Here is a 72,089-nt window from a genome sequence, read left to right on the forward strand (position 1 = left end):
TGTGCAAAGATGGAAATATCTACACTGCTATCTGTGTAAACCTGGAAATATCTACACCGCTATCTGTATAAACATGGAAATATCTACACAGCTATCTTTATAAACATGGAAAAATCCACACCGACATCTCTATAAAAATGGAAATATCTGCGTGGAAATCTGTATAAATATGGAAATATCTACACTGCTATCTCTATAAACATGGAAATATCTACACCGCTATCGGTATCAACATGGAAATATCTGCACCGCTATCTCTATAAACATGGAAATATCTACACCGCCATCTGTATAAACATGGAAATATCTACACAGTCATCTGTATAAACATAGTAATATCCACACCACCGTCTCTTTAAACATGGAAATATCTACTCTGCCATCTGTATATACATGGAAATATCTACACCGCCATCTGTAGAAACCTGGAAAAATCTATACCACCATCTCTATAAACATGGAAATACCTACACTGCTATCTCTGTAAACATGGAAATATCAACACTGCAATCTCTATAAACATGGAAATATCTATACCGCCATATCTATCAACAAGAAAATATCTATAACGCCATCTGCATAAACATGGAAATATCTACACCGCCATCTTTAGAAACCTGGAATTATCTACACCGCTATCTTTATAAACATTGAAACAACTACACTGCCATCTCTGTAAAGGTGGAAATATCTACACCGCGAGCTGCATAAACATGGAAATATCCACACCGCTCTCTGTCTAAAGATGGAAATATCTATACCACTCTCTCTATAAACATGCAAATACCTACACCGACATCTCTATACAAATGGAAATATCTACACCGCTATCTCTATAAACATGGAAATATCTACAACGCTATGGGTGTAAACATGGAAATATCTACATAGCTATCTGTGTAACCATGGAAATATCTACACCACTATCTGCGTAAAGATGGAAATATCTACAACGCAATCTGGGAAAGATGGAAATATCTACACGGCTATCTGTGCAAACATGGAAATATCTACACCGCTATCTGTATATACATGGAAATATCTATACCGCTATCCGGATAAACATGGAAATATCTACACCGCCATCTGTAGAAACCTGGAAAAATATACACCGCTATCTGTATAAATATGGAAATATATACACTGCCATCTGTGGAAAATAGTAATACCTACACCACAGTGTGCATAAACATGGAAATATCTACACCGCTACCTGTATAAACATGGAAATATCTACACGGCTATCTGTATAAACATGGGAATATCTACACCACGATCTGTATAAACAAAGAAATATCTCCACCGCTACCTTTATAAACATAGAAATATTTACACCGCTATCTGTATAAACATGGAAATATCTACACCGCGATCTGTATAAAAAAGGAAATAACTCCACCGCTATCTCTATAAACATGGAAATATCTACAGCGTTGTCTCTATATACATGGAAATATCTATGTCGCTATCTCTATAAACATGGAAATAACTACACCCCCATGTGAAGGAACATGAAAATATCTACACCGCTATCTCTATAAACATGGAAATATCTACAACGCCATCTCTATAAACATGGAAGCATCTACACTGCTATCCATATAAACAGGGAAATATCTACACCTCTATGTGTATATATATGGAAATATCTACAATGTAATCTGTATAAACATGGAAATACCTACACCGCTATCTCTATAAATGTGGAAATATCTACAGCACTATGTCTATAAACATATAAATATCTACACCGCTATCTCTATAAACATGGAAATATCTACACCACTATGTGTATAAACATGGAAATAACTACACCGCTCTCTCTATAAAGATGGAAATCTCTACAAAGCTATCTCAATAAACATGGGAATATGTACATCGCTATCTATATAAAACTGGAAATATCTAAAGCGCCATCTGCATAAACATGAAAATATCTACACCTCTACCTGAATACACCTGGAAATATCTACACTGCTATCTGCATAAACATTTAAATATCCACACCGCCATCTGTATAAACATGGAAATATCTACACTGCCATCTCTATAAACATTGAAATATCTACACAGCCATCTGTAAAAACACGGAAATATCTCAACCGCTATCTCTATAAACATGGAAATATCTACAACGCTATCTGTATAAACATGGAAATATCTACACCGCTATCTGTGTATACATGGAAATATCTACTCCAAAATCTCTATAAACATGGAAATATCTACACCGCTCTCTCTGTAAACATGGAAATATCTACACCATTATATGTACAAACATGGAAATATCTACAATGCTATCTGTATAAACATGGAAATATCTAAACCGCTGTCTGTATAAACAAGTAAGTATCTACACCGCTATCTCTATAAACATGGAAATATCTACAGCGCTATCTCTATAAACATGGAAACATCTACAGCGCTGTCTGTATATACATGGAAATACCTACATCGCTATCTGTAAATACATTGAAATATCTACACCGCTATCCGTAGAAACATGGAAATATCTACAACGCTATCTGCTTAAACATGGAAATATCAACAACACTATCTGCATAAACATGGAAATATCTACACCGCTATCTGTTTAAACAAGTAAGTATCTACACCGCTATCTCTATAAACATGGAAATAACTACAGCGCTATCTCTATAAACATGGAAATATCTACACCTCTATCTTTATACACATGGAAATATCTGCATTGCTATCTGTAAAACCTTGAAATATCTACACCGCTATCTCTATAAACATGGAAATGTCTACACTGCTATGTGACTAAACCTGGAAATATCTACAACACTATCTCTACAAACATGGAAAGACCCTACACCGCTATCTATATAAACATGGAAATAACTAAAACCCTATATATATAAACATGGAAATATCTACACTGCTATCTCTATAAACATGGAAATATCGACACGGCTATGAGTATAAACATGGGAATATCTACACCGCTATCTTCATAAACATGGAAATATCTATACCGCTATCTCTATAGACATGGAAATATGTACAACCCTTTCTGTGTAAACAAGGAAATATCTACACTGCTATCTGTGAAAGAGGGAAATATCTACACAGGTATTTCTGTGAGCATGGAAATGTCTACACTGCTATCTGTACAAACATAGAAGTATCCACACAACTATTTGTATAAACATGGAAGTATCCACACCACTATCTGTATAAACATGGAAATATCTACACCACTATCTCTGTAAACATGGAAATATATACAACGCTGTCTCTGTAAAGATGGAAATATCAACACCGATATCTGTATAAAGATGGAAACCTCTACACCTCTATCTCTATGAACATGGAAATATCTACATCGCTATCTCTATAAACATGGAAATATCTACACCGCCATCTCTATAAACATGGAAATATCTTCAGTGCTATCTGTGTAAATAGGGAAATATCTACACTTCTATGTGTATAAACGTTGAAATATCTACACTGCAATCTGTATAAACATGGAAATATCTACACCGCTATCTCTATTAACATGGAAATATCTACACCGCTATCTGTATGAACAAGGAAGAATCTACACCGCTATGAATATAAACATGGAAACATCTACAGCGCTAACTCTGTAAACATGGAAATATCTACACCGCTATCTGAATAAACAAGGAAATATCTATACCGCTATCTCTATAAACATGGAAATATCTACACCATTATGTGTATAAACATGGAAATATCTACACCGCTATCTCTATAAACATGTAAATCTCTACACAGCTATCTCTATGAACATGGGAATATCTACACCGCTATCTATATAAAACTGGAAATATCTAAACCGCCATCTGCATAAACATGAAAATATGTACACCTCTACCTGTATAAACATGGATATATCTACACCGCTATTTGCATAAACATGGAAATATCTACCATGACATCTGTATAAACATGGAAATATCTACACCGCTATCTCTATTAACATGGAAATATCTACACCGCTATCTGTACGAACAAGGAAGAATCTTCACCGCTATATCTATAAACATGGAAATATCTACACCGCTATCTCTGTAAACATGGAAATATCTACACCACCATGTGTAGGAACATGTAAATATCTACAATGCTATTTCTATAAACATGGAAATATCTACACCACTGTTTGTATAAACATGGTAATATCTACAACGCTCTCTGTATAAACATGGAAATATGTACACCGCCATGTCTATAAAGAAGGAAATAACTACACAGCTATCCGTATAAACATGGGAATAGCTACACCACAATCTCTATAAACATGGAAATATCTACACCGCTATCTGTATAAACATGGAAATATGTAAAACGCTATCTGTATAAACATGGAAATATCTGTGCCACTATCTGTATAAACATGGAAATATCTACTTCGCTATCTGTATCAACATGGAAATATCTACACTGCCATCTGCATAAACATAGAAATACCTACACAGCCATCTCTATAAACATGGAAATATCTACACCGCTATCTGAATAAACATAGAAATATCTACATCGTTATCTATGTAAACATGGAAATATCTGGAACGCTATCTCTATAAACATGGAAATATCTCCACCACTATCTCTATAAACATGGAAATATCTACACCACTATCTTTATCAACATGGAAATATCTACACCACTATCTGTATAAACATGGAAATATCTACACTGCCATCTGTATAAACATGGAACAGCCACACCGCTATCTGTATAAACATGGAAATATCTACACCGTCATCTAAATAAACATGGAAATATCTACACTGCTATCTATATAAATATGAAAATATCTGCACTTCTATCTGCATAAACTTTTAAATATCTACACCGATATCTATATAAACATGGAAATATCTCCACCGCTATCTCTATCAACATGGAAATATCTACACTGCTATCTGTTTAAACATGGAAATTTCCACATCGCCATCAGTATAAACATGCAAATACCTACACCGCTATCTGTATAAACATGGAAATATCTACCCCGCTCTCTGTATAAACATGGAAATATGCACACCGCTATCTGTATAAACTTGGAAATATCTACACCGATATCTGTATAAACATGGAAATATCTACACCGAAATCTGTATAAACGTCGAAATACCTACACCGCTACCTGTATAAACATGAAAATATCTACCCCGCTATCTATATAAACATGGAAATATCAACACCGCTATCAGTATAAACATGGAAATATCTCTATTGCTATCCGTATAAACATGGAAATATCTCCACCGCTGTCTGTACAAACATAGAAACATCTACACCGCTATCTGTATAAACATGGAAATATCTACACCGCTATCTGTATAAACATGCAAACATACAAAACGCTATATGTTTAAACATTGAAATGTCTACACCACGAACTATATAAACATGGAAATATCTACACCGCTATCTGTATAAACATGGAAATATATACACCGCTATCTGCATAAACATGGAAATGTCTACACCGCTATCTGTATAAACATGGAAATAGCCACTCCGCTATCTGTATAAACATGGAAATAGCTACACCGTCATCTGTAAAAACGTGGAAATATCTACAAAATCATCTATATAAACATGGAAATATCTACACCTCCATCTCTATAAACATGGAAATATCTACACTGCCATCTGTATACAAATGAAATATCTACACCACTATTTGTATAAACATGAAAATATCTACACCGTTACCTCTATAAAGATACAACTATCTACACCGCTGTGTGTATTAACATGGAAATATCTACACCACTATCTATATAAACATGGAAATATCTACGCTGCTGTCTCTATAAACATGGAAATATCTACACCGCTATCTGCATAAACATGGAATATCTACACTGCTGTCTCTAAAAACATGGAAATATCTACACCACTATCTCTATAAACATGCAAATATCTACACCGCTATCTCCATAAACTTGGAAATAGCTACACGGCTATCTCTATAAAGGTGGAAGTATCTACACCGCTGTCTCTATAAACATGGAAATATCTACACCGCTATCTCTATAAACGTGGAAATATCTACAACGGTGTCTCTGTAAACATGGAAATATCTACACCGCTATCTCTATAAACTTTGAAATATCTACAGCGCTATCTCTGTAAACGTGGAAATATCTACACCGCTATCAGTATAAAAGTGGAAATGTCTACACCGCTATCTGTATAAACATGCAAATATCTACATCGCTATCTGTATAAACGTGGAATTATCTACACCGCTCTCTGTATGAACTTGGAAATATCTACACTGCAGTCTCTATAAACATGGAAATATCTGCACCGCTATCTGAATAAACATGGAAATACCTATACCGCTGTCTCTATAAACATGGAAATATCTACACCGCTATCTGTGTAAACATGGACATATCTACACAGCTTTCTCTGTAAAGTTGGAAATATCGACAACGCTATCTATATTAACATGGAAATATCTACACCGCTATCTGTTTAGACTTGGAAATATCTACATTGCTATGTCTACAAACCTGGAAATATCTAAAGCGCTATCTGTATAAACGTGGAAATATCTGCACCGCTATCTGTATAAACGTGTAAACATCAACACGGCTATCTGTATAAACATCTAAATATTTACACCGCTATCTCTATAAACATGGACATAACTACACCGCTATCTCAATAAACATGGAAATATCAACACCGCTATCTATGTAAAGATGGAAATAACTACAACGCTGTCTGTATAAACATGGAAATATCTACACTCCTGTCTCTATAAACATGGAAATAGCTACACAGCTATCTGTGTAAACATGGAAATATCTACACCGCTATCTGTGTAAAGATGGAATTACCAACACCGCTATCTGTATAAACATGGAAAAATCTACAACGCTATCTGTATAAACATGGAATTATCAACACCACCATATGTATAATCGTGGAAATATCCACACCGCTCTCTGTATAAACATGGACGTATCTACACCGCTATCTGTATGAAGATGGAAATATCTGCACCGCAATCTGTGCAAAGATGGAAATCTCTACATCGCTATCTCTATAAACATGGAAGTATCTGCATTGCTATCTGTATAAACAGGAAAATATCTACACCACTATCTCTATAAACATAGAAATGTCTACACCACCGTATGTATAAACGTGAAATATCTAGACAGTCATCTGTATAAACATGGAAATATCTACCACACCATCTCTATAAACATGGAAATATCTACACTGCTCTCTTTATAAACATGGAAATATCTACACCGCTATCTGTATGAACATGGAAATATCTACAACTCTATCTGTGTAAACATGGAAATATCTACACAGCTATCTGTGTAAACATGGACATATGTAAAACACTATCTGTGTAAAGATGGAAATATCTACACCGCAATCTGGGCAACTATGGGAATATTTACACCGCTATCTCCATAAACATGGAAATATCTACACCGCTATCTGTATAAACATGGAAATATCTACAGCGCTATCCGTATAAACATGGAAATATCTACACCACGATGTGTATGAACATGGAAATATCTACACCACTATCTGTATAAACATGGAAATATCTACACCGCTGTCTGTATAAACATGGAAATATCTACACCGCTATCTGTATAAATATGGAAATAGCCACACCGCTATCTGTATAAACATGGAAATAGCTACACCGCTATCTGTATAAAGATGGAAATATCTACAAAGATATCTGTGTAAACATGGAAGTATCTACAGAGCTATCTGTGTAAACATGGAAATATCTACACCGCTATCTGTATAAACATGGAAATATCTATACTGCTATCTGTATAAACATGGAAATATCTGCACCGCCATCTCAATAAACTTGGGAATATCTACACCGCCATCTCTATAAACATAGAAATATCTACACCGCTGTCTGTATAAAGATGGAAATACCTACACCGCTATCTCTTTAAACATGGAAATATCTACACTGCTATCTGTATAAACATGGAAATATCTACACCGCTATCTCTATAAACATGGAAATATCTACACCGTCATCTGTATAAACGTGGAAATATCTACACATTCATCTGCATAAACATCGAACAATCTACACCTATATCTCCATAAACATAGAAATAGCTACACTACCATCTGTATACACATGGAAATATCTACACAACCATCTGTATTAACATGGAAATATCTCCACCGCTATCTGTATAAACATGGAAATATCTCAACCGCTATATGTATAAACATGGAAATATCTACACCGCTATCTGTATATACATGGAAATATCTACACGGCTATCTGTATAAACATGGAAGTATCTACACCGCTATCTGTATAAATATGGAAATAGCCACACCGCTATCTGTATAAACATGGAAATAGCTACACCGTCATCTGTGAAAACATGGAAATATCTACACCGTCATCTGTATAAACATGGAAATATCTACACCTCCATCTGTATAAACATTTAAATATCTACACTGCCATCTGTATACACATGGAAATATCTACACCGCTATCTGTATAAACATGGAAATATCTACATCGCTATCTGTATATACATGGAAATTTCTCCTCCGTTATATGTATGAACATGGAAATATCTACACCGCTATTTGTATAAACATGGAAATATGTTCTCCGCTATCTCTATAAACATGGAAATGTCTACACCGCTATCTCTATAAACATGGAAATACCTACACTGCTATCTCTATAAACATGGAAATATCTACACCACGATCTGTATAAACATTGAAATATCTACACCGCTGTCTGTATAAATATCTGAATATCTACCCCGCTATCTCTATAAACATGGAAATATCTACACTGCTATCTCTATAACCATGGAAATATCTACTCCGGTATCTGTATAAACATGGAAATATCTACACCGCTATCTGTATAAACATGGAAATATCTACACTGCTATCTGTATAAACATGGAAATATTTACACCACTATCTCTATAAACATGGACATATCTACACCGCTATCTCAATAAAGATGGAAATATCAACACCGCTATCTCTGTAAACATGGAAATATCTACACCGCTGTCTGTATAAACGTGAAAATATCCACACCGCTATCTCTATAAAGATAGAAATATCTACACCGCTGTCTGTATAAACATGGAAATATCTACACCGCTATATGTATAAACCTGGAAATATCTACACTGCTGTCCCTATAAACATGGAAATATCTACACTGCTATCTGTGTAAACATGGAAATATCTACACCGCTATCTGTGTAAAAATGGAAATACCAACAACGCAATCTGTATAAACATGGAAATATCTACAACGCTGTCTGTATAAACATGGAATTATCAACACCGCCATATGTATAATCATGGAAATATCCACACCGCCATCTCTATAAACATAGAAATATGTACACAGTCATCTGTATAAACATGAAAATATCTACATCTCCATCAGTATAAACATGGAAATATCTAACCTGCCATCTGTATACACATGGAAATATCTACACAGCCATCAGCATAAACATGGAAATATCTTCACCGCTATCTCTGTAAACGTGGAAATATCTAAATAGCTATCTGTATAAACCTGGAAATATCTACACTGCTCTTTGTATAAACATGGAAATATCTACACGTCAATCTGTATAAACTTGGAAACATCTACACCGTTATCTGTATAAACATGAAAATATCTACACCACCATCTGTATAAACATGGAAATATCTCCACTGCTATCTGCTTAAACATGGAAATCTCTCCACCGCTATCTGTATAAATATGGAAATATCTTCACAACTATCTGTATAAGCATGGAAATATATACTCTGCTATCTGTATAAGCACGGAAATATCTACACAGCTATCTGTATAAACATGGAAATATCTACATCGCTATCTGTATAAACATGGAAATATCTCCACCGCTATCTGTATGAACATGGAAATATCTACACCGCTATCTGTATAAACATGGAAATATCTAAACCGCTATCTGTATAAATATGGAAATATCTACACCGCTATCTGTGTAAAGATGGAAATACCTACACCGCAATCAGTGCAAAGATGGAAATATCTACACTGCTATCTGTGTAAACATGGAAATATCTACACCACTATCGGTATAAACATGGAAATATCTACACCGATACCTGTATAAACATGCAAATATTTACACCGCTATCTCTATTAAGGTTGAAATATCTACACCGCTATGTGTATAAACGTGGAAATCTCTACACCGCTATCTGTATAAACGTGGAAATATCTACACCGCTATCTCTATAAACGTGGAAATATCTACACCGCTATGTGTATAAACGTGGAAATATATACACCACTTTGTGCATAAACGTGAAAATATCTACACCGCTATCTCTGTAAATGTGTAAACATTTAAACCACTATCTGTATAAACATGGAAATATTTACACCGCTATCTCTATAAACATGGAAATATTTACAACGCTATTTGTATAAACATGGAAATATCTACACCGCTATCTCTATAAACATGGAAATATCTACAACGCTATCTGTGTAAACATGGAAATATCTACACAGCTATCTGTGTAAACATGGAAATACCTTCACAGCTCTCTGTGTAAAGATGCAAATATCTACAATGCTATCTCTATAAACATGGAAATATCTACACCGCTATCTGTATAAACGTGGAAATATCTACATCGCTATCTGTATAAACAGGGAAATATCTACACCGCCATCTCTATAAACATGGAAATTCCTACACCGCCATTTGAAGAAACATGGATATATCTTCACCGCTATCTGTATAAATACGGAAACATCTACACTGCTATCTCTATAAACATGGATATATCTACACCGCTATCTGTATAAACATGGAAATATCTACACCGCTATCTCTATAAACATGGAAATATCTACACCACCGTCTGTATAAACATGGAAATATCTACACAGTCATCTCTATAAACATGGAAATATCTACAACACCATCTCTGTAAATATGGAAATATCTACACAGCCATCTATATTCACCTGCAAATATTTACACAGCCATCTGTATAAACATGGAAACATCTACAACGCTATCTCTATACACAAGGAAATACCTACACCTCTATCTCTATAAACATGGAAATATCTACACGGCCATCTCTATAAACATGGAAGTATCTACACCACCATCTCTATAAACATGAAAGTATCTACAGCGCCATCTCCATTAACATGGAACTATCTACACCACCGTCTGTGTAAACATGGAAATATCTACACCGCTATCTGTATAAACATGGAAATAGCAAAACCACTCTTTGTATAAACAAGGAAATATCTACGTGGCTATCTCTATAAACATGGAAATATCTACAACGCAAACAGTATAAACATGGAAATAGTCACACCGCTATTTGTATAAACATGGAAATATCTACACAGCCATCTGTATAAACATGGAAATATCTCCACCGCGATCTGTATAAACATGGAAATATCTTCACCGCTCTCTATATAAACATGGAAAATTCTACACCTCTATGTGTATAAACATGGAAATATCTACACCGCTATCTGTATCAATATGGAAATATCTACACCGCTATCTCTATAAAAGTGGAAATGTCTACACCGCTATCTGTATAAACATGGAAATATCTACACTGCAATCTCTATAAACATGGAAATAGCAACACCGCTATCTGTATACACATGGAAATATCTACAACACCATCTGAATAAACATGGAAATATCTACACCGCTATCTGTTTAAATGTGGAAATATCTACACCGCTATCTGTATAAACATGGAAATATCTACAGCGCTATATGTATAAACATGGAAATTTCTACACTGCTATCTCTATAAACATGGAAATATCCGCACCGATATCTGCACAAACTTGGAAATAACATTACCGCCATCTGTATAAACATGGAAATATCTACACCGCTATCTGTATAAACATGAAAATACCAACACCACTATCTGTATAAACATCGAAATATCTACACCGCTATCTGTATAACCATGGACATATCTACACCACTATCTCTATAAACATGGAAATACATACACCGCCATCTCTATAAACTTGGAATTTCCTACACTGCTATCTCTATAAACATAGAAATACCTACTACGCCATCTTCATAAACATGGAAATAACTACACGGCCATCTGCATAAAGATGGAATTATCTACACCTCCATCCGTATAAACATGGAAATATCTACACCGCGATCTGATTAAACATGGAAATATCTATACCGCCATCTGAATAAACATGAAAATATCTACACTGCTATCTGTTTAAATACGGAAATATATACACCTCTCTCTATAAACATGGAAATATCTACACCGCTATCTGTGTAAACATGGAATTATCTGCACGGCTATCTCAATAAACACAGAAATAACTACACCGCCATCTCTATAAACATGGAAATATCTACACCGCCATCAGCATTTACATGGAAATATCTACACCGCCATCGGTATAAACATGCAAATATCTACACCTCCATCTGTATAAACATAGATATATCTGCACTGCCATCTTTAGAAAGATGGAAATGTCTACACCGCGATCTGTGCAAACATGGATATATCTGCACCGCTACTTGTATAAACATGGAAATATCTACACTGGTATCTGTATAAACATAGAAACACCTACAACACGATCTGTTTAAAAATGGAAATATCTGCAGCGCTATCTTTATAACCATGGAAATATCTACGCCGCTATCTGTGTAAACATGCAAATATCTACACCGCGATCTGTAAAATATGGAAATGTCTACACTGCTATCTCTGTAAACATGGAAATGTCTACACCGCTATCTGTATAAACATGGAAATATCTACACCGCCATATGTAAAAACATGGAAATATCTACACCGCCATCTGAATAAACATGGAAATATCTACACCGCTAACATTATAAACATGGAAATATCTACACCGCTATCTCCATAAACATGGAAATATCTGCACCAATATCTGTATAAACATGGAAATATCTAAACCCCTATCTGTATAAACATGGAAACATCTACACAGCTATCTCTATAAACATGGAAATATCTACAGCGCTATCTGTATAAACATGGAAACAGCTACAAAGCTATCTGTGTAAACATGGAAATATCTACACCGCTATCTGTGTAAAGATGGAAATATATACACAGCAATCTGTGCAAAAATGGAAATATCTACACCGCTATCTATATAATCGTGGAAATATCTGTACCGTTATCTCTGTAAACAAGGAAATATCTACACCGCTATCTGTATAAACATGGAAATATCTACAATGCTATCTGTATAAATATGGAAATATCTACAACTCTATCTCTATAAACATGGAAATGTTACCACTGCTATCTGTATAATCATAGAAATATCTACATGGCTATCTGTATAAACATGGAAATACCTACACCGCCATCTGTAAAAACATGGAAATATCTACACAGCCATCTCTATAAAATGGAAATATCAACATCGCTATCTGTATAAACATGGAAATATCTACACCGCTATCTATAAACATGGAAATATCTACACCACTATCTGTATAAACTTGGAAATATCTACACCGCCATCTCTATAAACATGGAAATATATCCACCGCTATCTGTATAAACTTGGAAATATCTCCACCGCTATCTGTATAAACAGGGAAATATCTACATCGCTATCTGCATAAACATGGAAATATCTACACTGCCATCAGTAAAAACATGGAAATAGACACACCGCTATCTGTATAAACATTTAAATATCTACATCACCATCTGAATAAACACGGAAATATCTACACGGCTAGCTGTATAAATATGGATATATCTACACCGCTATCAATAAACATGGAAATATCTACACCGCTGTCTCTATAAACATGGAAATATCTACACAGCTATCTCTATATACATGGAAATATGTACACCGCCATCTGTATAAACATGGAAATATGTACACCACCATCTGTATAAACATGGAAATAACTACACAGCTATCTGTATAAACATGGAAATATCTTCACCGCTATCTGTATAAACATGGAAATATCTACACCGCTATTTGTATAAATATGTAAATATCTACACCGCAATCTCTATAAACATGGAAATGTCTACACTGCTTTCTGTATAAACATGGAAATATCTACATGGTTATCTCTATAAACATGGAAATATCGACACCGCCATCTGTATAAACATGGAAATACCTACAGAGTCATCAGTATAAACATGGAAATATCTACACCACTATCTGTATAAACATGGAAATATCTACACTGCCATCTGTATAAATTTGGAAATATCTACACCGCCACCTGTATAAACATGGAAATATACACAAAACCGTCTGTATAAACGTGGAAATAACTACACCGCTATCTGTATAAACATGGAAATATCTACAGCGCTGTCTGTATAAACATGGAAATATCTACACCGCTATCTGTATAAATATGGAAATATCTACGCCGCTATCTCTATAAACATGGAAATATCTACACCGCTATCTGTATAAGCATGGAAATATCTACATGGCTATCTCTGTAATCATGGAAATATCTACACCGCCATCTGAATAAACATGGAAATACCTACAGAGTTATCTGTATATACATGGAAATATCTACACCACTGTCTATATAAACATGGAAATATCTACACCACTATCACTATAAACATGGAAATGCCTACACCGCTATCTGTATATGCATGGAAATACCAACACCACTATCTGTATAAACGTGGAAATATCTACACCGTTATCTGTATAAACATGGAAATATCTACATGGGTATCTCTATAAACATGGAAATATCTACACTGCCATCTGTATAAACATGGAAATACTACCCACTCATCTGTATAAACATGGAAATATCTACACCGCCATCTGTATAAACATGGAAATATCTACACTGCCATCTGTATAAACAGGGAAATATCTACGCAGCCATTTGTATAAACATGGAAATATCTACACAGCCATCTCTATAAACATGGAAATATCTACACCGTTATCTGTATAAACATGGAAATATCTACACCGCTATCTATAAACATGGAAATATCTACACCGCTATCTGTATAAACATGGAAATATCTACAACGCCATCTGTTAAAACATGGAAATATCTACACAGTCATCTGTATAAACATGGAAGCATACACAAGCCCATGTGTATAAACATGGAAATATCTACTTTGTAATCTGTACACACATCGAAATATCTACACAGACAACTGTATAAACATGGAAATATCTACACAGCCATCTCTATAAACATGGAAATATCTACATCGCTATCTGTATAAACATGGAAATATCTTCACCGCCATCTGTTAAAACATGGAAATATCTACACAGTCATCTGTATAAACATGGAAGCATACACAAGTCCATGTGTATAAACATGGAAATATCTACTCTGTAATCTGTACACACATAGAAACATCTACACAGACAACTGTATAAACATGGAAATATCTACACCGCTATCTCTATAAACATGGAAATATCTACCCCGCTATCTGTATAAACATGGAAATATTTCCACCGCTATCTGTATACCCATGCAAATTTCTACAACGCTATCTGTGTAAACATGGAAATATCTACACCGCTATCTGTGTAAACATGGAAATATCTACCCCGCTATCTGTGTAAAGATGGAAATATCCACACCGCAATCTGTGCAAAGATGGAAATATCTACACTGCTATCTGTGTAAAGTTGGAAATATCTACAATGCCATCTGTGCAAAGATGGAAATATCTACACCGCTATCTGTGTTAACATTCTAATATCTACACCGGTATCTGTATAAACATGGAAATATCTGCACCGCTATCTGAATAAACGTAGAAATATCCACACCGCCATCTGTATAAACATGGAAATATCTACACCGCTATCTCTTTAAACGTGGAAATAACTACACCGCAATCTGTATAAACATGGAAATATATACACCGCTATCTGTATAAACATAGAAATATCTACACCACTGTCTGTATAAACATGGAAATATCTACACCGGTATCTTGATAAACATGCAAATATCTACATCTCGATCTGTATAAACATGGAAATATCTACTCCGCTATCTGTATAAACACGGAAATATCTATACCGCTATCTGTATTATCTTGGAAATATCTACACCCCTATCTGTATAAATATGGAAATACCTACACCGCTATATCTATAAACATGGAAATGTCTTCACCACTATCTGTATAAACATGGAAATATCTACAAGGCTATCCCTATAAACATGGAAATATCTACAACGCAATCTGTATCAACATGGAATTATCTACACAGTCATATGTTCAAACATGGAAATATCTTTACCAATATCTGAATAAACATGGAAATATCTACACTGCCATCTGTATAAACATGGAAACATCTTCAGAGCCATCTTTATAAACCTGGAAATATCTACATTGCTATCTGTATAAACATGGAAATAGCCACACTGCTATCTGTATAAACTTGGAAATATCTACACTGCCATCTGTAAAAATATGAAAATATCTACAGAGTCATCTGTATAAACATGGAAATATCTACACCTCCATCTGTATAAACATGGAAATATCTACACTGTCATCTGTATACAGATGGAAATATCTACATAGCCATCTGTATAAACTTGGAAATATCAACACCGCTATCTCCGTAAACATGGATATACCTACACCGCAATCTGAATAAACTTGGAATTATCTACACCGCTATCTCTATAAACATGGAAATATCTACACCTCCATCTGTATAAATATGGAAACATCTACACATTCATCTGTATAAACATGGAAATATCTACACCACTATGTCTATAAACATGGAAATATCTACACTGCCATCTGTATAAACTTGGAAATATCTACACAGCCATCTCTATAAACATGGAAATATCTACACTGATATCTGTATAAACATGGAAATATCTAGGCCACCATCTGTAAAAACATGGAAATATCTACACAGTCATGTGTATAAACATGGAAATATCTACACTGCCATCTGTATACACACGGAAATATGTACACAGCCATCTGTATAAACATGGAAATATCTACACCGCTATGTGTATAAACATGGAAATATCTGCACCGCTATCTGTATAAACTTGGAAATATCTACACCGCCGCCTGTATAAACATGGAAATATGTACATCGCTGTCTGTATAAACATGGAAATATGTCCATCACAATTTGTATAAACATGGAAATATCTACACCGCTATGTTGATAAACATGGAAATATCTACACCGCTATCTGTATAAACATGGAAATATCTGCAACACTGTCTTTGAAAACATGGAAATATCTACACAGCTATCTCTGTAAAGGTGGAAATATGTACATCGCTATCTGTGTAAAGATGGATATACCTACACCGCAATCTGTGCAAATATGGAAATATCTACACCGCTATCTCTACAAACATGGAAACAGCCACACCGCTATCTGTATAAACATGGAAATATCTACACCGCCAACTGTAAAAACATGGAAATATCTACACCGCTATCTCCATAATCATGGGAATATCTACACAGCAATCTGTATAAACACGGAAATATCTACACTGCTATCTGTATAAACATGGAAATATCTACACCACTATCAGTATAAACTTGGAAATATCTACAACGCCTTCTGTATAAACATGGAAATATCCCCACCGCTATCTGAATAAACACGGAAATATCTCCACTGCTCTCTCTATAAACATGGAAATATATACACCGCTATCTGTATAAACATGGAAATATCTGCTCCGCTATCTTTATAAACATGGAGATATCTACACCCCTATCTCCATAAACATTGAAATATCTACACTGCCATCTGTCTAAACATGTAAATATCTACACAGTCATGTGTATATACATGCAAATATCTACATCACCATCTCTATAAACATGGAAATATCTAAACTGACATCTGTATACACATGGAAATATCTACAGAGCCATCAGTATAAACATGGAAACTTCTGCACCACAGTCTCTATACACATGGAAATATCTACACGGCTATCTGTATAAACATGGAAATATCTACATCGCTATCTCCATAAACATGTGATTATATAGACCACCATCTCTATAAGCATGAAAATATCTACACCACCATCTCCATAAACATGGAACTATCTACACTGCCATCTGTGTAAACATGGAAATATCTACACCGCTATCTGTGAAAACATGGAAATATGTACACCACTATCTGTATAAACATGGAAATATCTACAGGGCCATCTGTATAAACATGGAAATATCTACACAGCCATCTGTATAAACGTGGAAATATCCACACAGCCATCTCTATAAACATGGAAATATCTACACTGCTATCTCTATAAACATGGAAATAGCCAAACCACTATCTGTATAAACATGGAAATATCATCACCGACATCTGTAAAAACTTGGAAATATCTACACAGTCATCTGTATAAACATGGAAATATCTACATCTCCATCTGTATAAACATGGAAATATCTACACTGCCATCTATACAAACATCGAAATATCTACACAGTCAACTGTATAAACATGGAAATACCTACACCTCCATCTGTATAAACATGGAAATATCTACAGAGCCGTCTGTATGAACATGGAAATATCTGCACTGCTATCTGTATAAACTTGGAAATACTTACACCGCCATCTGTATAAACATGGAAATATCTACACCGCTATCTCTATAAACATGGAAACAGCTACACCGCAATCTGTATCAATATGGAAAATCTACACCGCTATCTGTATAAACATGGAAATATCTACACCACTATCTGTATACACCTGGCAATATCTACACCGCTATCTGTAGAAACATGGAAATATCTCCACCACTATCTGTATAAACATGGAAATATCCCCAAGGCTATCTGAATAAACATGGAAATATCTACACCGCTATCGGTATAAACATTTAAATATCTATACCGCTATCTGTATAAACATGGAAATATCTACACCGCTATCTGTATAAACATGGAAATATCTACACCGCTATCTGTATAGTCATTGAAAAATCTACACCGCTATCTCTATAAACATGGAAATAACTTCACTGCTATCTGTATAAACATGCAAATATATACAACGCTAACTGTTTAAACATGGAAATATCTACACCGCTATCTGTGTAAACATGGAAATATCTACACAGCTATCTGTGTAAACTTGGAAATATCTAAACCGCTATCTGTGTAAAGATGGAAATACCTACACCGCAATCTGTGCAAAGATGGAAGTATCTACACCTCTATCTGTGTAAAGATGGAAATATCTACACCACAATCTGTCAAAGATTGAAATATCTACACTGCTATCTCTGTAAACATGGTAATATCTACACTGCTATCTGTAAAAACATGGAAATATCTACACAGTCAGATGTATAAACATGGAAATATCTACACCTCCATCTGTATAAACTTGGAAATATCTACACTGCCATATGCATACACATGGAAATATCTACACAGACATCTGTATAAACATGGAAATATCCATACATTCATCGCTTTAAACATGGAAATATCTACACTGCTATCTATATAAACATGGAAACAGCCACTACGCTATCTGTATAAACATGGAATATCTTCACCGCCATCTGTAAAAACATGGAAATATCTACACAATCATCTGTATAAACATGGAAATATCTACACTGCCATCTGTATACACATGGAAATATGTACACAGCCATCTGTATAAACATGGAAATACCTACAACGCTATCTGTATAAACATGGATATATGTGCAACGCTATCTGTATAAACTTGGAAATATCTGCACCGCCGTCTGTATAAACATGGAAATATCTACATTGCTGTCTGTATAAACATGGAAATATCTCCACCGCTATTTGTATAAACATGGAAATATCTACACAGCTATATTGATAAACATGGAAATATCTACACCGCTATCTTTATAAACATGGAAATATCTACAACACTGTCTGTGTAAACACGGAAATATCTACACAGCTATCTCTGTAAAGGTGGAAATATGTACATCGCTATCTGTGTAAAGATGGATATATCTAAACCGCAATCTGTGCAAATATGGAAATATCTACACTGCTATCTCTATAAACATGGAAATAGCCAAACCGCTATCTGTACAAACTTGGAAATATCTACACCGCCATCTGTATAAACATCGTAATATCTACACCGCTCTCTGTAGAAACATGAAAATATCGCCACCGCTATCTGTATAAACAGGGAAATATCTCCACTGCTATCTGTATAAACATGGAAATATCCCCACCCGTATCTGTATAAAGATGGAAATATCTACACCGCTGTCTGTATAAACATGGAAATATCTCCACCGCTGTCTGTGTAAACATGGAAATATCTACACCGCTGTCTGTATAAACATGGAAATATCTTCATCGCTGTCTCTATAAACATGCAAATATCTACATCGCTGTCTGTATAAACATGGAAATATCTACACCGCTATCTTTATAAACATGGAAATATCTACACCGCTATCTGTGTCAACATGGAAATATCTACAACACTGTCTGTGTAAACATGGAAATATCTACACAGCTATCTGTGTAAAGATGGAAATATGTACCCCGCTATCTGTGTAAAGAAGGATATAATTACACCGCATTCTGTGGAAATATGGAAATATCTACACCGCTGTCAGTATAAACATGGAAATATCTGCACCGCTGTCTGTATAAACATGGAAATATCTATACCACGATCTGTATAAACATGGAAATATCTACACCACTATCTCTATGAACATGGAAATATCTACACTGCTATCTGTATAAACATGGAAGTATCTACAACGCTATCTCTAGAAACATGGAAATGTCTACACAGCTGTCTGTATAAACATGGAAATACCTACAGCGCTATCTCTATAAACATGGAAATATCTACACTGCCATTTGTATAAACATGGAAATACCAACACACTCATTTGTAAACATGGAAATATCTACACTGCCGTCTGTATTAACATGGAAATATCTACAGAGCCATCAGTATAAACATGGAAATATCTACACCACTATCTGTATAAACATGGAAATATCTACACTGCCATCTCTATAAACATGGAGTTATCTACACATCCATCTGAATAAACATGAAAATATCTACACAGCCATCTCTATAAACATGGAAAAACCTTCACCGTTATCTGTGTAATCATGGGAATAGTCAGACCGCTATCTGTATAAACATGGAAATATCTACACCGCTATTTGTAAAACTTGGAAATATCTACACCGCCATCTGAATAATCATAGAAATATCTCCACCGCTATCTGTATAAACATTGAAATATGTACACCGCTATCTGTATAAACATTGAAATTGCTACACCGCTATCTGTATAAACATGGATATATCTAGACCACTATCTGTATAAACATGGAAATCTCTACACCCCTATGAGTATAAACATGGAAATATCTACACCGCCATCTGTATAAACATGGAAATATCTACACCGCTATCTGTATAAACATGGAAATATCTACACCGCTCTCTGTATAAACATGGAAATATCTACACCACGATCTGTATATACATGGAAATTCCTACACCGCTATCTGTATAAGTATGGAAATATCTACACCGCTATCTCTATACACATTGAAATGTCTACACCGCTATCTGTATAAACATGGAAATATCTACATGGCTATATTTATAAACATGGAAATATCTACACCGCCATCTGTGTAAACATGGAAATATCTACACTGACATCTGTATAAACATGGAAGTATCTACACAGCCATCTCTATAGGCATGGAAATATCTTCACCGCTATCTGTATAAACATGGGGATAGCCACACCGCTATCTGTATAAACATGGAAATATCTACAATGCCATCCGTAAAAACATGGAAATGTCTACATAGTCATCTGTATAAACAAGGAAATATCTAAACCTCCATCTGTATAAACATGGAAATATCTACACTGCCATCTGTATACACATGGAAATATCTACACAGCCATCTGTATAGACATGGAAATATCTACACAGCTATCTCTATAAACATGGAAATACGTACACCGCAATCTGTATAAACATGGAAATATCTACACCACTTTCTTTATAAAGATGGAAATATTTACACGGGTATCTGCATAAACATGGAAATATCAACAACAATATCTCTATAAACATGGAAATATCTACATGGCTATCTCTATGAACATGGAAATATCTACACAGCTATCATTATAAACATGGAAATATCTCCACCGCTATCTGTATAAACATGGAAATACCTACAACACTCTCTGTGTAAAGATGGAAATATCTACACAGCTATCTGTGTAAAAAAGGAAATATGTACACCGCTATCTGTGTAAAGACGAAAATATCTACACCACAATTTGTGCAAATATGGAAATATCTACACCGCTATCTCTGTAAACATGGAAATATCTACACCGCTATCTGTGTAAATAGAGAAATATCTACACTGCTATCTGTATAAACATGGAAATATCTACACCTCCATCTGTAAAAACATGGAAATATCTACACACTCATCTCTATAAACATGGAAATACCTACACCTCCCTCTGTATAAACATGGAAATATCTACACTGTCATCTGTATACACATGGAAATAGTTACACAGCCATCTGTATAAACGTGGAAATATCTGAACCGCTATCTGTATAAACTTGGAAATATCTCCACTGCTATCTGTATAAACATGAAAATATCTACACGGCTGTCTGTATAAACATGGAAATATCTCCATCGCTGTCTGTATAAACATGGAAATATCTACAGCGCTATCTGTATAAACATGGAAATATCTACACCGCTATCTGTATAAACATGGAAATATCTACAACTCTTTCTGTGTAAACATGGAAATATCTACACAGCTATCTGTGTAAAGTTGGAAATATGTACAACGCTATCTGTGTGAAGTAGGATATATCTACACAGCAGTCTTTGAAAATATGGAAATATCTACACCGCTATCTCAGTAAACATGGAAATATCTACACCACGATCTGTATATACATGGAAATATCTACACCGCTATCTGTGTAAACATGGAAATATCTACAGGGCTATCTCTATAAACATGGAAATACCTACACAGTCATCTATATAAACATGGAAATATCTACACTACTATCTGTATAAACATGGAAATATCTACACTTCCATCTATATAAACATGAAAATATCTACACAGCCATCTGTATAAACATGAAAATAACTACACCGCTATCTGTATAAACTTGGAAATATCTACACAGCTATCTCTATAAACATGGAAATATCTTCACTGCCATCTGTATAAACATGGAAATATCTACCCCGCTATCTCTATAATCGTGGAAATATCTACACTGTCATCTGTATAAACATGGAAGTAGCTACACCTTCATCTGTATAAACATGGAAATATCTACACCACTATCTGTATAAAGAAGGAAATATCTATAGTGCCATCTGTATAAACACGAAATATCTACACAGCCATCTCTGTAAACATGGAAATATCTACACTGCTATCTGTATAAACATGGAAATAGCCCCACCGCTATCTGTATAAGCATGGAAATACCTACACCACCATCTGTAAAAACATGGAAATATCTACACAGTCATCTGTATAAAGATGGAAATATCTACACCTCCATATGTATAAACATGGAAATATCTACAGTGTCATCTCTATACCCATGGAAATATCTACAAAGCCATCTGTAGAAACCTGGAAATATCCACACCGCTATCTCTATAAACATGGAAATACCTCCACCGCAATCTGTATAAACATGGAAATACCATCACCGCTATCTGTATAAACATGGAAATATCTACACCACTATCTGTATAAACCTGTAAATATCTACAACGCCATCTGTGTAAACATGGAAATGTCTCCACTGCTATCAGTATAAACATGAAAATATCTACAAGGCTGTCTGTATATACTTGGAAGTATCGACACCTCTGTCTGTATAAACATGGAAATATCTACACCGCTATGTGTATAAACATGGAAATATCTACACCGCTATCTGTATAAACATGGAAATATCTACAACACTGACTGTGTAAACATGGAAATGTCTACACAGCTATCTGTGTAAAGTTGGAAAAACGTACAACGCTATCTGTGTAAAGATGGATATATCTACACAGCAGTCTTTGCAAATATGGAAATATCTACACCGCTATCTCTGTAAACATGGAAATATCTACACCGCGATCTGCATAAACATGGAAATATCTACACCGCTATCTGTGTAAGCATGGAAATATCTACACCACGATCTGTATATACATGGAAATATCTACACCGCTATCTGTATAAACATGGAAATATCTACAGGGCTATCTCTATAAACATGGAAATGTCTACACCGCCATCTGTATAAACATGGAAATACCAACACAGTCATCTATATAAACATGGAAATATCTACACTACTATCTGTATAAACCTGGAAATATCTACATTTCCATCTGTATAAACCTGAAAATATTTACACAGCCATCTGTATAAACATGGAAACAACTACACCGCTATCTGTATAAACTTGGAAATATCTACCCCGCTATCTCTATAAACGTGGAAATATCTACAATGCCATCTGTATAAACATGGAAGTAGCTACACCATCATCTGTATAAACATGGAAATATCTACACCACTATCTGTATAAAGAAGGAAATATCTATACTGCCATCTGTATAAACACGAAATATCTACACAGCCATCTCTATAAACATGGAAATATCTACACTGCTATCTGTATAAACATGGAAATAGCCCCACCACTATCTGTCTAAACATGGAAATATCTACACCGCTATCTGTATAAACATGGAAATATCTACACAGCTATTTGTTTAAAGATGGAAACTTCTACACCGCTATCTGTATAAACATGGAAATATCGACACCGCTATCTGTAAACATGCAAATATCTACAACGCTATCTGTTTAAACATGGAAACATCTACAGCGCCATCTGTGTAAACATGGAAATATCTGCAGCGCTATCTGTGTAAAGATGGAAATATCTACACCGAAATCTGTGCAAACGTGCAAGTATCTACACCTCTATCTGTGTAAAGTTGGATGTATCCACACCGCAATCTGTGTAAACATGGTAACTTATAAACTGCTTTCTGTATAAACATGGAAATATCTACATCGCCAACTGTGAAAACATGGAAATATCTACACAGTCGTCTGTATAAACATGGAAATATCTACACCTCCATCTGTATAAACATGGAAATATCTACACTGACATCTGCATAAACATGGACATATCTACACAGCCATTTGTATAATCATGGAAATAACTACAACGCTAATTCTATAAACATGGAAGTACCTACACCGCAATCGTTATAAACATGGAAATACCTACACCGCTATCAGTATAAACATAGAAATATCTACACCGCTATCTGTATAAACTTGGAAAAATCTACAAGGCCATCTGTATAAACATGGAAATATCTCCACCGCTATCTGTATAAACATGGAAATATCTGCACCGCTATCTCTTTAAACGTGGAAATATCTACACCGCTATCTGTATAAACATGGAAATATCTACACCGCTATCTGTATCAACATGGAAATAGCTACATCGCTATCTGTATAAACATGGAAATAACTACATAGCTATCAGTATAAGCAAGGAAATATCTCCACCGCTATCTCTATAATCATGGAAATATCTACACCGATATCTTTATAAACATAGAAATATCTACACCGCATTCTGTGTAAACACGGAAATATCTACACAGCTATCTGAGTAAACATGAAAATATGTGCACCGCTATCTGTGTAAAGATGGAAATATCTACACCGTAATCAGTGCAAATATGAATATATCAACACCGCCATCTGTATAAACATGGAAATATCTACACCGCTATCTGTATAAACTTGGAAATATCTACATCACGATCTGCATAAACATGGAAATGTCTACACCGCTATCTGTATAAACACGGAAATAACTACACCGCTATCTGTATAAACATGGAAATATCTACACCGCTAGCTGCATAAATATGGAAATACCTATACTGCTATCTCTATAAACATGGAAATGTCTACACCGCTATCTGTATAAACATGTAAATATCTACATGGCTATCTCTATAAACATGGAAATATCTACACCGCCATCTATATAAACATGGAAATACCTACACGGTCATCTATATAAACATGGAAATATCTACACCATTATCAGTATAAACATGGAAATATCTACACAGCCATCTGTATAAACATGGAAATATCTACACAGCCAACTTTATAAACATTTAAATATTTACACTGCTATCTGTATAAATATGAAATAGCCACTCCGCTATCTGTATAAACTTGGAAATATCTACAACGCCATTTGTAAAAACATGGAAATATCCATACAGTCATCTCTATAAACATGGAAATATCTACACCTCCATCTGTATAAACACGGATATAACTACACTGCCATCTGTATACACATGGAAATATCTACACCACTATCTGTAGAAACATTGAAATATCTACACCGCTATCTGTATAAACTTGGAAATGTCTACACTGCCATCTGTATAAACATGGAAATATCTCCTCCGCTGTCTGTATAAACTTGGAAATATCTACATCGCTATCTGTATAAACATGGAAATATCTCCACCGCTATCTGTATAAACATGGCAGTATCTCCACCGCTATCTCTATAAACATGGAAATATCTACACCGCTATCTTTATAATCATGGAAATATCTACACCGCTATCTCTCTAAACATGGAAATATCTACAAAACAATCTGTGTAAATATGGAAATATCTACACAGCTATCTGTGTAAACATGAAAATATGTACACCGCTATCTGTGTAAAGATGGATATACCTACACCGCCATCTGTAAAAATATGGAAATATCTACACAGCTGTCTCTATAAACATGGAAATGTCTACACCGCTATCTGTATAAACATGGAAATATCTACATGGCTGTCTCTATAAATATAGAAATATCTACACCACCATCTGTATGAACATGGAAACACCTACATGGTCATCTGTATAAACATGGAAATATCTACTCCACCATCTGTATAAACTTGAAAATATCTACACTGCCATGTCTATAAACATGGAAACATATACCCAGCCATCTGTATAAACATGAAAATATCTACACAGCCATCTCTATAAACATAGAAATATCTTCACCGCTATCTGTATAAACATGGAAATAGCCACACCGCTATCTGTATAAACATGGAAATATCTTCACTGCCATCAGTAAAAACATGGAAATATCTACACACTCATCTGTATAAACAGGGAAATATCTGCACTGCCATCTGCATACACATGGAAATACCTACACAGTCATCTGTATAATCCTTGAAATATCTACGCCACTATCTCTAAAAAACATGGAAATATCTACACCGCTATCTGTATAAGTATGGAAATATCTACATCGCTATCTGTATAAACATGGAAATAACTACCCAACTATCTGTATAAACATGGAAATATCTACACCGTTATCACTATAAACATGGAAATACCTAAACCGCAATCTCTATGAACATGGAAATATCTACACCACTATCTCTATAAACACGGAAATATCTACACCGCCGTTCTATAAACTTGGAAATATCTACTCCGCCATCTGCATAAACATGGAAATAACTACACCACCTTGTGTATAAACATGCTAATATCTACACAGTCATCTGTATAAACATGAAAATATCTACACCACCATCTTTATAATCATGGAAATATCTGCACTGCCATCTGTATACACATGGAAATATCTACACAGCCATCTGTATAAACATGGAAATATCTACACCGCTCTCTATAAACATGGAAATATCTACAATGCCATCTGCATACACATGGAAATACCTGCACAGTCATCTGTATAAACATTGAAATATCTATGCCACTATCTCTATAAACATGGAAATACCTACACCGCAATCTGTATAAGTATGTAAATATCTACAGGGCTATCTCTATAAATATGGAAATGTCTAAACTGCTATGTCTATTAACATGGAAATATCTACACCGCTATCTTTATAAACATGAAAATATCTACACCGTCATCTCCAGAAACATGGAACTATCTACACCGCCATCTGTATAAACACAGAAATATCTAAACCACTCTCTGTATAAACATGGAAATATCTACAATGCCATCTGAATAAAGTTGGAAATATCTACACCGTGAGCTGTATAAACATGGAAATATCCACACCGCTATCTGTGTAAACATGGAAATATCAACACCGCTATCTGTATAAACATGGAAATATCTTCATCTCTATCTGTATATACATGGAAATATCTACACCACTATCTCTATAAACATGGAAATTCCTACACCGTCATTTCTTTAAACATGGAAATATCTACACCGCTGTATGTATAAACATGGAAATATCTTCACCGCTATCTGTATAAAGATGGAAATATCTACAAGGCTATCTGTGTAAGCATGGAAATATCTACACAGCTATCTGTGTAAATTAGGAAATATCTACAGAGCTATCTGTGGAAAGATGGAAATATCTGCACCGCAATCTCTGCAAAGATGGAAATATCTACACCGCCATCTCTATAAACATGAAAATATCTACACTGCCATCTTCAGAAACATGTCTGTATCTACACCGCCATGTGTATAAATATGGAAATATCTACACCACTATCTGTATAAACATGGAAAAGTCTTCACTGCCATCTGTATAAAGATGGAAATATCTGCACTGCCAGTTGTATAATCATGCAAATATCTACATGGCTATCTCTATAAACATGGAAGTACCTACAACGCCATCTCTATAAACATGGAAATATCTACACCGCCATCTGTATAAACATGGAAATACTTACAAAGTTATCTGTATAAACATGGAAATATCTACACCGCCATCTGTATAAACATGGAAATATCTACACAGCCATGTGTACATACATGGAAATATCTACACCGCTCTCTATATAAACATGGAAATTACACCGCTATCTGTATATACATGGAAATATCTATACCGCCATCTACATATCCATAGAAATATCTGCCCAGCCATCTGTATAAACATGGAAATATCTACACGGTCATCTGTGTATAGATGGAAATATCAACACCGCCATCTGTACAAACATGGAAATTTCTGCACCGCTATCTGTATAAACATGGAAATATCTACACCGCGGTCTGTATAAACATGGAAATATCTACACCGCTATCTGTATAGACATGGAAATATATACACCACTATCTCTATAAACATGGAAATATTTACACCGATATCTGTATAAACATGGAAATTTCTACACCGTTATCTGTAGAAATATGGAAATATCTACACCACTATCTCTGTAAACATGGAAATATCTCCACCGCTATCTGTATAAACATGAAAATATCTACACCGCTATCTGTATAATCATGGACATATCTACACCGCAATTTGTATAAACATGGAAATATCTATCACGATATGTGTTTAAACATGGAAATATCTACACCGCGGTCTGTATAAACATGTTAAGATCTACACCACTATCTGTATAAACATGTAAATATCTACACCACGATCTGTATAAACATGGAAATACCTGCACCGCTATCTGTATAAACATGGAAATACCTTCACCGCTATCTGTGCAAACATGACAATATCTAAACTGCCATCTCTATAAAGATGGAAATATCTATACCGCGTGCTGTATAAACATGGAAATATCTACAACGCTAGTTGTATAAACATGGAAATACCAACACCGCTATCTGTATAAACATGGAAATACCTACACCGCCATCTGTATAAACATGGAAATATCTACACAACTATCTCTATAAACATGGAAATACCTACACCGCCATCTCTATCCCCATAGAAATATCTACACGGCTATCTCTATAAACACAGAAATATGTACACCGCCATCTCTATAAACATGGAAATATCTACACCGCCATCTGCATGAACATGGAAATATCTACACCGCTATCTGTATAAACATGGAAATATCTACACTGTCATCTGTATAAACCTGGAAATATCTAAACTGCCATCTGTGGAAAGATGGAAATATCTACACCACGATCTGTATAAATATGAAAATATCTACACCGCTATCTGTGTAAAGATGGAAATATCTACACCGCAATCTGTGCAAAGATGAAAATATCTACACCGCTATCTCTGTAAACATGGTAATATCTACACCACTATCTGTATAAACTTGGAAATATCTACATCACTATCTGTATAAACATGGATATATCTACACCGTTATCTGTATAAACATGGAAATATCTACACCGCTATCTGTATAAATATGGAAATATCTGCACCGCCATTTGTGTAAACATACAAATATCTACAGAGTCATCTGTATACACATGGAAATATCTACACAGCCATCTGTATAAACATGGATGTATCTACACAACCATCTGTATAAACAAGGAAATAACTACAGCGCTATCTCTATAAACATGGAAATATCAACACCACAATCTCTACAAACGTGGAAATATCTACACCGCCATCTATATAAACATGAAAATATCTACACCGCCATCTCCATAAACATGGAAATATCTACACCGCCATCTGTATAAACATGGAAATATCTTCACCGCTATCTGTATAAAGATGGAAATATCTACACTGCTATCTCTATAAACATGGAAATATCTACAAAGCCATCTGTATAAACATGGAAATATCTACACTGCTATCTCTATAAACATGGAAATATCTACACCGCTATCTATATAAACATGGAAATATCTACATCGCTATCTGTATAAACAGGGAAATATCTCCACCGCTATCTGTATAAACATGGAAATATCTACAACGCTATCTGTATAAACATGGAAACATCTACACCGCTATCTGTATAAACATGGAAATATCTACAACGCTATCTGTGTAAACATGGAAATATCTACACAGGTATCTGTGTAAAGTTGGAAATATCTACACAGGTATCTGTGTAAAAATGGAAATATCTACACGGCAATCTGTGCAAAGAGGGAAATATCTGCACCGCTATCTCTGAAAACATGGAAATATCTACACCGCTATCTGTATATACATGGAAATATCTACACCGCTATCTGTATAAACAAGGAAATATCTACACCGCCATATGTAGAAACATGGAAATATCTACACCGCCATCTGTATAAACATGGAAATACCTACACCGCTATCTGTAGAAATATGGAAATATCTACACCGCTATCTCTATAAACATGGAAATACCAACACCGCTTTCTCTATAAACATGGAAATATCTACATCGCAATCTCTATAAACATGGAATTATCTACACCGCCATCTCTATAAACATGAAAATATCTACACTGCCATCTTCAGAAACATGTCTGTATCTACACCGCCATGTGTATAAATATGGAAATATCTACACCACTATCTGTATAAACATGGAAAAGTCTTCACTGCCATCTGTATAAAGATGGAAATATCTGCACTGCCAGTTGTATAATCATGGAAATATCTACATGACTATCTCTATAAACATGGAAGTACCTACAACGCCATCTCTATAAACATGGAAATATCTACACCGCCATCTGTATAAACATGGAAATACTTACAAAGTTATCTGTATAAACATGGAAATATCTACACCGCCATCTGTATAAACATGGAAATATCTACACAGCCATGTGTACATACATGGAAATATCTACACTGCTCTCTATATAAACATGGAAATTACACCGCTATCTGTATATACATGGAAATATCTATACCGCCATCTACATATCCATAGAAATATCTGCCCAGCCATCTGTATAAACATGGAAATATCTACACGGTCATCTGTGTATAGATGGAAATATCAACACCGCCATCTGTACAAACATGGAAATTTCTGCACCGCTATCTGTATAAACATGGAAATATCTACACTGCGGTCTGTATAAACATGGAAATATCTACACCGCTATCTGTATAGACATGGAAATATATACACCACTATCTCTATAAACATGGAAATATTTACACCGATATCTGTATAAACATGGAAATTTCTACACCGTTATCTGTATAAATATGGAAATATCTACACCACTATCTCTGTAAACATGGAAATATCTCCACCGCTATCTGTATAAACATGAAAATATCTACACCGCTATCTGTATAATCATGGACATATCTACACCGCAATTTGTATAAACATGGAAATATCTATCACGATATGTGTTTAAACATGGAAATATCTACACCGCGGTCTGTATAAACATGTTAAGATCTACACCACTATCTGTATAAACATGTAAATATCTACACCACGATCTGTATAAACATGGAAATATCTGCACCGCTATCTGTATAAACATGGAAATACCTTCACCGCTATCTGTGCAAACATGACAATATCTAAACTGCCATCTCTATAAAGATGGAAATATCTATACCGCGTGCTGTATAAACATGGAAATATCTACAACGCTAGTTGTATAAACATGGAAATACCAACACCGCTATCTGTATAAACATGGAAATACCTACACCGCCATCTGTATAAACATGGAAATATCTACACAACTATCTCTATAAACATGGAAATACCTACACCGCCATCTCTATCCCCATAGAAATATCTACACGGCTATCTCTATAAACACAGAAATATGTACACCGCCATCTCTATAAACATGGAAATATCTACACCGCCATCTGCATGAACATGGAAATATCTACACCGCTATCTGTATAAACATGGAAATATCTACACTGTCAACTGTATAAACCTGGAAATATCTAAACTGCCATCTGTGGAAAGATGGAAATATCTACACCACGATCTGTATAAATATGAAAATATCTACACCGCTATCTGTGTAAAGATGGAAATATCTACACCGCAATCTGTGCAAAGATGAAAATGTCTACACCGCTATCTCTGTAAACATGGTAATATCTACACCACTATCTGTATAAACTTGGAAATATCTACATCACTATCTGTATGAACATGGATATATCTACACCGTTATCTGTATAAACATGGAAATATCTACACCGCTATCTGTATAAATATGGAAATATCTGCACCGCCATTTGTGTAAACATACAAATATCTACAGAGTCATCTGTATACACATGGAAATATCTACACAGCCATCTGTATAAACATGGATGTATCTACACAACTATCTGTATAAACAAGGAAATAACTACAGCGCTATCTCTATAAACATGGAAATATCAACTCCACAATCTCTACAAACGTGGAAATATCTACACCGCCATCTATATAAACATGAAAATATCTACACCGCCATCTCCATAAACATGGAACTATCTACACCGCCATCTGTATAAACATGGAAATATCTACACCGCTATCTGTATAAAGATGGAAATATCTACACTGCTATCTCTATAAACATGGAAATATCTACACAGCCATCTGTATAAACATGGAAATATCTACACTGCTATCTCTATAAACATGGAAATATCTACACCGCTATCTATATAAACATGGAAATATCTACATCGCTATCTGTATAAACAGGGAAATATCTCCACCGCTATCTGTATAAACATGGAAATATCTACAACGCTATCTGTATAAACATGGAAACATCTACACCGCTATCTGTATAAACATGGAAATATCTACAACGCTATCTGTGTAAACATGGAAATATCTACACAGGTATCTGTGTAAACTTGGAAATATCTACACAGGTATCTGTGTAAAAATGGAAATATCTACACGGCAATCTGTGCAAAGAGGGAAATATCTACACCGCTATCTCTGAAAACATGGAAATATCTACACCGCTATCTGTATATACATGGAAATATCTACACCGCTATCTGTATAAACAAGGAAATATCTACACCGCCATATGTAGAAACATGGAAATATCTACACCGCCATCTGTATAAACATGGAAATACCTACACCGCTATCTGTAGAAATATGGAAATATCTACACTGCTATCTCTATAAACATGGAAATACCAACACCGCTTTCTCTATAAACATGGAAATATCTACATCGCAATCTCTATAAACATGGAATTATCTACACCGCCATCTCTATAAACATGAAAATATCTACACTGCCATCTTCAGAAACATGTCTGTATCTACACCGCCATGTGTATAAATATGGAAATATCTACACCACTATCTGTATAAACATGGAAAAGTCTTCACTGCCATCTGTATAAAGATGGAAATATCTGCACTGCCAGTTGTATAATCATGGAAATATCTACATGGCTATCTCTATAAACATGGAAGTACCTACAACGCCATCTCTATAAACATGGAAATATCTACACTGCCATCTGTATAAACATGGAAATACTTACAAAGTTATCTGTATAAACATGGAAATATCTACACCGCCATCTGTATAAACATGGAAATATCTACACAGCCATGTGTACATACATGGAAATATCTACACCGCTCTCTATATAAACATGGAAATTACACCGCTATCTGTATATACATGGAAATATCTATACCGCCATCTACATATCCATAGAAATATCTGCCCAGCCATCTGTATAAACATGGAAATATCTACACGGTCATCTGTGTATAGATGGAAATATCAACACCGCCATCTGTACAAACATGGAAATTTCTGCACCGCTATCTGTATAAACATGGAAATATCTACACCGCGGTCTGTATAAACATGGAAATATCTACACCGCTATCTGTATAGACATGGAAATATATACACCACTATCTCTATAAACATGGAAATATTTACACCGATATCTGTATAAACATGGAAATTTCTACACCGTTATCTGTATAAATATGGAAATATCTACACCACTATCTCTGTAAACATGGAAATATCTCCACCGCTATCTGTATAAACATGAAAATATCTACACCGCTATCTGTATAATCATGGACATATCTACACCGCAATTTGTATAAACATGGAAATATCTATCACGATATGTGTTTAAACATGGAAATATCTACACCGCGGTCTGTATAAACATGTTAAGATCTACACCACTATCTGTATAAACATGTAAATATCTACACCACGATCTGTATAAACATGGAAATACCTGCACCGCTATCTGTATAAACATGGAAATACCTTCACCGCTATCTGTGCAAACATGACAATATCTAAACTGCCATCTCTATAAAGATGGAAATATCTATACCGCGTGCTGTATAAACATGGAAATATCTACAACGCTAGTTGTATAAACATGGAAATACCAACACCGCTATCTGTATAAACATGGAAATACCTACACCGCCATCTGTATAAACATGGAAATATCTACACAAATATCTCTATAAACATGGAAATACCTACACCGCCATCTCTATCCCCATAGAAATATCTACACGGCTATCTCTATAAACACAGAAATATGTACACCGCCATCTCTATAAACATGGAAATATCTACACCGCCATCTGCATGAACATGGAAATATCTACACCGCTATCTGTATAAACATGGAAATATCTACACTGTCATCTGTATAAACCTGGAAATATCTAAACTGCCATCTGTGGAAAGATGGAAATACCTACACCACGATCTGTATAAATATGAAAATATCTACACCGCTATCTGTGTAAAGATGGAAATATCTACACCGCAATCTGTGCAAAGATGAAAAGGTCTACACCGCTATCTCTGTAAACATGGTAATATCTACACCACTATCTGTATAAACTTGGAAATATCTACATCACTATCTGTATAAACATGGATATATCTACACCGTTATCTGTATAAACATGGAAATATCTACACCGCTATCTGTATAAATATGGAAATATCTGCACCGCCATTTGTGTAAACATACAAATATCTACAGAGTCATCTGTATACACATGGAAATATCTACACAGCCATCTGTATAAACATGGATGTATCTACACAACCATCTGTATAAACAAGGAAATAACTACAGCGCTATCTCTATAAACATGGAAATATCAACTCCACAATCTCTACAAACGTGGAAATATCTACACCGCCATCTATATAAACATGAAAATATCTACACCGCCATCTCCATAAACATGGAACTATCTACACCGCCATCTGTATAAACATGGAAATATCTACACCGCTATCTGTATAAAGATGGAAATATCTACACTGCTATCTCTATAAACATGGAAATATCTACACAGCCATCTGTATAAACATGGAAATATCTACACTGCTATCTCTATAAACATGGAAATATCTACACCGCTATCTATATAAACATGGAAATATCTACATCGCTATCTGTATAAACAGGGAAATATCTCCACCGCTATCTGTATAAACATGGAAATATCTACAACGCTATCTGTATAAACATGGAAACATCTACACCGCTATCTGTATAAACATGGAAATATCTACAACGCTATCTGTGTAAACATGGAAATATCTACACAGGTATCTGTGTAAACTTGGAAATATCTACACAGGTATCTGTGTAAAAATGGAAATATCTACACGGCAATCTGTGCAAAGAGGGAAATATCTACACCGCTATCTCTGAAAACATGGAAATATCTACACCGCTATCTGTATATACATGGAAATATCTACACCGCTATCTGTATAAACAAGGAAATATCTACACCGCCATATGTAGAAACATGGAAATATCTACACCGCCATCTGTATAAACATGGAAATACCTACACCGCTATCTGTAGAAATATGGAAATATCTACACCGCTATCTCTATAAACATGGAAATACCAACACCGCTTTCTCTATAAACATGGAAATATCAACATCGCAATCTCTATAAACATGGAATTATCTACACCGCCATCTCTATAAACATGAAAATATCTACACTGCCATCTTCAGAAACATGTCTGTATCTACACCGCCATGTGTATAAATATGGAAATATCTACACCACTATCTGTATAAACATGGAAAAGTCTTCACTGCCATCTGTATAAAGATGGAAATATCTGCACTGCCAGTTGTATAATAATGGAAATATCTACATGGCTATCTCTATAAACATGGAAGTACCTACAACGCCATCTCTATAAACATGGAAATATCTACACTGCCATCTGTATAAACATGGAAATACTTACAAAGTTATCTGTATAAACATGGAAATATCTACACCGCCATCTGTATAAACATGGAAATATCTACACAGCCATGTGTACATACATGGAAATATCTACACCGCTCTCTATATAAACATGGAAATTACACCGCTATCTGTATATACATGGAAATATCTATACCGCCATCTACATATCCATAGAAATATCTGCCCAGCCATCTGTATAAACATGGAAATATCTACACGGTCATCTGTGTATAGATGGAAATATCAACACCGCCATCTGTACAAACATGGAAATTTCTGCACCGCTATCTGTATAAACATGGAAATATCTACACCGCGGTCTGTATAAACATGGAAATATCTACACCGCTATCTGTATAGACATGGAAATATATACACCACTATCTCTATAAACATGGAAATATTTACACCGATATCTGTATAAACATGGAAATTTCTACACCGTTATCTGTAGAAATATGGAAATATCTACACCACTATCTCTGTAAACATGGAAATATCTCCACCGCTATCTGTATAAACATGAAAATATCTACACCGCTATCTGTATAATCATGGACATATCTACACCGCAATTTGTATAAACATGGAAATATCTATCACGATATGTGTTTAAACATGGAAATATCTACACCGCGGTCTGTATAAACATGTTAAGATCTACACCACTATCTGTATAAACATGTAAATATCTACACCACGATCTGTATAAACATGGAAATACCTGCACCGCTATCTGTATAAACATGGAAATACCTTCACCGCTATCTGTGCAAACATGACAATATCTAAACTGCCATCTCTATAAAGATGGAAATATCTATACCGCGTGCTGTATAAACATGGAAATATCTACAACGCTAGTTGTATAAACATGGAAATACCAACACCGCTATCTGTATAAACATGGAAATACCTACACCGCCATCTGTATAAACATGGAAATATCTACACAACTATCTCTATAAACATGGAAATACCTACACCGCCATCTCTATCCCCATAGAAATATCTACACGGCTATCTCTATAAACACAGAAATATGTACACCGCCATCTCTATAAACATGGAAATATCTACACCGCCATCTGCATGAACATGGAAATATCTACACCGCTATCTGTATAAACATGGAAATATCTACACTGTCATCTGTATAAACCTGGAAATATCTAAACTGCCATCTGTGGAAAGATGGAAATATCTACACCACGATCTGTATAAATATGAAAATATCTACACCGCTATCTGTGTAAAGATGGAAATATCTACACCGCAATCTGTGCAAAGACGAAAATATCTACACCGCTATCTCTGTAAACATGGTAATATCTACACCACTATCTGTATAAACTTGGAAATATCTACATCACTATCTGTATAAACATGGATATATCTACACCGTTATCTGTATAAACATGGAAATATCTACACCGCTATCTGTATAAATATGGAAATATCTGCACCGCCATTTGTGTAAACATACAAATATCTACAGAGTCATCTGTATACACATGGAAATATCTACACAGCCATCTGTATAAACATGGATGTATCTACACAACCATCTGTATAAATAAGGAAATAACTACAGCGCTATCTCTATAAACATGGAAATATCAACACCACAATCTCTACAAACGTGGAAATATCTACACCGCCATCTATATAAACATGAAAATATCTACACCGCCATCTCCATAAACATGGAAATATCTACACCGCCATCTGTATAAACATGGAAATATCTTCACCGCTATCTGTATAAAGATGGAAATATCTACACTGCTATCTCTATAAACATGGAAATATCTACAAAGCCATCTGTATAAACATGGAAATATCTACACTGCTATCTCTATAAACATGGAAATATCTACACCGCTATCTATATAAACATGGAAATATCTACATCGCTATCTGTATAAACAGGGAAATATCTCCACCGCTATCTGTATAAACATGGAAATATCTACAACGCTATCTGTATAAACATGGAAACATCTACACCGCTATCTGTATAAACATGGAAATATCTACAACGCTATCTGTGTAAACATGGAAATATCTACACAGGTATCTGTGTAAAGTTGGAAATATCTACACAGGTATCTGTGTAAAAATGGAAATATCTACACGGCAATCTGTGCAAAGAGGGAAATATCTACACCGCTATCTCTGAAAACATGGAAATATCTACACCGCTATCTGTATATACATGGAAATATCTACACCGCTATCTGTATAAACAAGGAAATATCTACACCGCCATATGTAGAAACATGGAAATATCTACACCGCCATCTGTATAAACATGGAAATACCTACACCGCTATCTGTAGAAATATGGAAATATCTACACCGCTATCTCTATAAACATGGAAATACCAACACCGCTTTCTCTATAAACATGGAAATATCTACATCGCAATCTCTATAAACATGGAATTATCTACACCGCCATCTCTATAAACATGAAAATATCTACACTGCCATCTTCAGAAACATGTCTGTATCTACACCGCCATGTGTATAAATATGGAAATATCTACACCACTATCTGTATAAACATGGAAAAGTCTTCACTGCCATCTGTATAAAGATGGAAATATCTGCACTGCCAGTTGTATAATCATGGAAATATCTACATGGCTATCTCTATAAACATGGAAGTACCTACAACGCCATCTCTATAAACATGGAAATATCTACACCGCCATCTGTATAAACATGGAAATACTTACAAAGTTATCTGTATAAACATGGAAATATCTACACCGCCATCTGTATAAACATGGAAATATCTACACAGCCATGTGTACATACATGGAAATATCTACACCGCTCTCTATATAAACATGGAAATTACACCGCTATCTGTATATACATGGAAATATCTATACCGCCATCTACATATCCATAGAAATATCTGCCCAGCCATCTGTATAAACATGGAAATATCTACACGGTCATCTGTGTATAGATGGAAATATCAACACCGCCATCTGTACAAACATGGAAATTTCTGCACCGCTATCTGTATAAACATGGAAATATCTACACTGCGGTCTGTATAAACATGGAAATATCTACACCGCTATCTGTATAGACATGGAAATATATACACCACTATCTCTATAAACATGGAAATATTTACACCGATATCTGTATAAACATGGAAATTTCTACACCGTTATCTGTATAAATATGGAAATATCTACACCACTATCTCTGTAAACATGGAAATATCTCCACCGCTATCTGTATAAACATGAAAATATCTACACCGCTATCTGTATAATCATGGACATATCTACACCGCAATTTGTATAAACATGGAAATATCTATCACGATATGTGTTTAAACATGGAAATATCTACACCGCGGTCTGTATAAACATGTTAAGATCTACACCACTATCTGTATAAACATGTAAATATCTACACCACGATCTGTATAAACATGGAAATACCTGCACCGCTATCTGTATAAACATGGAAATACCTTCACCGCTATCTGTGCAAACATGACAATATCTAAACTGCCATCTCTATAAAGATGGAAATATCTATACCGCGTGCTGTATAAACATGGAAATATCTACAACGCTAGTTGTATAAACATGGAAATACCAACACCGCTATCTGTATAAACATGGAAATACCTACACCGCCATCTGTATAAACATGGAAATATCTACACAACTATCTCTATAAACATGGAAATACCTACACCGCCATCTCTATCCCCATAGAAATATCTACACGGCTATCTCTATAAACACAGAAATATGTACACCGCCATCTCTATAAACATGGAAATATCTACACCGCCATCTGCATGAACATGGAAATATCTACACCGCTATCTGTATAAACATGGAAATATCTACACTGTCATCTGTATAAACCTGGAAATATCTAAACTGCCATCTGTGGAAAGATGGAAATACCTACACCACGATCTGTATAAATATGAAAATATCTACACCGCTATCTGTGTAAAGATGGAAATATCTACACCGCAATCTGTGCAAAGATGAAAATGTCTACACCGCTATCTCTGTAAACATGGTAATATCTACACCACTATCTGTATAAACTTGGAAATATCTACATCACTATCTGTATAAACATGGATATATCTACACCGTTATCTGTATAAACATGGAAATATCTACACCGCTATCTGTATAAATATGGAAATATCTGCACCGCCATTTGTGTAAACATACAAATATCTACAGAGTCATCTGTATACACATGGAAATATCTACACAGCCATCTGTATAAACATGGATGTATCTACACAACTATCTGTATAAATAAGGAAATAACTACAGCGCTATCTCTATAAACATGGAAATATCAACACCACAATCTCTACAAACGTGGAAATATCTACACCGCCATCTATATAAACATGAAAATATCTACACCGCCATCTCCATAAACATGGAAATATCTACACCGCCATCTGTATAAACATGGAAATATCTTCACCGCTATCTGTATAAAGATGGAAATATCTACACTGCTATCTCTATAAACATGGAAATATCTACAAAGCCATCTGTATAAACATGGAAATATCTACACTGCTATCTCTATAAACATGGAAATATCTACACCGCTATCTATATAAACATGGAAATATCTACATCGCTATCTGTATAAACAGGGAAATATCTCCACCGCTATCTGTATAAACATGGAAATATCTACAACGCTATCTGTATAAACATGGAAACATCTACACCGCTATCTGTATAAACATGGAAATATCTACAACGCTATCTGTGTAAACATGGAAATATCTACACAGGTATCTGTGTAAACTTGGAAATATCTACACAGGTATCTGTGTAAAAATGGAAATATCTACACGGCAATCTGTGCAAAGAGGGAAATATCTACACCGCTATCTCTGAAAACATGGAAATATCTACACCGCTATCTGTATATACATGGAAATATCTACACCGCTATCTGTATAAACAAGGAAATATCTACACCGCCATATGTAGAAACATGGAAATATCTACACCGCCATCTGTATAAACATGGAAATACCTACACCGCTATCTGTAGAAATATGGAAATATCTACACCGCTATCTCTATAAACATGGAAATACCAACACCGCTTTCTCTATAAACATGGAAATATCAACATCGCAATCTCTATAAACATGGAATTATCTACACCGCCATCTCTATAAACATGAAAATATCTACACTGCCATCTTCAGAAACATGTCTGTATCTACACCGCCATGTGTATAAATATGGAAATATCTACACCACTATCTGTATAAACATGGAAAAGTCTTCACTGCCATCTGTATAAAGATGGAAATATCTGCACTGCCAGTTGTATAATAATGGAAATATCTACATGGCTATCTCTATAAACATGGAAGTACCTACAACGCCATCTCTATAAACATGGAAATATCTACACTGCCATCTGTATAAACATGGAAATACTTACAAAGTTATCTGTATAAACATGGAAATATCTACACCGCCATCTGTATAAACATGGAAATATCTACACAGCCATGTGTACATACATGGAAATATCTACACCGCTCTCTATATAAACATGGAAATTACACCGCTATCTGTATATACATGGAAATATCTATACCGCCATCTACATATCCATAGAAATATCTGCCCAGCCATCTGTATAAACATGGAAATATCTACACGGTCATCTGTGTATAGATGGAAATATCAACACCGCCATCTGTACAAACATGGAAATTTCTGCACCGCTATCTGTATAAACATGGAAATATCTACACCGCGGTCTGTATAAACATGGAAATATCTACACCGCTATCTGTATAGACATGGAAATATATACACCACTATCTCTATAAACATGGAAATATTTACACCGATATCTGTATAAACATGGAAATTTCTACACCGTTATCTGTATAAATATGGAAATATCTACACCACTATCTCTGTAAACATGGAAATATCTCCACCGCTATCTGTATAAACATGAAAATATCTACACCGCTATCTGTATAATCATGGACATATCTACACCGCAATTTGTATAAACATGGAAATATCTATCACGATATGTGTTTAAACATGGAAATATCTACACCGCGGTCTGTATAAACATGTTAAGATCTACACCACTATCTGTATAAACATGTAAATATCTACACCACGATCTGTATAAACATGGAAATACCTGCACCGCTATCTGTATAAACATGGAAATACCTTCACCGCTATCTGTGCAAACATGACAATATCTAAACTGCCATCTCTATAAAGATGGAAATATCTATACCGCGTGCTGTATAAACATGGAAATATCTACAACGCTAGTTGTATAAACATGGAAATACCAACACCGCTATCTGTATAAACATGGAAATACCTACACCGCCATCTGTATAAACATGGAAATATCTACACAACTATCTCTATAAACATGGAAATACCTACACCGCCATCTCTATCCCCATAGAAATATCTACACGGCTATCTCTATAAACACAGAAATATGTACACCGCCATCTCTATAAACATGGAAATATCTACACCGCCATCTGCATGAACATGGAAATATCTACACCGCTATCTGTATAAACATGGAAATATCTACACTGTCATCTGTATAAACCTGGAAATATCTAAACTGCCATCTGTGGAAAGATGGAAATATCTACACCACGATCTGTATAAATATGAAAATATCTACACCGCTATCTGTGCAAAGATGAAAATATCTACACCGCTATCTCTGTAAACATGGTAATATCTACACCACTATCTGTATAAACTTGGAAATATCTACATCACTATCTGTATAAACATGGATATATCTACACCGTTATCTGTATAAACATGGAAATATCTACACCGCTATCTGTATAAATATGGAAATATCTGCACCGCCATTTGTGTAAACATACAAATATCTACAGAGTCATCTGTATACACATGGAAATATCTACACAGCCATCTGTATAAACATGGATGTATCTACACAACCATCTGTATAAATAAGGAAATAACTACAGCGCTATCTCTATAAACATGGAAATATCAACACCACAATCTCTACAAACGTGGAAATATCTACACCGCCATCTATATAAACATGAAAATATCTACACCGCCATCTCCATAAACATGGAAATATCTACACCGCCATCTGTATAAACATGGAAATATCTTCACCGCTATCTGTATAAAGATGGAAATATCTACACTGCTATCTCTATAAACATGGAAATATCTACAAAGCCATCTGTATAAACATGGAAATATCTACACTGCTATCTCTATAAACATGGAAATATCTACACCGCTATCTATATAAACATGGAAATATCTACATCGCTATCTGTATAAACAGGGAAATATCTCCACCGCTATCTGTATAAACATGGAAATATCTACAACGCTATCTGTATAAACATGGAAACATCTACACCGCTATCTGTATAAACATGGAAATATCTACAACGCTATCTGTGTAAACATGGAAATATCTACACAGGTATCTGTGTAAAGTTGGAAATATCTACACAGGTATCTGTGTAAAAATGGAAATATCTACACGGCAATCTGTGCAAAGAGGGAAATATCTACACCGCTATCTCTGAAAACATGGAAATATCTACACCGCTATCTGTATATACATGGAAATATCTACACCGCTATCTGTATAAACAAGGAAATATCTACACCGCCATATGTAGAAACATGGAAATATCTACACCGCCATCTGTATGAACATGGAAATACCTACACCGCTATCTGTAGAAATATGGAAATATCTACACCGCTATCTCTATAAACATGGAAATACCAACACCGCTTTCTCTATAAACATGGAAATATCTACATCGCAATCTCTATAAACATGGAATTATCTACACCGCCATCTCTATAAACATGAAAATATCTACACTGCCATCTTCAGAAACATGTCTGTATCTACACCGCCATGTGTATAAATATGGAAATATCTACACCACTATCTGTATAAACATGGAAAAGTCTTCACTGCCATCTGTATAAAGATGGAAATATCTGCACTGCCAGTTGTATAATCATGGAAATATCTACATGGCTATCTCTATAAACATGGAAGTACCTACAACGCCATCTCTATAAACATGGAAATATCTACACCGCCATCTGTATAAACATGGAAATACTTACAAAGTTATCTGTATAAACATGGAAATATCTACACCGCCATCTGTATAAACATGGAAATATCTACACAGCCATGTGTACATACATGGAAATATCTACACCGCTCTCTATATAAACATGGAAATTACACCGCTATCTGTATATACATGGAAATATCTATACCGCCATCTACATATCCATAGAAATATCTGCCCAGCCATCTGTATAAACATGGAAATATCTACACGGTCATCTGTGTATAGATGGAAATATCAACACCGCCATCTGTACAAACATGGAAATTTCTGCACCGCTATCTGTATAAACATGGAAATATCTACACTGCGGTCTGTATAAACATGGAAATATCTACACCGCTATCTGTATAGACATGGAAATATATACACCACTATCTCTATAAACATGGAAATATTTACACCGATATCTGTATAAACATGGAAATTTCTACACCGTTATCTGTATAAATATGGAAATATCTACACCACTATCTCTGTAAACATGGAAATATCTCCACCGCTATCTGTATAAACATGAAAATATCTACACCGCTATCTGTATAATCATGGACATATCTACACCGCAATTTGTATAAACATGGAAATATCTATCACGATATGTGTTTAAACATGGAAATATCTACACCGCGGTCTGTATAAACATGTTAAGATCTACACCACTATCTGTATAAACATGTAAATATCTACACCACGATCTGTATAAACATGGAAATACCTGCACCGCTATCTGTATAAACATGGAAATACCTTCACCGCTATCTGTGCAAACATGACAATATCTAAACTGCCATCTCTATAAAGATGGAAATATCTATACCGCGTGCTGTATAAACATGGAAATATCTACAACGCTAGTTGTATAAACATGGAAATACCAACACCGCTATCTGTATAAACATGGAAATACCTACACCGCCATCTGTATAAACATGGAAATATCTACACAACTATCTCTATAAACATGGAAATACCTACACCGCCATCTCTATCCCCATAGAAATATCTACACGGCTATCTCTATAAACACAGAAATATGTACACCGCCATCTCTATAAACATGGAAATATCTACACCGCCATCTGCATGAACATGGAAATATCTACACCGCTATCTGTATAAACATGGAAATATCTACACTGTCATCTGTATAAACCTGGAAATATCTAAACTGCCATCTGTGGAAAGATGGAAATACCTACACCACGATCTGTATAAATATGAAAATATCTACACCGCTATCTGTGTAAAGATGGAAATATCTACACCGCAATCTGTGCAAAGATGAAAATGTCTACACCGCTATCTCTGTAAACATGGTAATATCTACACCACTATCTGTATAAACTTGGAAATATCTACATCACTATCTGTATAAACATGGATATATCTACACCGTTATCTGTATAAACATGGAAATATCTACACCGCTATCTGTATAAATATGGAAATATCTGCACCGCCATTTGTGTAAACATACAAATATCTACAGAGTCATCTGTATACACATGGAAATATCTACACAGCCATCTGTATAAACATGGATGTATCTACACAACCATCTGTATAAATAAGGAAATAACTACAGCGCTATCTCTATAAACATGGAAATATCAACACCACAATCTCTACAAACGTGGAAATATCTACACCGCCATCTATATAAACATGAAAATATCTACACCGCCATCTCCATAAACATGGAAATATCTACACCGCCATCTGTATAAACATGGAAATATCTTCACCGCTATCTGTATAAAGATGGAAATATCTACACTGCTATCTCTATAAACATGGAAATATCTACAAAGCCATCTGTATAAACATGGAAATATCTACACTGCTATCTCTATAAACATGGAAATATCTACACCGCTATCTATATAAACATGGAAATATCTACATCGCTATCTGTATAAACAGGGAAATATCTCCACCGCTATCTGTATAAACATGGAAATATCTACAACGCTATCTGTATAAACATGGAAACATCTACACCGCTATCTGTATAAACATGGAAATATCTACAACGCTATCTGTGTAAACATGGAAATATCTACACAGGTATCTGTGTAAAGTTGGAAATATCTACACAGGTATCTGTGTAAAAATGGAAATATCTACACGGCAATCTGTGCAAAGAGGGAAATATCTACACCGCTATCTCTGAAAACATGGAAATATCTACACCGCTATCTGTATATACATGGAAATATCTACACCGCTATCTGTATAAACAAGGAAATATCTACACCGCCATATGTAGAAACATGGAAATATCTACACCGCCATCTGTATAAACATGGAAATACCTACACCGCTATCTGTAGAAATATGGAAATATCTACACCGCTATCTCTATAAACATGGAAATACCAACACCGCTTTCTCTATAAACATGGAAATATCTACATCGCAATCTCTATAAACATGGAATTATCTACACCGCCATCTCTATAAACATGAAAATATCTACACTGCCATCTTCAGAAACATGTCTGTATCTACACCGCCATGTGTATAAATATGGAAATATCTACACCACTATCTGTATAAACATGGAAAAGTCTTCACTGCCATCTGTATAAAGATGGAAATATCTGCACTGCCAGTTGTATAATCATGGAAATATCTACATGGCTATCTCTATAAACATGGAAGTACCTACAACGCCATCTCTATAAACATGGAAATATCTACACCGCCATCTGTATAAACATGGAAATACTTACAAAGTTATCTGTATAAACATGGAAATATCTACACCGCCATCTGTATAAACATGGAAATATCTACACAGCCATGTGTACATACATGGAAATATCTACACCGCTCTCTATATAAACATGGAAATTACACCGCTATCTGTATATACATGGAAATATCTATACCGCCATCTACATATCCATAGAAATATCTGCCCAGCCATCTGTATAAACATGGAAATATCTACACGGTCATCTGTGTATAGATGGAAATATCAACACCGCCATCTGTACAAACATGGAAATTTCTGCACCGCTATCTGTATAAACATGGAAATATCTACACTGCGGTCTGTATAAACATGGAAATATCTACACCGCTATCTGTATAGACATGGAAATATATACACCACTATCTCTATAAACATGGAAATATTTACACCGATATCTGTATAAACATGGAAATTTCTACACCGTTATCTGTATAAATATGGAAATATCTACACCACTATCTCTGTAAACATGGAAATATCTCCACCGCTATCTGTATAAACATGAAAATATCTACACCGCTATCTGTATAATCATGGACATATCTACACCGCAATTTGTATAAACATGGAAATATCTATCACGATATGTGTTTAAACATGGAAATATCTACACCGCGGTCTGTATAAACATGTTAAGATCTACACCACTATCTGTATAAACATGTAAATATCTACACCACGATCTGTATAAACATGGAAATACCTGCACCGCTATCTGTATAAACATGGAAATACCTTCACCGCTATCTGTGCAAACATGACAATATCTAAACTGCCATCTCTATAAAGATGGAAATATCTATACCGCGTGCTGTATAAACATGGAAATATCTACAACGCTAGTTGTATAAACATGGAAATACCAACACCGCTATCTGTATAAACATGGAAATACCTACACCGCCATCTGTATAAACATGGAAATATCTACACAACTATCTCTATAAACATGGAAATACCTACACCGCCATCTCTATCCCCATAGAAATATCTACACGGCTATCTCTATAAACACAGAAATATGTACACCGCCATCTCTATAAACATGGAAATATCTACACCGCCATCTGCATGAACATGGAAATATCTACACCGCTATCTGTATAAACATGGAAATATCTACACTGTCATCTGTATAAACCTGGAAATATCTAAACTGCAATCTGTGGAAAGATGGAAATACCTACACCACGATCTGTATAAATATGAAAATATCTACACCGCTATCTGTGTAAAGATGGAAATATCTACACCGCAATCTGTGCAAAGATGAAAATGTCTACACCGCTATCTCTGTAAACATGGTAATATCTACACCACTATCTGTATAAACTTGGAAATATCTACATCACTATCTGTATAAACATGGATATATCTACACCGTTATCTGTATAAACATGGAAATATCTACACCGCTATCTGTATAAATATGGAAATATCTGCACCGCCATTTGTGTAAACATACAAATATCTACAGAGTCATCTGTATACACATGGAAATATCTACACAGCCATCTGTATAAACATGGATGTATCTACACAACTATCTGTATAAATAAGGAAATAACTACAGCGCTATCTCTATAAACATGGAAATATCAACACCACAATCTCTACAAACGTGGAAATATCTACACCGCCATCTATATAAACATGAAAATATCTACACCGCCATCTCCATAAACATGGAAATATCTACACCGCCATCTGTATAAACATGGAAATATCTTCACCGCTATCTGTATAAAGATGGAAATATCTACACTGCTATCTCTATAAACATGGAAATATCTACAAAGCCATCTGTATAAACATGGAAATATCTACACTGCTATCTCTATAAACATGGAAATATCTACACCGCTATCTATATAAACATGGAAATATCTACATCGCTATCTGTATAAACAGGGAAATATCTCCACCGCTATCTGTATAAACATGGAAATATCTACAACGCTATCTGTATAAACATGGAAACATCTACACCGCTATCTGTAGAAACATGGAAATATCTACAACGCTATCTGTGTAAACATGGAAATATCTACACAGCTATCTGTGTAAACTTGGAAATATCTACACAGGTATCTGTGTAAAAATGGAAATATCTACACGGCAATCTGTGCAAAGAGGCAAATATCTACACCGCTATCTCTGAAAACATGGAAATATCTACACCGCTATCTGTATATACATGGAAATATCTACACCGCTATCTGTATAAACAAGGAAATATCTACACCGCCATATGTAGAAACATGGAAATATCTACACCGCCATCTGTATAAACATGGAAATACCTACACCGCTATCTGTAGAAATATGGAAATATCTACACCGCTATCTCTATAAACATGGAAATACCAACACCGCTTTCTCTATAAACATGGAAATATCTACATCGCAATCTCTATAAACATGGAATTATCTACACCGCCATCTCTATAAACATGAAAATATCTACACTGCCATCTTCAGAAACATGTCTGTATCTACACCGCCATGTGTATAAATATGGAAATATCTACACCACTATCTGTATAAACATGGAAAAGTCTTCACTGCCATCTGTAGGAAGATGGAAATATCTGCACTGCCAGTTGTATAATCATGGAAATATCTACATCGCTATCTCTATAAACATGGAAGTACCTACAACGCCATCTCTATAAACATGGAAATATCTACACCGCCATCTGTATAAACATGGAAATACTTACAAGGTTATCTGTATAAACATGGAAATATCTACACCGCCATCTGTATAAACATGGAAATATCTACACAGCCATGTGTACATACATGGAAATATCTACACCGCTCTCTATATAAACATGGAAATTACACCGCTATCTGTATATACATGGAAATATCTATACCGCCATCTACATATCCATAGAAATATCTGCCCAGCCATCTGTATAAACATGGAAATATCTACACGGTCATCTGTGTATAGATGGAAATATCAACACCGCCATCTGTACAAACATGGAAATTTCTGCACCGCTATCTGTATGAACATGGAAATATCTACACCGTGGTCTGTATAAACATGGAAATATCTACACCGCTATCGGTATAAACATGGAAATATATACACCACTATCTCTATAAACATGGAAATATTTACACCGATATCTGTATAAACATGGAAATTTCGACACCGTTATCAGTATAAATATGGAAATATCTACACCGCTGTCTCTGTAAACATGGAAATATCTCCACCGCTATCAGTATAAACATGAAAATATCTACACCGCTATCTGTATAATCATGGACATATCTACACCGCAATCTGTATAAACATGGAAATATCTATTACGCTATGTGTGTAAACATGGAAATATCTACACCGCGGTCTGTATAAACATGTTAATATCTACACCACTATCTGTATAAACATGTAAATATCTACACCACGATCTGTATAAACATGGAAATATCTGCACCGCTATCTGTGTAAACATGGAAATAACTTCACCGCTATCTGCGCAAACATGACAATATCTACACTGCCATCTCTATAAAGATGGAAATATGTACACCGCGTGCTGTATAAACATGGAAATATCTACAACGCTAGTTGTATAAACATGGAAATACCAAGACCGCTATCTGTATAAACATGGAAATACCTACACCGCCATCTGTATAGACATGGAAATATCTACACAACTATCTCTATAAACATGGAAATACCTACACCGCCATCTCTATACCCATAGAAATATCTACACGGCTATCTCTATAAACATAGAAATATCTACACCGCCATCTCTATAAACATGCAAATATCTACACTGCCCTCTGCATGAACATGGAAATATCTACACTGCTATCTGTATAAACATGGAAATATCTACACTGTCATCTGTATAAACATGGAAATATCTAAACTGCCATCTGTGGAAAGATGGAAATATCTACACAACGATCTGTATAAATATGAAAATATCTACACCGCTATCTGTGTAAAGATGGAAATATCTACACCGCAATCTGTGCAAAGATGAAAATATCTACACCGCTATCTGTGTAAACATGGAAATATCTACACCACTATCTGTATAAACTTGGAAATATCTACATCGCTATCTGTATAAACATGGATATATCTACACCGTTATCTGTATAAACATGGAAATACCTACACCGCTATCTGTATAAATATGGAAATATCTGCACCACCATTTGTGTAAACATACAAATATCTACAGAGTCATCTGTATACACATGGAAATATCTACACAGCCATCTGTATAAACATGGATGTATCTACACAACTATCTGTATAAACAAGGAAATACCTACAGCGCTATCTCTATAAAGATGGAAATGTCAACACCATAATCTCTACAAACATGGAAATATCTACACCGCCATCTATATAAACATGAAAATATCTACACCGCCATCTCCATAAACATGGAACTATCTACACCGCCATCTGTATAAACATGGAAATATCTACACCACTATCTGTATAAAGATGGAAATATCTACCCCGCTATCTCTATAAACATGGAAATATCTACAAAGCCATCTGTATAAACATGGAAATATCTACACTGCTATCTTTATAAACATGGAAATATCTACACCGCTATGTATATAAACATGGAAATATCTACATCGCTATCTGTATAAACAGGGAAATAACTCCACCGCTATCTGTACAAACATGGAAATATCTACACCAGTATCTGTATAAACAGGGAAACATCTACACCGCTATCTGTATAACCATGGAAATATCTACAACGCTATCTGTGTAAACATGGAAATATCTACACAGCTATCTGTGTATACTTGGAAATATCTACACAGGTATGTGTGTAAAAATGGAAATACCTACACGGCAATCTGTGCAAAGAGGGAAATATCTACACCACTATCTCTGAAAACTTGGAAATATCTACACAACCATCTGTATAATCGCGGAAATATCTACACCATTATCTCTATAAACATGGAGATACCTGCACCACTATCTCTATAAACATGGAAATATCTACACTGCCATTTCCATAAACATGGAACTATGTACACCGCCATTTGTATAAACATGGAAATATCTACACTGCCATCTGTATAAAGATGTAAATATCTACACCGTGAGCTGTGTAAACATGGAAATATCTACACCGCTATATATATAAACTTGGAAATAGCAACACCGCTATCTGTATGAACTTGGAAATGTCTAAAACGCTATCTGTATAAACATGGAAATATCTACTCCGTTATCTCTATAAACATGGAAATACCTACTCCGCTATCTCTGCAAACAAGGAAATATCTACACCGCTATCTCTATAAACATGGAAATGTATACACCGCCATCTCTATAAACATGGAAAAATCTACACCGCCATCTACATAAAAAAGTAAGTATCTACACCGCCATCTCTATAAACGTGGAAATATCTACACCGATATCTGTGTAAACATGGAAATATCTACAACATTATCTGTGTAAAGATGGAATTATCTACTCAGCTGCCTGTGTAAACATGCAAATATGTACACCGTTATCTGTGTGAAAGTGGAAATATCTACACGGCAATCTGTGCAAATATGGAAATAGCTACAACTCTATCTCTGTAAACATGGAAATAGCTACACCGCTATCTGTATAAACGTGGAAACATCTACACCGCTATCTGTATAAACATGGAAATATCTACACCGCTATCTGTATAAATATGGAAATATCTACACCGCTTTCTCTATAAACATGGAAATGTCTACACGCTATCTGTTTAAAAATGGAAATATCTTCATGGCTATTTCCATAAATATGGAAATATCTACACTGCCATCTGTATATACATGGAAATATCTACACAGCCATCTCTATAAACATGGAAATATCTACATTGCTATCTGTATAAACATGGAAATAGCTATACCGCTATCTGTATAAACATGGAAATATCTCCACCGCTATCTGTATAAACATGGAAATAGCTACACCGCAATCTCTATAAACATGGAAATATCTACACCGCTATCTGCATAAACTTGGAAATATCTACACCACCATCTCTATAAACATGGAAATATCTCCACCGACATCTGTATAAACATGGAAATATCTCCACCGCTCTCTGTATAAACATGGAAATATCTACACCGCTATCTGTATAAACATGGAAATATCTACATCGCTATCTGTATAAACATGCAAATATCTACAGCGCTATCCATATAAACATGGAAATATCTCAACCGCTATGTGTATAAACATGGAAATATCTACACCGCTATCTTTATAAACATGGAAATATCTACACCGCAAACACTATAGACATGGAAATATCTTCAACACTATCTGTGTAAACATGGAAAATCTACACAGCTGTCCGTGTAAACACGGAAATACGTACACCGCAATCTGCGTGAGGATGGAAATATCTACACCGCAATCTGTGCAAAAATGGAAATATCTACACCTCTATCTCTGTAAACATGGAAATATCTACACCACTATCTGTATAAACATAGAAATATCTACACGGCTATCTATATAAACATGGAAATATCCACACCACAATCTGTATAAACATGGAAATATCTACACCGCAATCTGTATAAACATGGAATTATCTACACCACTATCTGTATAAACACGGAAATAACTGCGCCACTATCTGTATAAATTTGGAAATGTCTTCAACGCTATCTCTATAAACATGGAAATGACTTCATTGCTATCTATATAAACATGGAAATTTCTACATGGCTATCTCTAAAAACATAGAAATATCTACACCGCCTTCTGCATAAACATGGAAATACCTCCACGGCCATCTGTATAAACATGGAAATAACTACACTGCTATTTCTATAAACATGGAAATATCTACACTGCCATCTGTATATACATGGAAATACCTACACAGTCATCTGTATAAACATGGAAATATCTACACCAATATCTGTATAAACGTGGAAATATCTACACTGCCATCTGTATAAACAAGGAAATATCTACACAGCCATCCCTATAAACATGGAAATATCTTCAACGCTATCTCTATAAACATGGAAATAGCCACACTGCTTCTGCATATACATGGAAATATCTACACTGCCATCTGTATACACATGGAAATATCTACACAGTCATCTGTATAAAGATGGAAATATCTATACCGTTATCTGTATAAACATGGAAATAACTACAATGATATCTGTATAAAGGTGGAAATATCTACACCGAAATCTGTGCAAATATGGAAATATCTACACATCTATCTCTGTAAATATGCAAATATCAACTCTGCTATCTATATAAACATTGAAATATTTACACCGCTGTCTGTACAAACATGGAAATATCTACACCGCCATGTGTACAAACATGGAAATATCTCCACCGTTATCTGTATAAACATGGAAATATCTACACCGCTATCTGTATAAACATGGAAATATCTACACCACCTTCTCTGTAAACATGAAAATATTTATATCGCCATCTCCATAAACATGGAACAATCTTCAACGCTATCTGTATAAACATGGAAATAACAACTCAGCTATCTGTATAAACATGGAAATATCTAAACCGATATCTGTATAAACATGGAAATATCTACACCGCCATCTGTATAAACATGGAAATATCTAAACCGCTATCGGTATAAACATTCAAATATCTACAGCGCTATCTATATAAACATGGAAATATCTCCACCGCTATCTGTATAAACATGGAAATATCTACACCGCTATCTTTATAAACATGGAAATATCTACACTGCAATCTCTATAAACATGGAAATATCTACAACACAAATCTGTGTAAACATGGAAATGTCTTCACAGCTGTCTGTGTAAACATGGAAATATGTACACCGCAATCTGTGTGAATATGGAAATATCTACACCACAATCTGTATAAACATGGATATATCTACACCGCTATCTCTATAAACATGGAAATGTCTACACCGTTATCTGTATAAACATGGAAATATCTACATGGCTATTTCTATAAATATGGAAATATCTAAACCACCTTCTGTATAAACATGGAAATACGTACACAGTAATCTGTATAAACATAGAAATATCCACACCACTATCTGTATAAACACGGAAATATCTACACTGTCATCTGTATAAACATGGAAATATCTGCACAGCCATCTCTATAAACATGGAAATAACTACATCGCTATCTGTATAAACATGGAAATAGCTAAACCGCTATCTGTATAAACATGGAAATATCTACACCGCCGTCTGTACAAACATGGAAATATCTCCACCGCTATCTGTATAAACATGGAAATATCTTCACCGCTATCTGTATAAACATGGAAATATCTACACCGCTATTTGTATAGACATCGAAATATCTACACCGCCATCTGTATAGACATGGAAATATCTACACCGCTATCTGTATAAACATGGGAATATCTACACCGCTATCTGTATAAACATGGAAATATCTACACTGCCATCTGTATAAACATGGAAATAGCCACACCGCAATCTCTATGAACATGGAAATAGCTACAACACTATCTGTGTAAACATGGAAATATCTACACAGCTGTCTGTGTAAACATGGAAATACGTACACCGCAATCTGTGGGAGGATGGAAATATCTACACCGCAATCTGTGTAAATATGGAAATATGCACACCTCTACCTCTGTAAACATGGAAATATCTACACCACTATCTGTATAAACATGGAAATATCTACACCACTATCTGTATAAACATGGAAATATCCACACCAAAATCTGTATAAATATGGAAATATCTACATCACAATCTGTATAAACAATGAAATGTCTACACCACTATCTGTATAAACATGGAAATATCTACTCCGATATCTGTATAAATATGGAAATATCTACACCGCTATCTCTATAAAGATGGAAATGTCTACACCGCGTTCTGTATAAACATGAAAATATCTACACTGCCATCTGAATAAACATGGAAATAACTACACCACTATCTCTATAAACATGGAAATATCTACACTGCCATCTATATATACATGGAAAGAGCTACACAGTCATCTGTATAAACATGGAAACATCTACACCACTATCTGTATGAACGTGGAAATATCTACATTGCCATCTGTATAAACAAGGAAATATCTATAGAGCCAACTCTATAAACATGGAAATATCTACAATGCTACCTCTATAAACATGGAAATAGCCACACCGCTATCTGCATAAACATGGAAATATCTACACTGCCATCTGTATACACATGGAAATATCTACAAAGTCATCTGTATAGAGATGGAAATATCTACACCGTTATTTGTGTAAACATGGAAATATCTACACCGCTCTCTGTATAAAGGTGGAAATATCTACACCGCAGTCTGTGGAAATATGGAAATATCTACACATCTATCTCTGTAAATATGGAAATATCTACTCCGCTATCTATATAAACATGGAAATATCTACACCGCTGTCTGTATAAACATGGAAATATCTGCACCACGATCGGTATAAACATGGATATATCTACACCGCTATCTGTATAAACATGGAAACATCTACACCGCTATCTGTATAAACATGGAAATATCTACACCGCTATCTGTATAAATATGGAAATATCTACACCGTTATCTCTATAAACATGGAAATGTCTACATTGCTATCTGTATAAACAAGGAAATATCTACATGGCTATTTCTATAAATATGGAAATATCTACACCATCATCTGTATAAACATGGAAATACCTACACAGTCATCTGTCTAAACATAGAAATATCCACACCATTATCTGTATAAACATGGAAATATCTACACAGCCATCTCTATAAACATGGAAATATCTACATCGCTGTCTGAATAAACATGGAAATAGCTAAACCGCTATCTGTATAAACCTGGAAATATCTACAACACCATCTGTAAAAATATGGAAATATCTACACAGTCATCTGTAGAAATATGGAAATATCTACACTGCCATCTGTATACACATGGAAATATCTCCACCGCTATCTGTATAAACATGGAAATATCTACACCGCTATCTGTATAAACATGGAAATATCTACACTGCTATCTGTATAAACATGGAAATATGTACACCGCAATCTGTATAAACATGGAAATATCTACACTGCTATCTGTATAAAAATGGAAATATGTACACCGCTATCTGTATAAACATGGAAATATCTATACCGCAATCTGTATAGATATGGAAATATATACACCGCTATCCGTATAAACATGGAAATATCTACACCGCTATCTGTATAAATATGGAAATATCCATACCGCTATCCCTATAAACATGGAAATGTCTACACCGCTATCTGTATAAACATGGAAATATCTACACCGCTACCAGCATAAACTTCAAAATATCTACACCACCATCTCTAGAAACATGGAAATATCTCCACCGCTATCTGTATAAACATGGAAATATCTCCACCACTCTCTGTACAAAAACATGGAAATATCTACACTGCTATCTGTATAAACATGGAAATATCTACACCGCTATCTGTATAAACGTGGAAATATCTACACTGCTATCTGTATAAACGTACAAATACCTACAGCGCTATCTGTATAAACATGAAAATTTCTCCACCGCTATCTGTATAAACATGGAAATATCTACACCGCTATCTGTATAAACATGGAAATATCTACACTGCTATCTGTGTAAACATGGAAATACCTACACCGCAATCTGTATAAACATGGAAATATCTACACTGCTATCTATATAAAAATGGAAATATCTACACCGCTATCTGTATAAACATGGAAATATCTACACCGCAATCTGTATAGACATGGAAATATATACACCGCTATCCGTATAAACACGGAAATATCTACACCGCTATCTGTATAAATATGGAAATATCCACACCGCTATCCCTATAAACATGGAAATGCCTACACCGCTATCTGTATAAACATGGAAATATCTACATGGCTGTCTCTATAAACATGGAAATATCAACACCGCTATCTGCATAAACACGGAAATATCTACACTGCTATCTGCATAAACATGGAAATATCTACATCGTTATCTGTACAAACATGGAAATATTTCCACCGCTATCTCTATGAACATGGAAATATCTACACCGCTATCTCAATAAACTTGGAAATATCTGCACTGCTAACTTTATAAACATGGAAGTATCTACTCCACTATCTGTATAAACATGGATATATCTACAATGCCATCTGAATAAACATAGTAATTGCCACACCGTTATCTGTATAAACATGGAAATATCTACACCACCATCTGAATAAACATACAAATATCTACACCGCTGTCTTTATAAATATGGAAATATCTTCACCGCTATCTCTGTAAACATGGAAATATCTACACCGCTACCTGTATATACATGGACATGTCTACACCGCTATCTCTATAAACATGGAAATATCTACACCGCTACCTGCATAAACTTCAAAATATCTACACCACCATCTCTAGAAACATGGAATTATCTCCACCGCTATCTGTATAAACATGAAATATCTCCACCACTCTCTGTATAAACATGGAAATATCTACACCGCTATCTGTATAAACGTGGAAATATCTACACTGCTATCTGTATAAACGTGGAAATATCTACACTGCTATCTGTATAAACGTGCAAATATCTACAGCGCTATCTGTATAAACATGAAAATATCTCCACCGCTATCTGTATAAACATGGAGATATCTACACCGCAATCTCTATGAACATGGAAATAGGCACACTGCAATCTCTTTGAACATGGAAATAGCTACAACACTATCTGTGTAAACATGGAAATATCTACACAGCTGTCTGTGTAAACATGGAAATATGTACACCGCAATCTGTGCGAGGATGGAAATATCTACACTGCAATCTGTGCAAATATGGAAATATCCACATCTCTATCTCTGTAAACATGGAAATATCTACATCACTATCTGTATAAACATGGAAATATCTACACCACTATCTCTATAAACGTGGAAATATCTACACCGCCGTCTGTACAAGCATGGAAATATCTCCACCGCTATCTGTATAAACATGGAAATATCTACACCGCTATTTCTATAGACATCGAAATATCTACACCGCCATCTCTATAAACATGCAAGTATCTACACCGCTATCTATATAAAAATGGAAATATCTACACCGCTATCTGTATAAACATGGAAATATCTACACTGCCATCTGTATAAACATGGAAATAGGCACACCGCAATCTCTTTGAACATGGAAATAGCTACAACACTATCTGTGTAAACATGGAAATATCTACACCGCTGTCTGTGTAAACATGGAAATATGTACACTGCAATCTGTGTGAGGATGGAAATAACTACACCGCAATCTGTGCAAATATGGAAATATGCACACCTCTATCTCTGTAAACATGGAAATATCTACATCACTATCTGTATAAACATGGAAATATCTACACCACTATCTGTATAAACATGGAAATATCTACAATGTCATCGGTAGAAAGATGGAAATATCTACACCGCAATCTGTGTAAACATGGAAATGTCTACACCAATAACTGTAAAAACATGGAAATATCTACACCGCTATCTGTAGAAACATGGAAATATCTACACAGCCATCTCTATAAACATGGAAATATCTACATCGCTATCTGAATAAACATGTAAATATATACACCGCTGTCTGTATAAACATGGAAATATCTACACCATGATCTGTATAAACATGGATATATCTACACCGCTATCTGTATAAACAGGGAAACATCTACACCGCTATCTGTATAAACATGGAAATATCTACACCGCTATCTGTATAAATATGGAAATATATACACCGCAATCTCTATAAACATGGAAATGTCTACACCACTATCTGTGTAAACACGGAAATATCTACACTGCCATCTGTATAAACATGGAAATATCTACACAGCCATCTCTATAAACATGGAAATATCTACATCGCTATCTGAATAAACATGGAAATAGCTAAAGCGCATTCTGTATAAACAGGGAAATATCTACACCTCCATCTGTGTAAACATGGAAATATCTAAACTGCCATCTGAGGAAAATGGAAATATCTACACCACGATCTGTATAAACATGGAAATATGAACACCGCTACCTGTATAAACATGGAAACATCTACACGGTTCTCTGTATAAACATAGAAACATCTACAACACGATCTCTATAAACAAGGAAATATCTCCACCACCATCTGTATAAACATGGAAATATCTACACCGCCAGCTGTATAAACATGTAAATATCTACACAGTCATCTCTCTAAAAATGGTAATATCTACACCACCATCTCTATAAACATGAAAATATCTACACCGCCATCTCCATAAACATGGAACAATCTTCACCGCTATCTGTATAAACATGGAAATAACAACACAGCTATCTGTATAAACATGGAAATACCTAAACCACTATCTCTATAAACATGGAAATATCTATAATGCTTTCTGTGTAAACATGGAAATGTCTACAGAGCTATCTGTGTAAACATGGAAATATCTACAACGCTATCTGAATAAAAATGGAAATATCCACACCGCAATCTGTTTAAAGATGGAAATATCTACACCGCTATCTGTGTAAACATGGTAATACCTACACCGCTATCTGTATAAACATGGAAATATCTTTACCCCCATCTCTATAAACATGGAAATATCTACACCGTGATCTGTATAAAAATAGAAATATCTACAAAGCTATCTGTATAAATATGGAAATATCTGCACCGCTATCTCTATAAACATTGAAATACCTACACCGCTATCTGTATAAACATGGAAATATCTACACCACTATCTCTATAAACATGGAAATACCTACACCACCATCTGCTTAAACATGGAAATATCTACACTGCCGTCTGTATGCACATGGAAATACCTACACAGCCATCTGCATTGACATGGAACTATCCTCACCGCCATCTCTATAAACACGGATATACCTACACCGCTATCTCTATAAACATGGAAATATCTACCCCGCAATCACTATATACGTGGAAATATCTACACCGCCATCTCTATAAACCTGAAAATATCTGCACCGTGATCTCCATAAACATGGACATATCTACACCAACATCTGTGTAAACACGGAAGTATCTACACCGCTATCTGTAAAAACATGGAATTATCTACACTGCCATCTCTATAAAGATGGAAATAACAACACCGCGAGCTGTATAAACATTGAAATATCTACAATGCAAGTTGTATAAACATGGAAATAACAACACCACAATCTGTATAAACATGGAAATTTCTACACCGCTCTCTGTATATACATGGATATATCTACACCGTTATCTGTATAAACATGGAAATATCTACAACGCTATCTTTATAAATATGGAAATATCTCCACTGCTATCTGTATAAACATGGATATATCTACACTGCCATCTGTATAAGCATGGAAATATCTAAACCGCCATCTGTATAAACATGGAAATATCTACACCGCTATCTCTATGAACATGGAAATATCTACACCGCCATTTCCATAAACGTGAAAATATCTACACGGCCATGTCCCTAAACATGAAACTATCTACACCGCCATTTGTATAAACATGGAAATAACTTCTACGCTATCTGAATATACATGGAAATATCTACACCACTATATCTATAAACATGGATATACCTACACCACTATCTCTATACACATGGAAATACCTACACCTCTATCTCTATAAACATAGAAATATCTACACCGCTATCTTTATAAACATGGAAATATCTACACCGCAATCTCTATGAACATGGAAATAGGCACACCGCAATCTCTTTGAACATGGAAATAGCTACAACACTATCTGTGTAAACATGGAAATATCTACACCTCCTTCTGAATGAACATGGTAATATCTACACCGCTGTCTGTATAAACATGGAAATTTCTACACCGCCATCTGTATAAACATGGAAATATCTAAAATGCCATCTGAGGAAAATGGAAATATCTACACAACGATCTGTATAAACATGGATATAAGTACACTACTACCTGTATAAACATGGAAATATCTACACGGCTCTCATTATAAACATAGAAATATCCACACCACGATCTGTATAAACAAGGAAATATCTCCACCTTTATCTGTATAAACATGGAAATATCTACTCCCCCATCTGTATATACATGGAAATATCTACACAGTCATCTGTATAAACATGGAAATATCTGCACCACCATCTCTGTAAACATGAAAATATTTACATCGCCATCTCCATAAACATGGAACAATCTACACCGCTATCTGTATAAATATGGAAATAACAACACAGCTATCTGTATAAACATGGAAATATCTAAACCGATATCTGTATAAACATGGAAATATCTACACCGCCATCTGTATAAACATGGAAATATCTAAACCGCTATCTGTTTAAACATGGAAATATCTACAATTCCATCTCTATAAGGATGGAAATATCTACACCGCGAGCTGTATAAACATGGAAATATCTACAACACTAGTTGTATAAACATGGAAATACCAACACCACTATCTGTATAAACATGGAAATGTCTACACTGCTATCTGTATTAACATGGAAATGTCTACACAACTATCAATATAAACATGGAAATAACTACACCGCCATCTCTATACACATAGAAATATCAACACCGCTATCTCTATGAACATAGAAATATCTACACCGCCATCTCTATAAACATGGAAATGTCTACACCGCCATCTGCATGAACATGGAAATATCTACACCACTATCTGTATAAACTTGGAAATATCTACAATGTCATCTGTATAAATATGGAAATATCTACACTGGATCTGTGGAAAGATGGAAATATCTAAACCACGATCTGTATAAACATGGAAATATCTACATCGCTATGTGTATAAACATGGATATATCTACACCGTTATCTGTATAAACATGGAAATATATACACCGCTATCTGTATAAATATGGAAATATGTACACCGCCTTTTGTGTAAACATACAAATATCTACACAGTCATCTGTATAGACATGGAAATACCTACACAGCCATCTGTATAAACATGGAAATATCTACACCGCTATCTGTATAAAGATGGAAATATCTACACCGATATGTCTATAAACATGGAAATATCTACACCACTATCTGTATAAAGTTGGAAATATCTACACCGCTATCTGTATAAACATGGAAATATCTTCACCGCCATCTGCATAAAGTTGGAAACATCTACACAGACATCTGTATAAACATGGAAATATCTACAGCACTATCTGTATAAACATGGAAATACCTTCACTGCCATCTGTATAAACATGGAAATATCTACACCGCCATCTGCATAAAGATGGAAATATCTACACCGCAATCTGCATAAATATGGAAATACCTACACCGCTATCTCTATAGACATGGAAATATCTACTCCGCTATCTGTATAAACATGGAAATATCTACACTACTAATTGTATAAAGATGGAAATATCTGCACCGCGAGCTGTATAAACATGGAAATATCTACACCGCTATCTGTATAAACATGGAAATACCAACACCGTTATCTGTATAAACGTGGAAATGTCTACACTGCTATCTCTATAAACATGAAAATACTTACACCGCCATCTCTGTAAACATGGAAATATTTACACCGGTGTCTCTATAAACATAGAAATAACTACTCCGCCATCTCTATAAACATGGAAATATCTACACCGCCATCTGCATAAACATGGAAATATCTAAACAGACATCTGTAGAAACATGGAAATATCTACACTGCCATCTGTATAAACTTCGAAATATCTACACTGACATCTGTAGAAAGATGGAAATGTCTAAAAGCTATCTGTATAAAGATGGGAATTTCTACAACGCTAACTGTGTAAACGTGGAAATATCTACACCGCTATCTGTATCAACATGGAAATAACAACACCGCACTCTGTATAAACATGGAAATATCTACAATGCTATCTCTGTAAACTTGGGAATATCTACAAAGCTATCTGTGTAAACATGGAAATATCTACACCGCTATCTGTATAAACCTGGAAATATCTACACTGCCATCTGTATAAACATGGAAATATCTACAGCGCCATCTGTATAAACATGGAAATATCTACAACGCCATCTGTACACTCATGGAAATATCTAAATAGCCATCTGTATAAACATGGAAATATCTACACCGCTATCTCTATAAACATGGAAATGTCTACATCGCTATCTGTATAAACAGGGAAATATCTCCACCGATATCTGTATAAAGATGGAAATATCTACACCGCTATCTGTATAAACATGGAAATATCTACACAGCTATCTGTGTAAACATGGAAATATCTACACAGCTATCTGTGTAAAAATGGAAATAAATACACAGCCAACTGTGCAAAGATTGAAATATCTACGCTGATATCTCTGTAAACATGGGAATATCTACATCGCTATCTGTATAAACATGGAAATATCTATACTGCTGTCTCTATAAACATGGAAATATCTCCACCGCTATCAGTATAAACATGAAAATATCTACACCGCTATCTGTATAAACATGGACATATCTACACCTCACTCTGTATAAACATGGAAATATCTACACCGCTATCTCTATAACCATGGAAATATCTACAGCGCTATCTCTATAACCATGGAAATATCTACACCGCTATCTGTATAAACATGGAAATATCTACATCGATATCTGTATAAACGGAAATTTCTCCTCCGCTATCTGTATAAACATGGAAATATCTACACTGTTATCTATATAAACATGGAAATATCTACACCGCTATCTATATAAACATGGAAATATCTACACCGCTATCTGTATAAACTTGGAAATATCTACAACGCTATCTGTGTAACCATGGTAATATCTCCACAGCAATCTGTGTAAACTTGGAAATATCTACACAGCTATCTGTTTAAAAATGGAAATATCTACAACGCTATCGATATAAACATGGAAATATCTACACCGCTATCTGTATAAACAAGGAAATACCTACACCGCCATCTTTAGAAACATGGAAATATCTACACCGCTATCTGTATAAACATGGAAATATTTACACAGCTACCTGTATAAATATGGAAATGACTACACCGCTATCTCTATAAACATGGAAATAGCTACAACACTTGCACTATAAACATGGACATATCTACACCGAAGTCTCTGTAAATATGGAAATATCTACACCGCCATCTGTGTAAACATGAAAATATCTACACCACCATCTTCAGAAACATGGCTGTATCTACACCGCCATCTGTTTAAACATGGAAATATATACACCACTATCTGTATAAAGATGGAAATATCTACACCGCTACCTGTATAAACCTGGAAAAATCTACACCGCTATGTGTATAAATATGGAAATATCTACACCGCTATCTCTGTAAACATGGAAATGCCTACACCGCAATCTGTATAAACATGGAAATATCTACATCGCTATCGATATAAACATGAAAATATCTACACCGACATCTGTATAAACATGGAAATAGCTACACAGTCATCTTTATAAACATGGAAATATCTACACCACCATCTGTATAAACGTGGAAATATCTACACAGCTATCTGTATAAACATGGAAATATCTACATGGCTATCTCTATAAACATGGAAATATCTACACCGCCATCTGTATAAATATGGAAATACCTACCCTGCTATCTCTATCAACATAGAAATGTCTACAACGCTATCTGTTTAAACATGGAAATATCTACATAGCTATCTCTATAAACATGGAAATATCTACCCCACAATCTCTTTAAACATGGAAATACCCACACAGTCATCTGTATAGACATGGAAATACCTACACCACTATCTGTTTAAACATGGAAATATCTTCACTGCCATCTGCATAAACATGGAAATACATACACATCCATCTCTATAAACATGGAAGTATCTACACCGCTATCTGTATAAACATGGAAATATCTACATCGTTATCTGTGCAAACATGGAAATACCTCGACCGCTATCTCTATAAACTTGGAAATATCTCCACAGCTATCTCTATAAACTTGGAAATATCTACTCTGCTATGTTTACAAACATGGAAATATCTACACCAATATCTGTATAAACATAGAAATATCTGCACCGCCATCTGAATAAACATGGAAATATCTACACCGCTATCTCTAAAAATATGGAAATATCTACACCGCTATCTGCATAAACTTGGAAATATCTACACCGCTATGTTTATAAACATGGAAATATCTCCACGGCTATCTGTATAAACATGGAAATATCTCCACCGCTATTTTTTAAAACATGGAAATTTCTGCAACTCTATCTGTGTAAACATGGAAATTTCTACACGGCTATCTGTGTATACATGGAAATATCTGCACCGCTATCTGTATGAAGATGAAAATATCTACACCACTATCTGAAAAACTTGGAAATATCTACACCGCTCTCTGTATAAACGTGGAAATATCTACACAGATATCTGTATAAACATGGAAATATGTATACCGCTATCTTTATAAACAAGGAAATATCTACACCGCCATCTGTATAAACATGGAAATATCCACACCGCCATTTGTATAAACATGGAAATATCTACACCGCTATCTGTATAAATACGGAAATATCTACAACGCAATTTCTATAAACATGGAAATATCTAAACCACTATCTTCATAAACATGGAAATATCTACAACGTTATCTGCATGAACATGGAAATATCTACACCACCATCTCTATAAACATGGAAGTATCTGCACCACTATATCAATATACATGGAAATATCTACACAGCCATCTGTATGAACATGGAAATATCTTGACCGCTGTCTCTATATACATGGAAATATCTATAACGCTATCTGTGTAAACAAGGAAATATCTACACTGCTATCTGTATAAACATAGAAATATCTCCACCGCTATCTGTATAAACATGGAAATATCTCCAACGCTATCTGTATAAACTTGCAAATATCTACACCTGTATCTGTATCAACATGGAAATACCTAAACCGCTATCGGTATAAACAATGAAATATCTACAATGCTATCTGTGTAAACATGGAAATATCTACACAGATATCTGTGTAAACTTGGAAATATGTACACCGCTATCTGTGTAAACATGGATATATCTACAACGCTATCTGTGTAAACATGGAAATATTTACAACCCTATCTGTGTAAACATGGAAATATCTACACAGCTATCTGTAAAACATGGAAATATCTAAACAGCTATCGGTATAAACTTGGAAATATCTAAACCGCTATCTGTATAAGTGTGGAAATATCTGCAACGCTATCTGTATAAACGTGGAAATATCTACATCGCTATCTCTATAAACGTGGAAATAGTTTCACCGCTATCTCTATAAACCTGGAAATATCTACACCGCTATCTGTATCAACATGGAAATAAATACACCGCTATCTGTATAAACATGGAAATATCTACAATGCTGTCTCTGTAAACATGGAAATATCTAAACAGCTATTTGTGTAAACTTGGAAATATCTACACCGCTATCTGTGTAAATTTGGCAATATCTACACCGCAATCTGTGCAAAGATGGATATATTTACACCGCAATCTCTGTAAACATGGAAAGATCTACTCCGCTATCTGTATAAACATGGAAATATCTACACTGCCATCTGTATAAACATGGAAATATCTACAACGCGATCTGTATCAACATGGAAATATCTACACCGCTATCTCTATAAACATGGAAATAACTACACAGCTATCTCTATAAACATGGAAATATCTACACCGCTATGTGTATAAACATGGAAATGCCTACAAAGTCATCTGTATAAACATGGAAATATCTACACAGCCATCTGTATAAACATGGAAATATCTACACAGACATCTGTATAAACATGGAAATATCTACACAGCCATCTGTATATACATGGGAATATCTACACCGCTATCTGTATAAACATGGAAATAACTACACTGCTATTTGTATAAACAAGGAAATATCTACACGGTGATCTGTATAAACTTGGAAATATCTCCACTGCTATCTCTATAAACATCGAAATATCTACACCGCCATCTCTATAAACATGGAAAAACTTACAAATTTATCTGTATAAACATGGAAATATCTACACCACCATCTGTATAAACATGGAAATATCTACACCGCGATGTGCATAAACATGGAAATATCTACACCGCGATCTGTATAAACATGGAAATATCTACACCGCTATCTGTAGAAACATGGAAATATCTACACAGCTATCCCTATAAACATGGAAATCTCTACACCGCCATCAGTATAAACATGGAAATACCTACAAGTCATCTGTATAAACATGGAAATATCTACACAGCCATCTGTATAATCAAGGAAATATCTACACAGCCATCTGTATATACATGGAAATAGCTACACCGCTATCTGTATAAACATGGAAATATCTACACCGCCATCTGTATAAACATGGAAATATCTACACGGTCATCTGTGTATAGATGGAAATATCAACACCGCCATCTGTACAAACATGTAAATATCTGCACCGCTATCTGTATAAACATGGAAATATCTACAACGTGGTCTGTATAAACATGGAAATATCTAAACCGCTATCTGTATAAACATGGAAATATATGCACCGCTATCTGTATAAACCTGGAAATATCTACACCACTGTCTGTATAACCATGGTAGTATCTACACCACCATCTATATAAACATGGAAATATCTACACTGCCATCTGTATAAACATGGAAATATCTACAATGCCATCTGTAGAAAGATGGAAATATCTACACCGCAATCTGTGTAAACATGGAAATATCTACACCAATGTCTGTAAAAACATGGAAATATCTACACCGCTATCTGTATAAACATGGAAATATCTACACCGCGATCTGCATAAACATGGAAATATCTACACCGCGATCTGTATAAACATGGAAATATCTACACCGCTATCTGTAGAAACATGGAAATATCTACACCGCGATCTGCATAAACATGGAAATATCTACACAGCCATCTGTATAATCAAGGAAATATCTACACAGCCATCTGTATATACATGGAAATAGCTACACCGCTATCTGTATAAACATGGAAATATCTACACCGCCATCTGTATAAACATGGAAATATCTACACGGTCATCTGTGTATAGATGGAAATATCAACACCGCCATCTGTACAAACATGTAAATATCTGCACCGCTATCTGTATAAACATGGAAATATCTACAACGTGGTCTGTATAAACATGGAAATATCTAAACCGCTATCTGTATAAACATGGAAATATATGCACCGCTATCTGTATAAACCTGGAAATATCTACACCACTGTCTGTATAACCATGGTAGTATCTACACCACCATCTATATAAACATGGAAATATCTACACCGCCATCTGTATAAACATGGAAATATCTACAATGCCATCTGTAGAAAGATGGAAATATCTACACCGCAATCTGTGTAAACATGGAAATATCTACACCAATGTCTGTAAAAACATGGAAATATCTACACCGCTATCTGTATAAACATGGAAATATCTACACCGCGATCTGCATAAACATGGAAATATCTACACCGCGATCTGTATAAACATGGAAATATCTACACCGCTATCTGTAGAAACATGGAAATATCTACACCGCGATCTGCATAAACATGGAAATATCTACACCGCGATCTGTATAAACTTGGAAATATCTACACCACTATCTGTAGAAACATGGAAATATCTACACAGCTATCTCTATAAACATGGAAATATCTACACCGCCATCTGTATAAACATGGAAATACCAACAAGTCATCTGTATAAACATGGAAATATCTACACAGCCATCTATATAAACATGGAAATATCTACACAGCCATCTGTATATACATGGAAATATCTACACCGCTAACTGTATAAACATGGAAATAACTACACCGCTATTTGTATAAACAAGGAAATAACTACACCGTGATCTGTATAAACATGGAAATATCTACAATGCTATTTGTATAAACAAGGAAATATCTACACCGCTATCTGTATAAAAATGGAAATAACTACACCGCTATTTGCATAAACAAGGAAATATCTACACCGTGATATGTATAAACATGGAAATATCTACAACGCCATTTCTATAAACATGGAAATATCTACACCCGTATCTGTATAAACATGGAAATATCCACACCGCTATCTCTATAAACATGGAAATAACTACACCGCGATCAGTATAAACGTGGATATATCTACACCGCTATCTCTATAAACATGAAAATATCTCCACTGCTATCTCTATAAACATCGAAATATCTACACCGCCATCTGTATAAAGATGGAAATACTTAAAAAGTTATCTGTATAAACATGGAAATATCTACACCGCCATCTGTATAAACATGGAAATATCTACACAGCCTTGTGTACATATATGGAAATATCTTCACCGCTCTCAATATAAACATGGAAATAACTACACCGCTATCTGTATATACATGCAAATATCTACACCGCCATCTACATATCCATAGAAATATCTGCGCCGCCATCTGTATAAACATGGAAATATCTACACGGTCATCTGTGTATACATGGAAATATCAACACCACCATCTGTACAAACATGGAAATATCTGCACCGCTATCTGTATAAACATGGAAATATCTACACCGTAGTCTGTATAAACATGGAAATATCTACACTGCTGTCTGCATAAACATGGAAATATATACACCGCTA

This window comes from Pan troglodytes, chromosome 9 (assembly GCF_028858775.2).
Source record: "Pan troglodytes isolate AG18354 chromosome 9, NHGRI_mPanTro3-v2.0_pri, whole genome shotgun sequence".
NCBI classification, from domain to species: Eukaryota; Metazoa; Chordata; class Mammalia; order Primates; family Hominidae; genus Pan; species Pan troglodytes.